General features: G+C 42.4%; 1 protein-coding gene across 1 annotated transcript; it reads right to left on the bottom strand.

Moving 5' to 3' along the window:
• Window positions 1-248: 248 nt before the first annotated feature.
• LOC120995352 lies at window positions 249-43,764 on the bottom strand. The gene is made up of 7 exons (XM_040424499.1): window positions 43,628-43,764; window positions 34,719-34,912; window positions 29,713-29,894; window positions 26,941-27,079; window positions 6,104-6,225; window positions 1,546-2,391; window positions 249-1,232 (listed from the first exon to the last, which is right to left on the bottom strand). Exons 2-6 carry the CDS (start codon window positions 34,810-34,812, stop codon window positions 1,606-1,608), a joined length of 1,323 nt encoding a protein of 440 aa, XP_040280433.1. The 5' UTR covers window positions 34,813-34,912; window positions 43,628-43,764; the 3' UTR covers window positions 249-1,232; window positions 1,546-1,605.
• Window positions 43,765-59,642: the final 15,878 nt, after the last annotated feature.

Genomic DNA, 59,642 nt, shown 5'->3' with positions numbered 1-59,642 from the left:
ATCTTTCCCTCAACTTGTAAATAGTTTTTTTTAGCACAATGAAGTCTTTCCTAGCGCCTGCTGACATCTCTACCTGCAGTAAGTACACTGGAAAATGTCAGAATCCAAGATGGCTGAGGCTATTTCTAGGGCTGTGACATCACAGGGCTGGCTGGCTGCCGATTGGCTGCATGCATGGCATTATGGGTGATCCCATGTTCCCAGAGTACCTTGCTCCATGTCCTCACACGGGCAGCAGCCATTTTAGGAAAAAATGCGATTAGTTAGCGTGAGGAATTGCGGATTCGGTGTGAATCGAATTTTTCCTGAAATTCGGATCAAATTCCACTTAGTCAACTTCGATTCGCTCATCTCTAATTATAACTATCATATTAAATGTTCTCCAATCACAGTAGTTATTTAAAGGGTTAACCCAGCAATTTTACATTTATTTTATAAACAGTATAACATGAAGGGGCTTTCCTAGAGTATAATATTGATGACCTATCCTCAGGAATTCAAAGGTGCTCACAAAAGGACACGTCAGCCCGGTTACTAATTCAATAAATTTGTGGCACACTTCTTGAGGATGCAAATTGTCACATTTATTATCCAAGGGATAAAACCTTTTGCTATCCAATAAATGTGGTTTAATTTGCATACTCAAGAAGTTTATTGAATTACTATCCTTAGTATGGGTCATCGGTATGAGGTGGGGGTCTGACTCCTGGCACCACTTCAGATCAGCTGTTTGAAGAGGCTATAGTGCCCGAGGAGTATTGTGGCCTCTTTCTAAAGCCCATCATGTCACGTTCATCAGTCACGTGGTTCTTAACTGAGTGGGCTCAGGCTGCAACGCCAAGCACAGCCACTATGCAGTGTATGATACTGCATACCGTTCAAACAACTGATTGGTGGGTGTGCCAGGAGAGTCAGACCACCCCCGATCTGATATTGATGACTGACCCCCAATGATAGGTCATCAATAGTATGCCCTGGGAAAACCCTTTAAAAAAAGAAGTAAAATACTCTCACCAATCCCCTTCCACTACCGTTTCCACATTGCTCCAGTCCCTGTTAATCTTTGCTTTGTGATCCCGCCTTGACATGCTGTGGTGCTCACTGCTATGGCGAGTGAGTAGCACTGAAATAGCATCAGTGGGGAATAGGTAAGGGTGACTATATGTTTTTCTTTTTTTTTAACCCATGAACCATATATAACAAAAAAAATAGCTCTGGACAACCCCTTTAAGGGCTGTTTCACACGAGCGGATGCCGTGCGTGACATCCGCTCCGTGAATGACAGCCAAGACCCGATGCAGACTGCAGAAGCACGGAGCATTAACATGATTGATAATGCTCCGTGCCTCTCTGTGATCTCTTTACTACGAAATCACAGTGAGATAAAGTTGTCACTGTGATTTCGTAGTAAAGAGATCACAAAGAGGCACGGAGCATTATCAATCATGTTAATGCTCCGTGCTTCTGCAGTCTGCATCGGGTCTTGGCTGTCATTCATGGAGCGGATGTCACGCACGGCATCCGCTCGTGTGAAACAGCCCTAAGGGTTGCTTCTCTTTCTGTGATGACCTTTTCTTCATGATGTTAACAAGTCTCTGGAACATGTTACAGAATGCATTGCTTTTTGTAAGGACTTGTTCTGTCCAAAGTATCTGGTGCGGAATTCTCTACAGGATACGGTAGCATGTACAAATTACCACCTTGTCCAAAGAAACTTTGTTGCAAGTTCTGTTCTTCCATCTGGTTACTTAGAAAACCATCAAAGTTTAAGTCATCTGATAGTAAAACCGGTGGATGTTCCTCAGTTTGGTCTATCTGTGCAGTAAAATCCCTATCATCTCTTACCGTAACACTTGATAATAATCCCATAGATGTTATGTTTTTCAGAACAGTATTTGACTCTTTGCTAAGTAAATTGGAGAACAGATCAAATTGGAAGCCATTATCAATACATGCAGTGGACATGTCACCATCAAAGACTACAGAAGGTTGAAGAGTATTTATCTGGAAGTCTTCTTCAGGGTCATCATAATAAATGTTGCTGCAAGGATCTTGGGTAGTGTTTTGGAGGTATGCCACATTACTACTTGTCCTGTCGAACACCTTTCCATAATGTACTGAGGAGACTAAGCTGCTGTCATTATTCTGAGGGCTATATGACTCCTGTGTGTCCACTGCAGAATCCTGTCCTGGTGTGATAGCCCCATGTGATTGACTTGCATACATGTGCAGTTGTGAGTTTCCAGGTATTTCTTTATTTCTTGATGTCTCTTGATGTATTTGGTAAAAGTTTTGCATAAATATAGCTGGAAAAAATCCCACAGTAAGGGAACTGATCACCTTATCCTTTGGCAGCACCAACAAAGGAAGGGTTGTAGATTTTGTGAAAACCTGTATAATGAGCACATGTCATGTTATTTTAATTCATAAAATCTTCAGAATCAATGTTGATGCATCAGCAATATTTGTGAAGGTTAAGTGAAGCTGTACTACACATGTAATATGCTAAGACAGGGGTGCACAACCTGCGGCCTGGGGCCACATGCGGCCTTCAGTACCATTCTGTGTGGCCCCCAACCATATGGCAACAGACATGTATGTCTATGTCTTGTGGCTGCTCACATGTATCTTTCATGTATTCTCCCATTAGATGGGAGTACTAGAAGTGTAACTAGACATTTATGGTATATACTGTATGTTCACTATGCCATAAATATAGTATTTCAGTTGGTAATACCCCTTTATGTTTTATTTTCGACCCTTGGAATTGGTTCAGGCTGACAATGTGGCCCCCAACCAGAAAAGGTTGTGCATCCCTGTGCTAAGACATTGGCTCATCTTTTTAATTATTGTTGTTTATTCATGACATAATATATGGAAGATGCATACTCCCCATCATCATAGATTGTATGCAGTCTTTTCAGGCTGGGGTTCTACATTCAGCTTTTTTATGCAGTTTTGATGTGAAAGCCAGAAGTGGATGAATGGGTGCAGCACTGCAGTAACTAGACATGGCCACTAAATATTGGCCAAGCTGTGCAGGTTTGATGTCTGGTCCCGATCTGATATTGATCACCTATCCTAAGGATAGATTATTAATCAGCACTGAACAACCCCTATTTGGCCTGCAACATTCAAAACGCAAACATTTTTGGACTGTATTATTAGATGTTATAGGTTCTGTAGTTTTTAAAAATTATATTTTTTATAGAACTTAATGAATATAAAAGTTTAATCATTAGTAATGAGAGTAATAGAGCATTGGTGCCTGCCTACAGTTAAACAACACTTGTCTACATTCAGGGAGATAAAAAAGTCATGGTGGGCTGGATAGTTTTTAGGGTCCTGAATTAGTTGCTGTGGTTTCATGTTTATATCTTTATTCGTGGGAACCATTGCGTACATGAAACATGAACTACCTGAAGGAAAGCATTTGAAATGGAAAAAATATTTGAAAATTACACACCAGATGTATTAAGGCAAATTCTTCATGAGATGCACCTGCTTTTCTACTCAAGGAATTACAAATATGTAGATTAGTTTGTTGAATAAAGTGATAGCTTGGGAACAGAACAAAATTCTGCTCTAGGGCCCACATGCCATTAGTCACTCCTTTGGCTGCTACCTACCTCCTTTTACTATTCGTTTACTCGCTTGAACCAATTGAACATGAAGGCAAGCAATAACATCGCCCAAGAAAATTACAGTCCATGTAGACCCAACAGACGACCTTAACATTAAACTAACCCTATCGGTCCAGTTAAATATGTTGATTCTTCACTGAAAATCATTCAAAAGTCATTCCTATGCTTATCCATATGTGGAAAAAGCTGAATAATAAAGCTAATATTAAAAACATGTCCTAAGATATGCCTCAATGTGTTCTGTGTCCCTCATACAGCGCACCATTATCATGTCTTTTACTGTTAGGACCATGTCAACAAGATGTCAATCCCCCAGTAGGTGCCTTTTTACAGTTTATAACTAGAGCTATGTGGTGCATTTATCAAACTCATACTCCAGTTTTCCAGTGTCAAAAAGTTGCACATTTCTGCCCAAAACCTCACACTTGCGCAACAATTTGTGACTTCCTGAGAGTTTGTTGCCACATTCTCCAATTTTCAAAAACAGTTCACAGCTCCTACTTGCATACATTTCAGTTCTAGCTCACAGATGATGTGCACTTATCAATAACTGATGCACAGCTGACACCAGTAGGGCAGAGATTAGGGCTGGCGTACAAAACATAAAACCAGCATTTCATATTCCAGCCTCAAGTGTCCTGCTGTGTTCCCTAAATTACCAACAAAACTTAACGTTTTTTTCCGAGATCAGACTAGTGATGGCCTATCCTCAGTTTTAGGCAACTGTAATGCTGCTGCATTTTTCGCACCCATATTACGACTGCAATACCTGCACTTCCCCTATGTTGATTCTAGTTTTCGTTCAGGAGAACTGCAGGAGGACTCATTATTGAGTTTGTAAAATAGACTTAAGTGTGCATTACAGCTTTCTGAAACATCTATCAAGCTACAGTCCTCCGTTTCTGTATTTATATTCTGGACCAGCTGCAGTCTATGTTTCAAAATGATGGTAGTTGCTTCGTCGGTGTCCTGATAAAGCTGTATGTAGAATGAATATGTTTTGTAACTCGAATAAAAAAATAGTATAAACCAGCGACTCAACCTATAGACCGAACAGATGTGGGTGCTCACCTCTCGGTCCACCCAGACCGCACGATAGACAGAAATAGTAGTAGATAAATGAGGGGCACTCCGTATAAGGGAACAAGAGACGGCAAATAAAGACTGGTTATTGTGTATGTATTTTATTGTATTATTACATGGATGTTTTTATTGTGACTGTTTGATGCAATGTCTTTTATTTAAGATTAAATAACCAGTCTTTATTTGCCGTCTCTTGTTCCCTTAAACGGAGTGCCCCTCATTTATCTACTACTATTTATGTTTTGTAACTCCTTGTGGAAAATGTGGCCTTGAACTTTACACTGATCCTTGCTTGACCGTAGGTATTGAAAATGAAACACTGCATGGTTTGCTTTGCTTGTTTTTTTTTTAAGACGGGGAAACACATGGATGTTTAGTAGGTATGGCTCAAAAGTAAGATAAATAGAAATCCTGAATGCAAAAAGACCAGTTTTACTAGTTCATTGTAAAGAACGTATATTTGACCTGCATTTCAAAAAAATCAAAAAGATCTTGTCTTGATTTGTGAAATGGAGAATGTGACTTGTGGTTTTCAAAGCTGAAGTATCGCGAAAAAATGCCCTGGTGTGCTGGTCTTCTGGGTTAATGTCAATGCATGAACCTGCTACCTGCTGAGCTGAATACTGTCATCCATCCCATGGATTAGCAGCCTTCTCTAACAGTAAAAAGCACAAAAAAGGTGTTGCATGTGAGTGACACAAAGGGGGTAATTTATCATAGACCTGCATTTTATGCTGGTCTCTAATATCCCTTGCACTGCCAGAGGATGTACCTAATTTATGGTGAGGAGCAGGCCTAGTCATAAATCAGGTGCATCGCCCAAAAGTCTGTGTGCTTCAAGCTGCCATAATGTTTAGTCTTTTTTTATGCAAGAAAACTAGTGTAAAAGAAGATAAATGTGATGGGTCTTTTGGCCCCTCCCCCTTCCTGCTCTCACCATGCCCTCTATTTGGTAAGTGGCAAGGGTGGTATAGAAACGCCAATTGTGCCTACATTTAGATGAGATGACGTTTCAAAAATTGCAGACAGTGACTTTTCTAGCCCAGGAAATTAGCATGGGGGAATGATACATTCCCCTCAGAGTTCTGCATACCACTTCAAGAAAAGTTGTTGTTTTTTATTATTAGTACATTTACTAGTATTACTTTAACCTGTTCCATAAGTGTAGTGCTACCTCCAGTGTTATGCGTATATCATGAAAGTTGTGCATGATTTGGTCATTTATTTAACCAATGTCACCAGATTTGTCTGCGTTTCTTATGATTTCACCAGTATTACCACAGAGCTTCATGTCTAATAAAAAATGTTTGTATAACAAGTAACACAGATCCATAGTACAGTAAATACATAATTTTAGGTCTCTGCTGTATACTCACTAGAGAATTTGGTGTTTGTACTTGCTGTTTTATGTATTTACAGCTGAACAAAAGTAACCCAGTACCCAAGACAATGACAAAAACAGCAACCAGACTGGCAATAAGTGTGACAAATGAATAATCTGCAAATAGAAAACATATACATATTAAAATAACATCATAATTAAAATATAGAGTTTCTCTGTACACATTTGTACTATTTATATAGTTGAAAGTAGCATAGCATATTACTTTATACTTACTATTACATATTAGTTATACTTACTATTAAAGTGTAACCCCTTTTTTAAATAAAAGTGTAAATCAGGCGATTTTGTTACATTTTTCTATATATTTTATTAGGGCATTTAGCATTCTGATGTATTTAAATTGTGCCGGAGCAGCAGAGAAAATCCATATTCAGTGACTCCAGGTCCTTTACAGGGTAAAGAGACAGATTGTCCTGAGAAAACAAATGCACCCAATGTTTCAGTCCATTAGCTTTTTCTATAAATGTTTTCTCTTGGTGATCTCTAATCAGGATCCAAAAAAAAAAGAGATCTGGGATCGGATGGACTCACATATGAATTTTTATCATAAATATAGGGAGGTTGTTTTTCCCTGCCTTCTGAAGGTATTTACTGAGGCAAAAGAGGACAGTACTCCTCCGGAATCTATGACAGAGGCTGTAATAGTATTAATATTGAAAAAAGGTAAAGATCCTTTAGATATGAGTTCATATAGGTCGATATCTTTGCTAAACACAGATGTTAAGCTTTTTTCAAGGATTATCACGACTAGGTTGTCTAAAGTTATTTAATCTATTATACCATCCTGACCAAAATGGGTTTATTCCTAATAAGGGTACTCTTTTTGCCAATATTCAGTCGTCCCGCGCTCCATCCTGTATTTGGATGCCTCAAAGGCCATCAACAGGGTAGAGTGGAGATTCCTGTGGAGGGTATTAGAGAAGATGGGATTTGGTATTAAGTTCATAAATATGGTTAAGCTTCTCTATAAATCCCCTAAGGTGAGATTGAATATTAATTAAGCTTACAAGGTGTATTCCCTTTGAGAGAGGCACTCGTCAAGGATGTCTACTCTCTCCATTATTATTTGATATTTATATAGAGCCCCTTGCTGTTAGGGTCAGGCAGGATCCTGGGATTGAAGGTTTTGGGACATTGGGAACAGAAGATCGTATTTCTTTATATTAAGATAATGTTCTATTTTTTATATAACATACTAACACCACACTTTTGAGGGTTATTCAAGTTGTTAACTCTTTTGGTGAAGTCTCGCACCTTGATATCAATTGGTCCAAAGCTATTCTTTTATCTCTAGACAGATTAGAACCCTTTACTGAGGAGTTGATTAGCAATTTGAGGATCTCTGATTCATTTGAATATTTAGGGATCCCATTGATAACAAAATTGAGATCTAAAATAAATATATGGCTTCGACTCCCGTTATCTAGAGCCGACAGAATATCTTTGGTGAAGATGGTGATTCTGCCCCAACTACTGTATACCCTTAGGAACTTCCCAGTATGGATTGAATATACAGGTGAAACTTGAAAAATTTGAATATCGTGCAAAGTTCATTTATTTCAGTAATGCAACTTAAAAGGTGAAACTAACATATGAGATAGACTCCTTACATGCAAAGCAAGATATTTCAAGCCTTTATTTGTTATAATTTGGATGATTATGGCTTACAGCTTATGAAACCCCAAAGTCACAATCTCAGGTACCCTTTGCTCAGGGGGTATGGATTAATTAGCTGACTAGAGTGACACTTTGAGCCTAGAATATTTAACCTTTTCACAAAATTCTAATTTTAAGCTGTATTAATGCAATTCCGTTTAATTTGCATTACTGCAAATTAAACGGAATTGCACAATATTCAAATTTTTCGAGTTTCACCTGTAGATTCCTTAAATTCACTCAGAGAATTATTAATTATCTATTTTGGGGGAGAAAACAAGTGAGGCTTAAATTGGAGCATTTCTACAAGCCGATGGAACAGGGAGGATTAAATCCTTCCCTGTTTCAAGGGATTATAGCATCACAGCTATGGCTGTATTATGAATAGGAGAAGAGCGCACTTTGTAGAACTTTAGAGAAGAATTCTCCACATGATAATATATATTGCTGCCACACACAATAGTCCTTAAAAGGACTTTTGGGTCTCTAACAAGTTTTGGCAATTTAGCGCAGGTTACGCTAAAAATATATATTGCTGCCACACACAACAATAGTCCTTAAAAGGACTTTTGCGCTACATCTCCTGTAACGTTTGCATATCCGAAATATCTGTTACATTCAGTCTAATTTTGTTGCTGCTGGTGGCAGCCACATTACCTGCGCTACATCTCCTGTATAACGTTTGCCCATCCTAAATATCAGTGACATTAATTCAGTGTAATTTTTTATTAGCCGCTGGTGACAGCGACATTACTTGCGCTTTGCCTCCTGTTTAAAGTGTGTACATCCTGACTATCAGTGACATTCATTCAGTGTCATTTTTTATTAGGCAGTGGTGACAGCGACATTACTTGCGATATACCTCTTGTTTAACGTGTGTGCATCCTAAATATCAGTGACATTCATTCAGTGTCATTTTTTATTACGCGGTGGTGACAGCGACATTACTTGCACTATACCTCCTGTTTAACGCGTGCGCATCCTAAATATCAGTGACATTCATTCAGTGTCATTTTTTATTAGGTGGTGGTGACAGCGACATTACTTGCGCTATACTTCTTGTTTAACGTGTGCGCATCCTAAAAATATCTGTGACATTATGTGTACTTTATTTGCGCATACAGTTACAAAACCTGCGCTACTGTACGTGTGACATACTTGCAAGCATATATACCATTTAATATGTGCAAGGTGAGCAGTAAGGGATGGGGAAGTGGCCGTGCTGCTGATGGTGCACGCAGAAGCCGTGGCCCTGGGCGCGGTGAAACTGTGCCTGCTGCCAGAGAACAAGAAACACACTCATCCACGATACCTAGCTTTATGTCCCAGTTTGCAGGGCGGCGCAGGACACCACTCTCGAAGTCCGACCAGTGCGACCAGGTGGTCGGTTGGATTGCAGCAGATAATGCTTCCAGTCAGTTAGCACCACCCTATCTTCCACAAAGTTCAGTCTCAGTAGCAAAGAGTCTGGTCAACAGAATCCTCACCCTGATACTCCTTCCACCCACCATGGAGAGTCTTGGCAAACAAATGATCCCACACTTGGATATTCCGAGATGCTGTTTTTATCGCCATTCCTTAATTTGGGCCTCTCGCCAAGCCCGCTTAAAGAGGGGCATGAGGAGATCTTGTGCCCTGATTCCCAAACTCTGGAGCATCCACAGTCAGAAGAAAATGATGGTAGGGAATGGCAATTAGTATCTCAAGAGGTTCATGATGAGGATGAGACACAGTTGTCAATAACTGAGGTTGTTGTTAGGTCAACAAGTCAGGAGGATGACCAGAGTGAGGAAGTGGAAGAGGAGGTTCTGGACGATGAAGTCACTGACCCAACCTGGGAAGGTGGCAAGCTGAGCGAGGACAGCAGTACAGAGTGGAGGGATCCGCAGCACCGCAACAGGCTGGAAAAGGCAGTGGGATGGCAAAAGGGAGAAAGCGGGCCACAACAAACAGGCCCGCAACTGTTCCCCGGAGCACCCCCTTGCAGCAATCTCCATTGCCAAGGTGTAGGTGTTCCGCAGTCTGGCGCTTTTTTGAGGAGAGTGCGGACGATAAAAAATTGTCATTTGCAACCTGTGCCGTACCAAATTGAGCAGGGTGTTAACACTAGCAACCTCACCACCACCAGCATGATCCGCCACATGGCATCAAAGCACCCTAATAGGTGGGCCGAACGCCTGGGTCCATAACCAGCATCTGTGGGTCACACCACTGCCTCCTCTTTCCCTGTGTTATGTGCTGGCCAATCCCCTGTCCAAGACGCAGGCCTGGATGCCTCCCGCCATGCACCTGGACCTTCGCAAGCACCATCAGCTAGCACATCCACTTCTGTGTCCCAGCGCAGAGTACAGATGTCTATACCTCAGGCCTTTGAACGAAAACGCAAATACCCAGCCACCAACCCACAGACCATAGCACTAAATGCGCACCTTTCCAAATTGCTGGCCCTGGAAATGTTGCCATTTAGGCTTGCGGACACTGAAGCTTTTCCGCAGCCTGATGGCGGCGGCTGTCCCGCAGTACTCGTATGCCCTCGCCGCTCACAGATGGTGAGCGGTGATAACGCTATTATCAGCATAACCATCCCACTTCTGTGTCTACTCAAACGCTTTGCATGTGGAAGAGGTGGAAATGGGGGAAGAAAGTACACAGGGTGATAGCCAGACCACCCTCAGTTCGTCTTCTCAGCGCGAATTGGATGATGATGAGGAGGAGGAGGAGGAGGAGGAGCAGGAGACGGTAGCCTCCGCTACAGAGGGTAGTACAATGGAAGTTTTATTCCATCTGTTCAGCATGGATGGGTAGAAGAGGAGGAAGAGGATGAGGAGATTGAGAGTCATCCTCCTGATGAGGACAGTGAAGTCTTGTCTGGCACACATGGCTGACTTTATATACAGGTTGTATCGGAGTGCCTCTTCCTTGTAATTTTTGGCAGCACTTGCACTTTATATACAAGTAAATATACAGGAAAGAATGTTTCCTAACAATTTTTCCTCTAAAATTGATTTTATCTTCGGTTTTGTGCTTATTATTGTCAGTCTGTAAAAGTGGCGTACTACTCGGACAACATCGTTCCCAGCAGCAATCTGGGAGTCCAAGATCCAGACATCCTCCCCATGCTGTTCACGAACCATTTCAGTGGTGTTTCCATCAATTTCTGACCTTTTCCTATGAACCAGACACCCTCCCCTCTTCAGAGCAGGGGGTGCCTGGTTTCATGCTCGGGTTCTCACTTTGACTTCCACTACTCGGTATGATAACCAGACACCGGTGGGAATGGGGGGGATACCTTGTGCATTTGGTATTGCTGCAGCAGACAGACTGAAGACAAGTTGTTCCTCTAGCCTGTACAGGACCCATATTCAGCATCTACTGAGAGCTGATAGACAGTCTATAACGGTTTTCCCAAGCAACAGTAGGTTGCTGTTGGCATAGGGGTTGTTTATGCACATCCTAATAAATTGTATTGAAAAAATTAATAACAGTCTTGCCCTACAATTTCCCTTAAAAAACAAGCAAGAAACAATACAACAGTTTTGTGGAGAAACTAGTGCAAAGGAAAACTGGCTTACTTGTCCATAGCAACCAAACAGATTCCACCCTTCATTTTTAAGAGCTCCTTTGGATAATGAAAGGTTCGATCCGATTGGTGGCTATGGTCAACTAAGAGCAGCTTTCATTTGCACCAGTTTTGATAAATCTCCCCCTATAACTGTAAGTGGCCTCTCCTCTCACCCTTATTTCCCTTGAGAGATAAATATTTCAACTGTACTTGTCACTCATCATTTTGCATAAAAAATAGTACCTGTGCATATATGAAACTTTTTAATATACTTTATTAGAAGGTGGAGAGAGGAGGACAGAGAATGATACTACAGACCGGTCCCCCTACAGAGGGCACTGTAGGGGGACATTAGGCATTCGTATTACTACTGGGGGCTCTATAGAAGTGACTTATAGAGCCACCTTATTTCTACTAAGAGCACTATGGGGGTCTAATTACTACTGAGGGGTCTGTAGAGAGCTTTATTACCACTGGGGGAACAATAGGGGGGTCTTATGTCTACTGGGGGCTCTGTGAGGGCATTGTTCATACTGGAGGGCTCTTTTACAAATGGAGACACTCTTGAGGAGCATTATCTCTGGGGGGGGGGGGCACTGTAGAGGGCAGTATTACTAATAAGGGCATTCTAGAAGGGAATTACTATTGGTGGGACTTTGAGGAGCACTATTACTATGGGGGGCAGTCATTTTTTTTCAGGGTAGTATTTGGGGGTATTGGGGAGCACAGCCAGCAGCAGGATAAGACTGTTGTGTCTCCAGGTTGGGGGATGATGATAGAAAAGTGAGGAAGGTAAGATGTCTGTGTGTCAAACTCTGCAGAGAAGAGGCACAGCTGATAGAAGTTGCCCGGACCGAATGGAGACGATGACGACAGAGAAGATGTACATCAGAGGAGATGTCACCTGGGAGGCACTGGATGTGAGAGGTATGTGCTGCTGTATAGCAGGTACAGTAAAATGTCTTTAGAGTATATGGAGGGGTGGTGGGGGTCGACTTAAAGAATTGGGGCATATGCATTAAGGCTTGGGCCCCGGGTCTTTTGAAACCCTCACAATGCCCCTGCTAAAGACTCTCTGTTATAGTCGGTGTGTGATTTAAGGTGTAAGAGAGGAGAGGGCGCAGCAGTATGGATGCATCTGAGAGTACACATAGCTCTCACATCACACCTAGAAGTGTCTGCTTACTTACCAAGGATGGTGATGAGATAAAATGTCCATTTAGAAATTCAGCAGAGGGAAGCAACATACCCCAGATATCCAAGTTAGAGCTAATTGCTCTTTGTGTAACAATAAGTACTTTTTTAAATAAATGAGTAATCAGAAATTTACATTTTATTTAAATCTGGGTTTTATTATAAACATATTTGTCTTTCTGCCTACTTCTCAGATAACTGCTCCCCAGCCTCTTGCTTGGCCTGCCCTGTAAGCCCCTTGTGTCATCTAGTGTGCTGGCCGAGATCCCGCCAGCGCATGCCCGGCGGTGAACTGCGCACTCACGGGATCTCGGCCAGCACACTGGATGACGCAAGGGGCTTACAGGGCAGGCCAAGCAAGAGGCTGGGGAAGAGTTATCTGAGAAGAAGGCAGAGCAGACTGGGCAGTTACAGCCCGAACACCACCCCTGGGCACTTGCGACCCCTTATTTGCATATGAATAAAACTGTGTTTTTACTGCTGGTCAATGTCAGAACAAAAGAACAAAGGTACCATTCGACTCATGTACATTTATGCTATAGTGCTTGGAAGCAGTGTATAGGATGAAATTGTGGTGGCAGACTCCCTTTAACCACCTCCGGACCGCTGTACGCAGATTCGCGTTCCGGAGGTGGCAGCGCTGCGCACAGTCACGCATATACGCGTCATCTCGCGAGACGCGAGATTTCGCTCCAAGCCGGCCCGCGCATGCGCATCGCGGGCCGGCAAAAGTTAAAGAACAAGTTCGTCACCAGCCTGCCAGCAACGATCATTGGCTGGCAGGCTGGCGATTTTTAAAAAATCCAATCACAAGCCATATAACAGATCATATTAGTAAATATGATCTGTTATATGGCTTCTCTGCTCCTCTGCTGGTCCTTTTCGTCGGTTGGATCCAGCAGAGAAGCAGACATCACTGTGAGTACACCAAACACTTCACTGTAGCCCCTGATCACCCCCCTGCACCCCAATTAACCCTTTGATCACCCCTTTGATCGCCCCTGTCAATCACCAGTGAAAGGAAAAAAAGTGATCAGTGTAAACTGTCACTTTTTTTTTTTCACTAGTATTGGCTGTTAGGTTTTAGGGATAGTTTAGGCCCCTTGGTTAGGTAGTTAGCGTCAGTTAGCGCCCACCCCACCGCACCGCAGTCACTTTTATTCGCTGATTAGCGTATCGCTAATCAGCATTTGTACTTTTATAGTATCTGTAAGTGATCAAAACTGATCACGGTCAGATCTATAATAGTATTAGTGTCACTTTAGTTCGCCCTCCACCCAAAACGCAGTGTTTGCCCGATCAGGCCTGATCGGTCGCCCACACGTGCGTTCACCCACGCCCGCCCCACCGCAGTGACAAAAAATATATATTTTTTGATCACTGCACATTCATTTTACACGCACTGCGGCGATAAAAAAATCAGTTTTGATATTTTTTATCAACCGCAGCGGCCTCCGGTACTTCGCTAGCCTCCCCTTTGTAAGACAGGCTTGCTTTTTTTTTTGGGTAGTCTCAGGGAATACCCCTAAATTTAGTAGTCCAAAATGTCAAACAGGGGGTATTCTTCTGAAGAGGCCTACAGGATTCTGACCCAGTCGGATGAGGAATGGGAACCCTCATCTGACGAATCTAGCGGGTCAGAATATGAACCTGTGGAAAGCAGTGGCTCTCTGACCCAAAGTTCGGACGAGGAGGTGGAGGTCCCTGGCAGCACCAGGCGTACCCGGCCCCGTGTCGCTAGACCACAGGTTATGCAGGATCCGCTTCAAGAGCAGCAGAGTGGGGCTGTCGCTGCCGGATCACGTGGTGAGGCATACACCAGCAGCGCAGCCCTCCCTGGACCTAGTACCAGCACTGCCGTACAACATGGTGACGTGGCGAGCACCAGAAGGGCAGTTGAAGCTGGTACGGTGGCACGTGCACTAGTTACCCCGTCGCAGCCACCGCGCAGACAGGCCCGTAGAGCCCCTAGAATCCCTGAGGTGCTGGCAAACCCTGATTGGCAGTCACCAACTTCAGCCGCACCTGTAGTTCCCCCTTTCACCGCCCAGTCTGGAGTTCGGGTTGAGACGGCTCAAATCGGTTCGGCCCTGGGATTTTTTGAGCTGTTCTTGACTGCGGAGCTCTTGGACTTAGTCGTGGCAGAGACCAACCAGTATGCCACACAATTTATATCCGCCAACCCGGGAAGCTTTTATGCCCAGCCTTTCCGGTGGAAACCAGTCCAAGTTTCCGAAATTAAATTTTTTTTGGGCCTTCTCCTCAACATGGGCCTGACAAAAAAGCATGAATTGCGGTCATATTGGTCAACGCACCCGATTCATCACATGCCCATGTTCTCTGCTGCTATGTCCAGGGCACGATTTGAGGCCATCCTCCGTTTCCTGCATTTTAGCGACAACACCACCTCCCGTCCCAGAGGCCACCCAGCTTTTGACCGGCTCCACAAAATTCGGCCCCTCATAGACCATTTCAACCAGAAATTTGCAGATTTGTATACCCCCGAGCAAAACATCTGCGTAGACGAGTCCCTAATACATTTTACCGGGCGCCTTGGCTTCAAACAGTACATCCCAAGCAAGCGTGCCCGGTATGGGGTCAAATTGTATAAGCTCTGTGAAAGGGCCACAGGCTATACCCACAAATTTCGTGTCTATGAGGGAAAAGATCAGACCCTGGAGCCGGTCGGTTGCCCTGACTACCTGGGGAGCAGTGGGAAGACAGTCTGGGACTTGGTGTCACCCTTATTCGGCAAGGGGTACCATCTTTATGTGGACAATTTTTACACAAGTGTGGCCCTCTTTAGGCATTTGTTTCTAGAACGGATTTGCGCCTGTGGCACCGCGCGAACTAGTCGCGTGGGCTTCCCCCAACGGCTTGTAACCACCCGTCTTGCAAGGGGGGAGAGGGCTGCCTTGTGTAACGAAGAACTGCTCGCGGTGAAATGGAGAGACAAGCGTGACGTTTACATGCTCTCCTCCATTCACGCAGACACGACAATCCAAATTGAGCGAGCAACCCGTGTCATTGAAAAGCCCCTCTGTGTCCACGACTATAATGCGCTCATGGGAGGGGTGGACTTCAATGACCAGATGTTGTCTCCGTATTTAGTTTCCCGCAGAACCAGACGCTGGTATAAGAAGGTGTCTGTATATTTAATTCAATTGGCGCTGTACAATAGTTTTGTTCTCTACAGTAAGGCTGGGAGAACACGATCTTTCCTCAAATTCCAGGAAGAGATCATCGAGAACCTCCTTTACCCAGGAGGTTCCGTGGCCCCATCCCCCAGTGTAGTTAGCCGTCTACACGAGCGACATTTCCCCAGTGTCGTTCCTGGTACCTCAACCCAACCGTCACCCCGAAAAAGATGTCGTGTCTGTAGCAGGAGTGGAATAAGGCGTGACACCCGCTATTTCTGTCCTGACTGTCCGGACCACCCTGCCCTATGCTATGGAGAGTGTTTCCGGAAGTACCACACACAGGTACACCTAGCATAGGGATTGCATCTCACAGGACAGGCACACAGGGCTATTAGGGCCCTTTTACTCTCAGCTGCTGCAAACCTCTCCTTTCACCTGGGATAAAGTGCATAACGTACTTCGCCACATCTTTGGGCGATTTGCGCTTTGCACATTGTCCCATGGGGAAGGAGAGGTTTGTTCTATAAAGGTAAAAAAAACTAAACAAAAAAAAAATTACCGGTAAGTAAAAAAGTTTAAAAAGTTTAAAAAAGTTAATATGTTCTGTTCTAAAGTTAATAAAGTTATTGCTTTGCGGCCTGGTTTTTTCTTTTTTGTTTTGTTTTTTTTACCTTCCAGGTGGACCAACCGATCGACCAGCTGCAGCACTGATGTGCATTCGGACAGAAGCATTGCGCTGCTGTCAGATTACACGCAAGTCGGTGTATGCGGCGCTGCAAGACGAGATTTCTCCTCTGCAGTAAAAGATATGTTTGCCGAGGCATATGAGCTGAGGAGGTGGCGGTGTTCATATACTTTGGCAAACACTTCGTATATATAAAAAAAAAAATCCCGGCAATGATTTATTCATCCACATCGATTGATGTGAATGGAGAAATCTGGTTTGCCAGGGCATACGAGCTGAAGTGGGTATGGATGTTGGGCGGAGCTCCTATGTCCTGGCAGACGCCTTTCCCCTCCTTTTTCTTTTTTTGGCAGAGATTTTTTCATCCACATTGATCGATGCGAATGAAGAAATCTGTGCCGTTCATTTTTTTCTTTCAGCCCAGAGGCTGAACGGAAAAAAAAAATCTCATTACCTGTATGCTCAATATAAGGAGAATAGCAGAAACTCCTAATGCTGGGCATACATGTAATGATTGCGGAGACCCTCAAATGCCAGGGCAGTACAAACACCCCACAAATAACACCATTTTGGAAAGAAGACACCCCAAGGTATTCGCTGAGGGGCATATTGAGTCCATGAAAGATTGAAATTTTTGTCCCAAGTTAGCGGAAAGGGAGACTTTGTGAGAACTAAATCCAAAAAATCAATTTCCGCTAACTTGTGCCAAAATTTTTTTTTTTCAATGAACTCGCCATGCCCCTCATTGAATACCTTGGGGTGTCTTCTTTCCAAAATGGGGTCACATGTGGGGTATTTATACTGCCCTGGCATTTTAGGGGCCCCAAAGCGTGAGAAGAAGTCTGGTATCCAAATGTCTAAAAATGCCCTCCTAAAAGGAATTTGGGCCCCTTTGCCCACCTAGGCTGCAAAAAAGTGTCACACATGTGGTATCTCCGTATTCAGCAGAAGTTGGGGAATATGTTTTGGGGTGTCTTTTTACATATACCCATGCTGGATGAGATAAATATCTTGGTCAAATGCCAACTTTGTATAAAAAAAATGGGAAAAGTTGTCTTTTGCCAAGATATTTCTCTCACCCAGCATGGGTATATGTAAAATGACACCCCAAAACACATTCCCCACCTTCTCCTGAGTACGGAGATACCAGATGTGTGACACTTTTTTGCAGCCTAGGTGGGCAAAGGGGCCCACATTCCAAAGAGCACCTTTCAGATTTCACAGGTCATTTACCTACTTACCAGACATTAGGGCCCCTGGAAAATGCCAGGGCAGTATAACTACCCCACAAGTGACCCCATTTTGGAAAGAAGACACCCCAAGGTATTCCGTGAGGGGCATGGCAAGTTCCTAGAATTTTTTATTTTTTGTCACAAGTTAGTGGAAAATGATGATTTTTTTTTTTTTTTTCATACAAAGTCTCCTATTCCACTAACTTGTGACAACATTTTTTTTTTTCCATGAACTCACTATGCCCATCAGCGAATACCTTGGGGTCTCTTCTTTCCAAAATGGGGTCACTTGTGGGGTAGTTATACTGCCCTGGCATTCTAGGGGCCCAAATGTGTGGTAAGGAGTTTGAAATCAAATTCAGTAAAAAATGACCTGTGAAATCCGAAAGGTGCTCTTTGGAATATGGGCCCCTTTGCCCACCTAGGCTGCAAAAAAGTGTCACACATCTGGTATCTCCGTACTCAGGAGAAGGTGGGGAATGTGTTTTGGGGTGTCATTTTATATATACCCATGCTGGGTGAGAGAAATATCTTGGCAAAAGACAACTTTTCCCATTTTTTTATACAAAGTTGTCATTTGACCAAGATATTTATCTCACCCAGCATGGGTATATGTAAAAAGACACCCCAAAACACATTCCTCAACTTCTCCTGAGTACGGGGATACCAGATGTGTGACACTTTTTTGCAGCCTAGGTGGGCAAAGGGGCCCATATTCCAAAGAGCACCTTTCGGATTTCACAGGTCATTTTTTACTGAATTTGATTTCAAACTCCTTACCACACATTTGGGCCCCTAGAATGCCAGAGCAGTATAACTACCCCACAAGTGACCCCATTTTGGAAAGAAGAGACCCCAAGGTATTCGCTGATGGGCATAGTGAGTTCATGGAAGTTTTTATTTTTTGTCACAAGTTAGTGGAATATGAGACTTTGTATGAAAAAAAAAAAAAAAAAAATCATCATTTTCCACTAACTTGTGACAAAAAATAATAAATTCTAGGAACTCGCCATGCCCCTCACGGAATACCTTGGTGTGTCTTCTTTCCAAAATGGGGTCACTTGTGGGGTAGTTATACTGCCCTGGCATTCTAGGGGCCCAAATGTGTGGTAAGGAGTTTGAAATCAAATTCAGTAAAAAATGACCTGTGAAATCCGAAAGGTGCTCTTTGGAATATGGGCCCCTTTGCCCACCTAGGCTGCAAAAAAGTGTCACACATCTGGTATCTCCGTACTCAGGAGAAGGTGGGGAATGTGTTTTGGGGTGTCATTTTATATATACCCATGCTGGGTGAGAGAAATATCTTGGCAAAAGACAACTTTTCCCATTTTTTTTATACAAAGTTGTCATTTGACCAAGATATTTATCTCACCCAGCATGGGTATATGTAAAAAGACACCCCAAAACACATTCCGCAACTTCTCCTGAGTACGGGGATACCAGATGTGTGACACTTTTTTGCAGCCTAGGTGGGCAAAGGGGCCCATATTCCAAAGAGCACCTTTCGGATTTCACAGGTCATTTTTTACTGAATTTGATTTCAAACTCCTTACCACACATTTGGGCCCCTAGAATGCCAGGGCAGTATAACTACCCCACAAGTGACCCCATTTTGGAAAGAAGAGACCCCAAGGTATTCGCTGATGGGCATAGTGAGTTCATGGAAGTTTTTATTTTTTGTCACAAGTTAGTGGAATATGAGACTTTGTATGAAAAAAAAAAAAAAAAAATCATCATTTTCCACTAACTTGTGACAAAAAAAAAAAAATTCTAGGAACTCGCCATGCCCCTCACGGAATACCTTGGGGTGTCTTCTTTCCAAAATGGGGTCACTTGTGGGGTAGTTATACTGCCCTGGTATTCTAGGGGCCCAAATGTGTGGTAAGGAGTTTGAAATCAAATTCAGTAAAAAATTACCAGTGAAATCCGAAAGGTGCTCTTTGGAATATGGGCCCCTTTGCCCACCTAGGCTGCAAAAAAGTGTCACACATCTGGTATCTCCGTACTCAGGAGAAGGTGGGGAATGTGTTTTGGGGTGTCATTTTATATATACCCATGCTGGGTGAGAGAAATATCTTGGCAAAAGACAACTTTTCCCATTTTTTTATACAAAGTTGTCATTTGACCAAGATATTTATCTCACCCAGCATGGGTATATGTAAAAAGACACCCCAAAACACATTCCGCAACTTCTCCTGAGTACGGGGATACCAGATGTGTTACACTTTTTTGCAGCCTAGGTGGGCAAAGGGGCCCATATTCCAAAGAGCACCTTTCGGATTTCACAGGTCATTTTTTACTGAATTTGATTTCAAACTCCTTACCACACATTTGGGCCCCTAGAATGCCAGGGCAGTATAACTACCCCACAAGTGACCCCATTTTGGAAAGAAGAGACCCCAAGGTATTCGCTGATGGGCATAGTGAGTTCATGGAAGTTTTTATTTTTTGTCACAAGTTAGTGGAATATGAGACTTTGTATGAAAAAAAAAAAAAAAATAAATCATCATTTTCCACTAACTTGTGACAAAAAATAAAAAATTCTAGGAACTCGCCATGCCCCTCACGGAATACCTTGGGGTGTCTTCTTTCCAAAATGGGGTCACTTGTGGGGTAGTTATACTGCCCTGGTATTCTAGGGGCCCAAATGTGTGGTAAGGAGTTTGAAATCAAATTCAGTAAAAAATTACCAGTGAAATCCGAAAGGTGCTCTTTGGAATATGGGCCCCTTTGCCCACCTAGGCTGCAAAAAAGTGTCACACATCTGGTATCTCCGTACTCAGGAGAAGGTGGGGAATGTGTTTTGGGGTGTCATTTTATATATACCCATGCTGGGTGAGAGAAATATCTTGGCAAAAGACAACTTTTCCCATTTTTTTATACAAAGTTGTCATTTGACCAAGATATTTATCTCACCCAGCATGGGTATATGTAAAAAGACACCCCAAAACACATTCCGCAACTTCTCCTGAGTACGGGGATACCAGATGTGTGACACTTTTTTGCAGCCTAGGTGGGCAAAGGGGCCCATATTCCAAAGAGCACCTTTCGGATTTCACAGGTCATTTTTTACTGAATTTGATTTCAAACTCCTTACCACACATTTGGGCCCCTAGAATGCCAGGGCAGTATAACTACCCCACAAGTGACCCCATTTTGGAAAGAAGAGACCCCAAGGTATTCGCTGATGGGCATAGTGAGTTCATGGAAGTTTTTATTTTTTGTCACAAGTTAGTGGAATATGAGACTTTGTATGAAAAAAAAAAAAAAAAAAATCATCATTTTCCACTAACTTGTGACAAAAAATAAAAAATTCTAGGAACTCGCCATGCCCCTCACGGAATACCTTGGGGTGTCTTCTTTCCAAAATGGGGTCACTTGTGGGGTAGTTATACTGCCCTGGTATTCTAGGGGCCCAAATGTGTGGTAAGGAGTTTGAAATCAAATTCAGTAAAAAATTACCAGTGAAATCCGAAAGGTGCTCTTTGGAATATGGGCCCCTTTGCCCACCTAGGCTGCAAAAAAGTGTCACACATCTGGTATCCCCGTACTCAGGAGAAGTTGAGGAATGTGTTTTGGGGTGTCTTTTTACATATACCCATGCTGGGTGAGATAAATATCTTGGTCAAATGACAACTTTGTATAAAAAAATGGGAAAAGTTGTCTTTTGCCAAGATATTTCTCTCACCCAGCATGGGTATATATAAAATGACACCCCAAAACACATTCCCCACCTTCTCCTGAGTACGGAGATACCAGATGTGTGACACTTTTTTGCAGCCTAGGTGGGCAAAGGGGCCCATATTCCAAAGAGCACCTTTCGGATTTCACAGGTCATTTTTTACTGAATTTGATTTCAAACTCCTTACCACACATTTGGGCCCCTAGAATGCCAGGGCAGTATAACTACCCCACAAGTGACCCCATTTTGGAAAGAAGAGACCCCAAGGAATTCGCTGATGGGCATAGTGAGTTTATAGAAGTTTTTTTTTTTTGTCACAAGTTAGTGGAATATGAGACTTTGTAAGAAAAAAAAAAAATCATCATTTTCCGCTAACTTGTGACAAAAAATAAAAAGTTCTATGAACTCACTATGCCCATCTGCGAATACCTTAGGGTGTGTACTTTCCGAAATGGGGTCATTTGTGGGGTGTTTGTACTGTCTGGGCATTGTAGAACCTCAGGAAACATGACAGGTGCTCAGAAAGTCAGAGCTGCTTCAAAAAGTGGAAATTCACATTTTTGTACCATAGTTTGTAAACGCTATAACTTTTACCCAAACCATTTTTTTTTTACCCAAACATTTTTTTTTTATCAAAGACATGTAGAACTATAAATTTAGAGCAAAATTTCTATATGGATGTCTTTTTTTTTTTGCAAAATTTTACAACTGAAAGTGAAAAATGTCATTTTTTTGCAAAAAAATCGTTAAATTTCGATTAATAACAAAAAAAGTAAAAATGTCAGCAGCAATGAAATACCACCAAATGAAAGCTCTATTAGTGAGAAGAAAAGGAGGTAAAATTCATTTGGGTGGTAAGTTGCATGACCGAGCAATAAACGGTGAAAGTAGTGTAGGTCAGAAGTGTAAAAAGTGGCCTGGTCTTTCAGGGTGTTTAAGCACTGGGGGCTGAGGTGGTTAATATGTTACTTTTATTTGCAAATATATTGCAATCTTCACACTGGCCAAAGGTACATAAATACTAGACCGAAATGTCTTGTTTTCTGAAGGTCACTTTTCAGCTTTACTGTATAGACTAGGGGATGGTTAGCAAAGTTATCACTAGTGTTGAGCGAATTGAAGTATACAAAGTGGACTTTGATCCGAATTTCAGGGAAACATTTTTAACTGCGAAGCCGAATTTCCTTGTGCTTCGTGGTAACGAATCAATTTTTCCTGAAATGGGGGGGGGGGGGGGGGGGGGAATCAAACTCACCTCATCCATCTGATTGATAGAGGCCATCGCAGCCATCTGGATTGAAGATCCAGTGTGAAAGGTGATGTCATCACACACCGCACAGGATTTTTCCTTGGATCTTCAATCAAGATGGTCGCAGTGGCCTCTATGCGATCAAATGAATGAGGTGATTTTATTTTTTTTCTCACTGGATTAATCCCTGAAAGCCACAATGTGTATCTCAGATGCCACGATCAGCGATGAACATGACGTCTGGGGGATTCGATGACAGGGGGTGGTGCAATCGCCATTCCCCATCATTGCGCCCGCTAATTACAAAGAAATACACATTTTAAATTCGGCGAAACAGCCAAATCAAATTTTTAAGAACTTTGCTCATCTTTAGTTATCACATTATTGACACCTCTTATTGTACTGCTAGAGGTCTAGCTTTTTCCAAAGGTGCACTAAAAAACAAAAAGGTAAAATCTGAGCTATGGGCAACAAAGTCAGTTTACTTTACACCAGGTTTGATAAATTTCCTCCAGCATTTTCTGTCCCTTTCAAATGATGATAAATGAGCTGTGATTTGTGCAATGCTGAAGCTCAGGCCTTTTTTCTACCACATTTGTATCGGTATCAAAGAAATGTAAACACATAATATTTTTAGGTGAGGCATATAGCCTCAGGTGAAAGACTGTTATTAATATAAGAATTAAAGGTTAAGGACACCTTTGGGGACATATTTAAAATTATTGCATTTTACATGTTTTCACCTTTTAAGTATTTTTATACAGGTGAAACTCAAAAAATTAGAATATCGTGCAAAGTTAATTTATTTCAGTAATGCAACTTAAAAGGTGAAACTAACATATGATATAGACTCATTACATGCAAAGTGAGATATTTCAAGTCTTTATTTGTTATAATTTGGATCATTATGGCTTACAGCTTATGAAACCCCAAAGTCACAATTTTGAGGTACCCTTTGCTCAGGGGGTATGGATTAATTAGCTAACTAGAGTGTGACACTTTCAGCCTAGAATATTTTCACAATATTCAAATTTTAAGTTGCATTAATGCAACTCCTTTTAAGTTGCATTACTGAAATAAATGAACTTTTGCACGATATTCTAATTTTTCGAGTTTCACCTGTAATTTCTCGTTCAGTCTTTATTAAAAATACTAGCAGAAGGACCCGGCTTTGCATGGGTATATTTAATCTATTTCATTTAATGTTTGTGTGTGTCGTTAAAAGATATCGACAGTATCCCCCATAACAGTGACCTCTACAGCACCCCGCCCCTTTAACAGTAAACTCCACAGTCCCCCATCCCTTATCACTGACCCCCCACAGTGCCCTGCCACTTTAAAATGGGACCTTCACAGCAGCCCATCCCCTTAACTTTGACCTTCGCAGCACCCCACTCCCTTAAAAGTGATCTCCTCAGGGGCCCGCCCCCTTAACAGTGACCTCCACAGTATCCTGCTGCCTTAACAGTGACCTCCACAGCAGTTGCCCCTTTATTAGTGGCATATGAACAGAAGAAAAAGTTCTAGCATCCAGGATAAAATGTTGCCAACTGCTTTATTAAACTTTGGTTACATTCCAATTAAACAGACATGATCTCCCTCCACCGCTCGGTTAACATGTTTCGAACCAACCTGGTTCTTACTCATATTCAGGTTATGAGTAAGAACCAGGTTGGTTCGAAACATGTCAACCGAGCGGTGGAGGGAGATCATGTCTGTTTAAGGCTTCTTTCACACAGGCGTCACGTTTTGGCTCAGGATGCGTCCCTGGTGCATTGCGGCAAACCCACGTGGGTAGGTACGCAATTGCAGTCAGTTTTGCACTTCGTTCAGACTTTATCGCGCGAGTGCAATGTGTTTTGCACGCGCGTGATAAAAAACTGAATGTGGTACCCAGACCCGAACGTCTTCACTGAAGTTCAGGTTTGGGTTCAAGGTTGTGTAGATGTAATTATTTTCCCTTATAACATGGTTATAATGGAAAATAATAGCATTCTTAATACAGAATGCTTAGTAAAATAGGGCTGGAGGGGTTAAAAAAATAAAATAATAATTTAACTCACCTTAATCCACTTCTCTTCTGTCTTCTTTCTTCAGGACCTGGGTAAAGGACCTTTGATGACCTCCCTGCGCTAATCACATGGTCCATCACATGATCTATCACCATGGTGATGGATCATGTGACGGACCATGTGATGAGTGCAGTGACGTCACCACAGGTCCTTTTCCTCAAAGAAGAAGAAAGAAGAGAAGCCGGGCTGCGCGAACAAGTGGATCAGGTGAGTTAAATTAATTTTTTTTTTTTTTTAACCCCTCCAGCCCTATTTTACTAAGCATTCTGTATTAAGAATGCTATCCCTTATAACCATGTTATAAGGGAAAATAATAATGATCGGGTCTCCATCCCGATCGTCTCCTAGCAACCGTGCGTAAAAATCGCACAGCATCCACTCTTGCTTGTGGATGCTTACCATTTTCACGCAGCCCCATTCACTTCTATAGGGCCTGCGTTGCGCGAAAAACGCACAAGTGATGCGTGAAAATTACCGCTCATGTGCACAGCCCCATAGAAATGAATGGGTCCGGATTCAGTGCGGGTGCAATGCGTTTACCTCACGCATTGCACCTGCGCGGAAATCTGAGAAAGAGGCCTTATTGGAATGTAACCGAAGTTTAATAAAGAAGTTGGCAACATTTTATCCTGGATGCTGGAACTTTTTCTTCTGTTCATACGCCAAGGACCGGTCCAGTCTGTTCCGTGCAGAAGGATTTCATGGTGTGCTGGAATATTTTTCTTTATTTGATTTTAATAGTGGCACCTGCCCCCTTAACAGTGACCTCCACAGTGTCCGCACCTTTAACAGTGACCTCCACAGCGCCTGTCAGGCGACATTTTGTCCCAACAATTTTTATAATGATAGTCTATGGTGTCGCACTGCAACATGTGACATGCTGCGACTGCGACGTGACAGTTGCAAAAAATCCATCCAAGATGGATTCTTCTGCGACTGTTGCGTCGCAGCATGTCGCATGTCGTCGTGTAGCCCTAGCCTAAAGCTGACCTACAGCAGTGAAGAAAAATGGCTGGGCTGTTATGGAAACCTGGAGTAAAACTGTGTCTATGTGGAGACTAAGGGCCTGCAAGCTTCGATTGGCTGATAAGGGACATGTGACCGTGTGTATGGCAGTTAGGATATGAAGAGAAAGACTTGCAGGCTTGTATTGGCTAATGCAGGTAATTTTTTGGCAATATCTCAGGAACGGTACGTCCTAGAGAGCTGTGACCCCCACACAATTTCTATCCAGGTAGCAAGGGATGTGTATACCAAGTTTAGTTGAAATCGATGGTTGCGTTTTTGAGTGATCGCGGAACATACATACATACACACACACATATATATACGTCCTTCTTTATATATATAGATTCAAAAGCTTCTATTCTACTACCTTCAGTTTCACTGCATCTGCAAACTGTTGCTTCTTCTCAGTGAAATCCGTCAGTTTTACTACATTTAACTAAAGACTTTTTTACTTTACCGTTAAAGAGTATGCAATCTGTGTAGGGGAAGTGATTATGATTATTTTTGCAAGATACTACTGATTTTGTATTTTTTTTACAAAAATTTACTTAAAAACAGGCTCTGAGGTTGTCCCTTATTCGTCTTCGGAGCTCAGTGCAGTACTGGAGGCTAAAGATGCTCTCGGTTCACAACTAAATACAGAACTGTCCTGCTGCGCTCACTGCCTCATTCCTATATAGCGCTGACAGGGTGTGTGTGCTCTGTTTTTCCCAGCATGCTCATTAAAGGGGTTATCCAGTATGTACAACAGCCCCCCCCCCCATGTGCCGGGCCCCTCCGTGGGAATATACTTACCCCGCTCCCCGCGTCGCTCCTGGTCCCCGCACTGCCGCTGCTGCTTCTCCCTGTACACGGATGAAAACATCCAGTGTCGGGGGGGAGCAGCCAACGGCAGGCAGGAATGAGCCTCTCTAGCGTCACCCACAGTGCTAGGGAGGCTCGTCCCCGTCTGCCATTGGCTGGTCCCCTCCCCGACACCGGATGTTTTCATCCATGTACAGGGAGAAGCATCAGCGGCGGTGCAGATGTTTTATGTGGAACAGAAAACCGTTTATCAGCAGTACATTGCACCTTATAAACAGGGATGTGCTGACAACAAACAATGAATCTGTATGGGGGCATATGGGCATTGGTTGTCTTCATTACATAACCCATTTTACCTAGTTCTATTTAGAACTGATCAGTTGAATACATTCTGCCTCTGTTTTATACTCAGAAATTAAAATTAAGAATTGCAATTATTTATCTACAAAGGAGAAGGTTACCTTGAGTTACGCCTACCATTTAAATTACAACAAATACGTTTTGAAAAGAATTACAGTGTTTACCTGGAAGTGTTCTCACCACAAAATATTGTATATCACTTTTTCTCTCGTTACCAACCAAAATGTATACATTTCCATTATATTCCATGTCAGGAGACAAACCAGACACTTCAAACGTTCTGTCTGTCTGGGTTTTTTGCCACTGAAATGTTCCATAAAAAGAAGGTAGGGCTTAGATTCATAATGTATCAAACAACAACTCTAGCCACATTAGTCACCAGTAGTCGCCAATAACAAACCAAACTGTAATGATCAGTGGGTATGGAACCATTGTATCAAACAACTGGTTTGTCTTTGGGCTAAACCTAAAGGCATTATCCTGGCAGTCCTCTGAAATTCACCCTTTAACCCCTATACCAGGGATGGCCAACCTAAGGCTCTCCAGATGTTGCAAAACTACAACTCCCAGCATGCCCAGACTGCCTACAGCTAGCAGCCTACAGCAGGGCATGGTGGGAGTTGTAGTTTTACAACAGCTGGAGAGCTGCAGTGTTGTCCATGCCTGCCCTATACAGTGATCTTGACTATGTGCAAATCCATGAAACAATCCAAAGGTCAGGGCAAGCAGCACAGGGTCAGTATGGTGATCAGGCAGAAGTTGGCACAAAGGCAGACAAGCATAGTATAGCAACTTTGGAGGATCTAGCAAGCTCAGGCAGTGAGTAAGACAAACAGCTCAGCATATATAACAGAGCTGAATAACACATGAAAGCAGCTGCACACAGAACAAAATAAAGATTAACCCTTACAATACTGCAGAATGAAGTTAGGTTTAATGAAAAATATCTCCAATAGACACACAGGACACACAGGTGCCTGGACCTGCTGCTGAAGTTCTGGAACTGGAAAGAAACAGGGTCAGGGGAACAGCGCCTGTGCTCACCCAAAGTAGCAGGACAGGGGTCGGCACGGGCTGCCGGTGCGACACAAACTGAATTGGAAGGTGCCCATTGGTATATTATATCTGATGACAAGTAGTGAATAAAAAGTGGAAAACATAGATAGGCTTCTTAACTTTCTTGAGTTATGAAAATGAAGGCAAAACACTAATGAAAGGTTGATGCTATTTCACCGGATTCTGCCATAAACATGCATGCACGGCTAAAAATGCATGTTTATTTAAATGGGGAGTGTGGAGAAGATTGCTTCCAAAAATGGCTTTAAGTCCCATGGGAACAAAGGACGAGGCATGTTAGAATCCAACATACCTGATCTTTTTTTCCCTGAACAGTCGACAGAACACAATACACATGAGACTATTGCCCATCCTGTCGAGTTTAGAAGGTTCAGTTGACTTTTATCTTGTGTATAATCAGCTATAGTGTCCTGAAATTGATTATACTGAGACAAAAGCAGTTGAAGAAAATTGTTCAAAAACTGTCTTTATTAAAGGGGTTGTCCCATGCATCTGGATCTGGATCTCAGCATCTGGATCTGAATACTTTTGTAATTGTATGTAATTAAAAATTAAGTATAGCCACTGAGTTATTCAATAAAATGTATCTGTAGCGCCACCTGCTTTTTGTTCTTTTTAGTATTTTTTAGTCCACCTCAGCAACGTTGCTGAGGTGGTTGCACATGCTCAGTTCTGACCTCTAACTGCCACCAGCTGTAGCTACTGTTAGAAACTGTGACAGTTAGGGTGCCTTCACACGCAGCACATTTTTTGGCAGAAAATTCCTCGACTGCAAATCAGTTCCATTCACCTTGCAGAAATCCATGTGCTTGCAGCCCATTCAAATGAATGGAACTGATTTTCAGTCATGGAATTTTCTGCTGCTAAATCTGCTGCATGTAAAGGCACCCCTACAGAGACAGAGCAGCAGCAAAAAGGCCACACCCAGAGAAAGGACATGCCCTTGAGCTGTGATAGGTAGATAGCTGCAACAGAAGGGACACACCCCCTGAGCAAGGACATGCCCCCTGAGCCACCAGTTTGAAGTAAATCAAGCAAAGCAATTAGAGCAATGAATTAGGAGATCTCTGGATCTATGTGAGGTGCAGGGCTAGTTCTAGCTTTGTTAGAAAGAGATTGTCATGTACTATATGATGTCTGATTTTCATTCAACTTAAAAAATTATTTACGAAGGTAGCACGCTTACAGCTTTTTTGGCTGGCTTTTTAGGTCTATTAGGCTACAGTGTAACATAGTATCATAGTTTATTAGGCTGAAAAAAGCCCTCTGTCCATCCAGCTCAGCCTGTTATCCTGCAAGTTGATCCAGAGGAAGGCAAAAAAAAAAACAACTTTGAGGTAGAAGGCAATTTTCCTCACTTTAGGGGGAAAAAATCCCTTCCCGAATATAATTTTTTTTTAAAAAAATATAATGAAATAAAAAATATTAAAGAAAATATATAATGTAATAATTTGTACCATGACTGCAGTGGCTGTAAAGAGTATTAGATTGCCAATCAAAAAATAAAACTGCCAATATATTAATAAATACAAAAATATTGGCATTTTTCTATTCTGTTGTTTTTGAATAAATGACCAGGAAGATCAGCAATGTTCAGTTAGTTTCTCAGAAAGGGGGGTGGTTAAACTGTCACTTCTAAGTTGGGCTCTACTATGTTGATTGCATTATGTACATTGTATATGAAGCAGGACGTAATACCATGTAAGTTGGACTTGACAGAGCATGTGAAACACCCATTGGCCAACTCATCACTTCTTCCCACTAGGAGGTCAAAAAATGCACATTGCTAGAAATTGTAAAATGAAAATGTTCCTTTCAGAATTTTGCAATTATCCCTTTAAGGTAAAAACACAACTTACTATGTCTTTTTTCTCAGAATTGAAAAAGTTCAAGTTGTACTCAAAATTATCATTTTTGTAAAGATCTTCCACTGTCACTGGCTGCTTGTCTCTGCCCCTTATTGGTACAGGAGGAGTTGGAACAAAAAGTGTTATTGAGTTCACATGCTGAATATAGTTTAATTTTGGTAAAATCAGATATGCTGTAAAGAGAAGCAAAAACAAAAAAAGTTAGTATAACATTAAAACATAGAGAACTATCTATTATATTGGAAATGTATTAATGAAGTAGCCAAAAAGTCACATAGCTTTATAAAATCTTTACTGTAAATGCATCGAGACTACAGGGGAAAGATGTTTTATTGGAAGGCTGAAAAGCACCAAACATGCTGATAATGGAATCTAAACAGCAATCTTCTAGGAAGATATCTGTTGGTCGTCTTTATTTTTATAAGGAGATGGGTATAAGACACCACTGGGGGAAGTAGTGTCAGGGCTGCCATCAGGAATTTTCACAGCCTCATACAGGCAAGCTGTATGGGTCCCACCCCCAAGCCTGCCCTCCGACTCTTCTCACATTCATAGCCATAACAACCCACAACACTTTTTTGTGTCAGGCCATTTTGCCATACACATAAGTAAGATTTTAAGGTCTATCTACTTTTATTATGAGTTAAGTAAAGTAATAAAAATTACACCATTTTTATTCACTTTTTTGCTGATCACCATAAGGGATACCAAACACTTTATTGTGATATTTAATAATAGGTATGTTACAAAAACACATTTATTGTAATGGTTTTTGCGCCGTTATTTTTTCTTTTGCTCCCTTACTGGTGTAGATTTAAGCTGTTTTTTCCGCCAAATAAACTGGTGTGAAAAATGATTAACGAGATTGGCCTGCCGGCGCGGCGTAAGCGGGGAAATGATGCAAATTTTACCGCACAAATGGAATGCAACAAAATTTGCAACCTATTTATGCCACAAAAGTGGCATAAATAGATTAATAAATGTCCCCCTTAACTTTTAATTCAGGTTTTCTTTTACTATAAAAAAGCTGGGAAGTAAAAGTTACATTTTTAAATGTCTTAACCTTTACTAAACAATTTATTTTATAGGCCTCTGGTGGTTATTAAACCCAGGACCTTTTATATAGCAGGCTTACCACTGCACTATAGTTATACTGTAGTTATTTTTCCATGCTTAAAATGCTACTAAATTGTATTACTGAAGGGTTGTGGAACCGCGCTGCTCTGGACTGTGTCTCCCGATAAACGTGGATGGTATAGGGTGAGCCCCTTTTCCCAGCACCCAAAGGATCCAATCCTCCACAGATCTCCTCTTCTAAGGGTTCAAATGGGATAGGCAGAATAGTGGAGCACCCTTTGCAATCTTTTGTTAAAAGGTTTTATTATACTCACAAGAGTTGGTAGACAAAAAGCATGTAATACAAATATCAGTTCCTGACGTTCTGATATTTGTATTACATGCTTTTTGTCTACCAACTCTTGTGAGTATAATAAAACCTTTTAACAAAAAACTGCAAAGGGTGCTTCACTATTCTGCCTATCCCATTTGAACCCTTAGAAGAGGAGATCTGTGGAGGATTGGATCCTTTGGGTGCTGGGAAAAGGGGCTCACCCTATACCATCCACGTTTATCGGGAGACACAGTCCAGAGCAGCGCGGTTCCACAACCCTTCATATTGTACCTATCAGTGTGCACGACCTACCACACTACTCCGGGACCAGCAGCAGTGCAAGTAATTGTTCGTGTTGGGACACAGGACTGACTTTTCTTTCTTCTTTTTTTTGCAACTAAATTGTATTACTGTTTTCTTCAAAGGCATAATATTACATAGTATAAAGAGTATCATGGTTTAGTACCTTTTTAGACAAATAGGGGCACATTTATTAAGACCAGCATTTTAGACACTGGTTATAATAAGCCCTATAGCTGGCGGTGGATCTCTGAAATAATAAAGAGGCGCTGACCTCTACATAACTTCAGCGCATCCAGCGCTGATTCTAAATGTAAGACAGCTTACTTGCTGTCTTGCATTTAGACCATTTTCTATGCCTAAACCAGGCGTAGAAAATGATAAATGAGACAGGCTTGCCGGCCCATGCCCTTTCCAGTGCACGCCACGCCCACTATTTTAGACCTGGCGTGAGCGGGTAAGGTCGCAGATTCTGCTGCACCATGGCATGCAACATAATCTGCGCCAGATATACCCCACAAAAGTGGGGTATATCTGGTCATAAATGACCCCCTTATAATCCAATTTTTTATACAGTAGAGTAGTTGTTTCGTGGTAAACTTGCTTCCTGCCCTATATAAGGAGTTTCAGTTACCACCATATATGTAATCATTATTGTCATCTGGAGACATAGAATCATAGGAATAAAAATGAAGTTGTTTGGGGAGACCTGTGCAACAATTTCTTTTGTAACTTTATAGCAGAAAAATATTACTTTCCAGATTTTTTTTTATGGTAAAAGTTACATTTTTCTTCAAAAGTTATTGTTAGAAAAAATAATGGACCAAAAACGATTACAATAAATGCGTTTTTGGAGCATACCTACTATTAGATATTACAAGACAGTATTTGGTATCCCTGTAATCATAAAAAACCCTAAAGTATAGTTAAACATTATTTATGACTGATAAACAGCATAAATAAAAATTGTGCAATTCTTTCAACTTCATTTCAGTAATACTATTTATTTAATTTTCAGTCTGTGAAGAAACCAACAATACTATTTGGTAGCTTTTTAAGCACAAAAAACTTAATCTTACAACAGAACAGGTCTGTAGTGTAGTTGTGAATCGGCTGCCTGCCATACAAAAGGTGAAGGGTTCAATTCTCACAGGAGACCTGTAAAATAATTTATTTGGTAAGGGTCTCTGTGCCAGGAGAGGGCCCCTTACCCAGCTTAATTAGCATTCACTGAAGATAATATTAAAGAGGATATTAGAGACCCCAAGTTCCTGGCCTGGGCCTATGACTGCAGTACTGCCTTGATGGCAGCCCTAGACATGATAAAAATGTCAAATATTTTTTCTGTTGAACTGCCCTCATATGAATTATTCTGTTAGCTGATCCTGCCAAAATCATAGGGTGCAGCTGACATTAAACTAATGTTTATGGCCAATTATTTCCCTAGAGTTTATATTCTTCTCAGTAATTCAATCAAGTTACTAATATGGTATGAACCTTGAAGGGGTTGTCCTGCCATATGTATTGATGACTTGTCGTCAGTTCAGCTGTTTGGATAGACGACGGTGCTCCACGTGAGTGCTCCACTGCTCATTACACTATGCATCGTCTACTGTGGAGTGGTGGCGTAGTGTAATTACCAGTACTTGCTCTATTCAAGTAAATGGAGTGAGTACTTGTCACAAGACGACTTGCAGTGTAATGAAGAGAAGCAGCGCTCGCATGAAGCGCTGCTTCATCTTCAAACAGCTGATAGGTGGATTGCCGGATGTCAGACCCGCCAATCGGATATTGATTACCTTTCCTGAGGATAGGTCATCAATATAAGGTAAGATGTGAAAAATGACCCCCATTTAGTAGGCCACCAGGAACAACCACAGAAAATAACAGCAAGATTAGGATATGGTGGGATTAAATTAAATACTGTGAAGTTTAAGGGTGTTTCCAGCAAATACAAATTACTGGTACTATAAAATCAGCTGACAATGGTTGACGATGACCTCAATGGCTGAGGCAGGTCATTGCAGTGGACTGTGATTGTCTGACCAGTCATTTCTTGTGTGTTGAAAGGGACCAGAAAGCAGAGATCAGTGAGTAACTCAACCAGCATCTGAACAGGAGTGGCAGGGGATCAGTGAGGTGAATGGTGTTTTTTTTGTACACCATTGTGAACTGGTTTAAAAGTAGTTTTTATTTGCTGGACAACCCCTATACTCAACTTCTGAAATAGAACTTTTTGCATTCTCTTATTACTTTGCCGATTCCTTCTATTTTAAAAAGTCTGAACACGTTTAAGAAAGGGTAGCATTTATCTTTAGATAATACAGGGTTACTTGTTTCTGCCCCTCTGTATTGTATCTTGATCCAGAAATCTACTTGATTGATAGCAAGAGATACTGGCACATGACAGCTATAAACATATTTAAAATATGTGTGGGTGGCATGACCGCTATCTTGGCCTCATAAAGCTGGCACAGGCATAACACATTTGCACAATACAACCAATAAGCTGTACATACAGTAATTTAGATAGGTAGTCTGTTCTGTGCAAAATGTATAGTATAAAGGGGTTTTCTGAGATACAGATATTAATGATCTATCCTCAGCATAGGTCATCTATATCAGATTGGTTGGGGTCAACATAAGAAATACCGGTATGTTTGAATCTGTTTTTATAGTGCACATGGCACGTCAATTATTATATTGGATCACGTCACAAGGACATGTTCTGTCATATGGTTCAATTAGTTCACTGGATTGCTTAACTTGTATTATATGTGATACATTATTTTTACACTAAACAGCTATAAGGAAGGAAGGACCATTGCATTAGAACTGAATAAAGGTGTGAAAACTGTAATATAGATTGATTTGATCTAAACACCTAATAGATGCTGAAATTCCACTTCATATTGCTTGGACACTATACAGAGTGGAGGCTAAAGGCTCCATATACTGTGTAGTTTATGGCTCTCTTGTACTGCACTTGATGAATGGGAGCTGAGCTGCAGTACACTGGCATGGCCACTACACAGTTTATGGCACTGTCTGCTTCCAGCTCAGTACACTGTATAGTTTCCGGTACTGGTGGCTGCCCGAAACAGCTAATCAGTGGGTGTACCCTGAGTATAGATCTTCAATATCTAAGTCCCTAAAACCCCTTTTAAGTTCATTTAGACATCATCAGCATTACAGTATAAAGTAACATCAAGGAAAACTCTATTGCAATTTATGAAGGAATGTCATGAAATATTAAGTTCATATTGTATGTATATATATATTTCACACATCTCTTAGAAATACTCACTGTCATCTCTCGGGTTCAGTCTTTTTGATATGAACCAGTCAGAGGTACAATTTGTGGACACTGCCTTGACTCTCCCAAAGTACTGGTTTGCCATGAAGTCTTCTTCATCACCAACTATTGCATGTGTCAAATTACAGTAAACCCTGGTGATATTTTGACAATCAGGAAGCAGCAACCATTCTGTTTGCCCGTATCTACATAAATATGAGGAGAATGCTTAGAAACTCCAGCCAGGACCCAGTCTGCAGCAGGCATTGTCTCTATCCAGGAGACTTCAGAAAACTAAAATGTATTCAAATCGATAGAGTAAAAATCCTTTAACCAAGCATCAATAGGATCTAAGAGGTGTTATATTACGAAATATTTATGAATTATTGGACAAGTATAATACTGGAAGCACATATAAGGCTACTTTCACATCTGTGCTTTCCCTTTCTGCTATTGAGATCTGTCATAGGATCTTAATAGCGGGGGAAATACTTCCATTTTGTCCCTATTCATTGTCAATGGGAACAAAACTGAACTGAACTGAACTAAACGGAATGCACCAGAATTCATTCCGTTCCGTTTGGTTGCAAGCAGCGTTTTTCTGTCCGCGATGTGGTGCGGATCAAGCAGGATCCATCATGACACACAATGTAAGTCAATGGGGACTGATCCGATTTCTCTGACACAATAGAAAACGGATCCGTCCCCCATTGACTTTCAATGATTTTAGAGATGGATTCGTCATGGCTATTTTAAAGATATTACAACCGGATACATTCATAACGGATGCAGATGGTTGTATTATCATGACGGAAGCGTTTTTGCTGATCAGTGACGGTCCAAAATAAAATATTCATGTAAATTCTGTTATTAGGCTTTCTAAAAGGCTATTTCTGCTGTTTACTCTCAGGTCTTGAGAAGTTCTGTATTATTGGTGACAGGGGGTAGGGGGTAGCTATTGGGGGTGCAAAGGTAGTAGTCACACCTGGGCTTTGATGCCTAAGTTTGCACTCTGGCACATTCATGAGAAGACACCAGTATTATAAATAATACATACTAGAGGGGCTCTCTGCACATTTTGCACTGGGCCCCAGGAGCATCAAGTTACACCGCTGTATATTATTCTACAGTTCTGTGCTGGACGCAAGTGGTAGATTATCAGATTATTGGATGATGGTTTAAAGGTGGCTCGGGTAACAGTTACACCTGGACCCTGGACCTGATAAGGAGACACTAGTATTAGTGGAACATGGTGAGGGGCTGTTACACATTTCATATTATTGAATGCTGTTTTAAAGGATAATCTTAGAAGAAGATTTATTATGCAGAGAATTTTTTAAGTCAGGTTTACAGGGGTCTGAGTTACCATAATTTGTGTCAAATGTATCAAACTTACCAGGATGTTTGATATATTTGATGCATCTTTAATAGTGTTGAGCGCGAATATTCGAATTGCGAATTTTTTTCTCGAATATCGCAATTTCGAGATTTCGCGAATATTTAGAATATTGTTCTATATATTCGCGAAATAGAATATTCGTTTTTTTTCTTTTTTTTTTTTATTATATTTTTTTCTTTCCCACTTCCCTAAAGTTGTTCTTACCTGTCCTTTGGATTCCTGGCTTCCTGGCTGCTCCAGTCAGTGGCGCTTTCAACTTACTGCTATATTCCATATTAGCTAAATTACAATCTAATCTATATGTGTATTTTACGAAATTTCGCAATAGTCGCAATTGCGATGCGAGTAATATAACACGAAATATTCGCATGAAGATTTCAACTTAGCACTGCTATACTCCATATTCTAGCCTAATATGGAATATAGCTGTGCTAAGTTAGCACTGCTATATTCCATATTAGGCTAGAATATGGAGTATAGCTGTGCTAAGTTGAAATCTTCATGCGAATATTTCGTGTTATATTAGTCGCATCGCAATTTAATATAACGCATCGAGTAATATAACAAGAAATATTCGCATGAAGATTTCAACTTAGCACTGCTATACTCCATATTCTAGCCTAATATGGAATATAGCTGTGCTAAGTTAGCACTGCTATATTCCATATTAGGCTAGAATATGGAGTATAGCTGTGCTAAGTTGAAATCTTCATGCGAATATTTCGTGTTATATTAGTCGCATCGCAATTTAATATAACGCATCGAGTAATATAACACGAAATATTCGCATGAAGATTTCAACTTAGCACTGCTATACTCCATATTCTAGCCTAATATGGAATATAGCTGTGCTAAGTTAGCACTGCTATATTCCATATTAGGCTAGAATATGGAGTGTAGCTGTGCTAAGTTGAAATCTTCATGCGAATATTTCGTGTTATATTAGTCGCATCGCAATTTCGACTTTTTCAAATGTTCTTAATATTGCTCTAACTTCGTCTTTTAGAAATTTCGTAATATTGCTCTAACTTCGTCTCTTAGAATATTACGAATATTCTAAAAGACGAAGTTAGAGCAATATTACGAAATTTCGTAAAATACACATATAGATTGTAATTTAGCTAATATAGTGCTATAATCCCTTTTTTTTCCTGTAATTTTTTTTGCCTCTTCTGAACTTAAGTTTTGTAAAATATGTACACTATTAAAAATTATTACTATAGCAGTATATTAGCTTAAATACAATCTATGTGTATTTTACGAAATTTCGTAATATTGCTCTAACTTCATCTTTTAGAATATTACGAATATTCTAAAAGACGAAGTTAGAGCAATATTAAGAACATTTGCAAAAGTCGAAATTGCGATGCGAGTAATATAACACGAAATAGTCGCATGAAGATTTCAATTTAGCACAGCTATATTCCATATTCTAGCCTAATATGGAATATAGCAGTGCTAACTTAACACAGCTATATTCCATATTAGGCTAGAATATGGAATATAGCAGTGCTAAGTTTAAATCTTCATGCGACTATTTCGTGTTATATTACTCGCATCGCAATTTCGACTTTTGCAAATGTTCTTAATATTGCTCTAACTTCGTCTTTTAGAATATTCGTAATATTCTAAGAGACGAAGTTAGAGCAATATTACGAAATTTCGTAATATACACATATTAGCCTAGCCATAGTCATTAGCATAGGAACGTTGCCTTATACTATCAAGATAAATTTTCGCAATATGCGAAAAATAATTTCGCGATAATTGGAATAATTGCGAATATTCGATTTCGACGAATATAACACGAATATTCATGCGAATATTCGCGAAATATCGCGAAACCGAATATGGCACCTCCCGCTCATCACTAATCTTTAAGTCTAACACTTCTGTCTTGAGATGTTACTCCACTTTCTATGCCACCTCTTTATTGGAGTCAGATTGTAACTGTGATTTTTTTTAAAAGTCAGAGTTAATAAATCTGGCATAAGCTTAACAGGCTAACCATGTCCACTCTCCCACCCACTTTTTAAAACTATGGTTAGCGGTATAAAAATGCAAAATGGTGCAACATTTTTACTAACTAAGATCAAAAATCCCCACAGCCCTATTTTGTGACTTTTTAAAGTCAGAATTGTGGAGTGAGGACATGATGAATTTCCCCCTTGGTATTTAAAAAATAATCGAATGTGCACATTTTTAAGTAGTACTATAAATGTTTATTCTTGCAAGAAAACGTTTAATTGATATGCTTATTTTATGTAATTAAATCTTGGTATTTTTTTGTTTTGTTCTATAGTCATATTTCCTTGTCCACAAGCAATAACAGTGAGAATCAGGGCTTGTTCACACGGCCGTTGTGCGGCTGTTCCGTGCATTGGGGACCGCAATTTGCAGGCCTCAATTCACAGGCAACATCCGTGCTGCGGCCGGGACGGATCCAGACCCATTCAACTAAAACATGTTTTATTTTTTTTTGCGGTGCGGATGCACGCCCAGAAACACCACGGAAGCACTCGGGCCTGTGCCTGTGTATTGCGGACCCACCGTATGCAAGCCGCAATACCGCCACGGGCACACAACGGCCATGTGCAAGAGGCCTTAAGCAGATAACTTGAACATGAATGGTCATAACAGAAAGGTTATGAGCTCAAAATAAATTAGAATATCAATTTATCACTCCCAGAAATGTAACCCTCAAAAAAGTTGCATATTTTTGCACAAAACACAATAATATGCAACTTTTTGTGATTTTACATTGCTCACTGCACTTCTGGCATAAATACACAAATGAAGATGCACAAAATGTATCAAACATCAGGGAAAGTTTGATAAATTTGGCAGATATTACCTCAACATATACTCATATGGATTAGAGTACATACAGGTGAAACTCGAAAAATTTGAATATCGTGCAAAGTTAATTTATTTCAGTAATGCAACTTAAAAGGTGAAACTTACATATGAGATAGACTGATTACATGCAAAGCGAGATATTTCAAGCCTTTATTTGTTATAATTTGGATGATTATGGCTTATAGCTTATGAAACCCCAAAGTCACAATCTCAGGTACCCTTTGCTCAGGGGGTATGGATTAATTAGCTGACTAGAGTTTAAGCTGCATTAAAGGGGTTGTCCGGGATTGAGGACATTGCTCTAATAGTACAAGTGTGGCATACACATTACATCCAAGAATATAGTACCTTTGGCACAGATTTCTGTGGCCCCGTTTTTATCTTTGAAATTCATGGCCGGAAGTTACTGGTTTCTTCTCCTCATTGACGTACCGGGTCCCTTGCAGGCAAGCAAAGCTTTCTCTTCCGCTGCTCAGTGAGCCCGGTGACGTCACTGGCAGCAAATGAATGGAGGTGAATATTGATGAGGGGCGGAGTTACAGTGGCTGGCCGACATCCTGCTAAGCCCCGCCCCTTGGCAACCCACTAAGCCCCGCCCCTCCAATCCGGTGAGCTTCAGAATGAATAGAGGTGAATATTGATGAGGGGGCGGAGTTACAGCGGAGCAGAGAGACAGCTGTACCCACCTGATGCTGCGCTGCCCCAGGACCCAGAGGGCAGTGCAGCCGGAAGTCAGGTAAAGATAAACAGATATATAAACAATGAGTGGGGGACCTTTGGAGCCCCATAGAAGTGGCGAAAATAGATGAAAATATATGGAGGCCTTTATTTAGATGTACATTGTCAGTAAACGTGTTTTTTTTTTAAATATTTGGTCCCGGACAACCCCTTTAATGCAATTCTTTTTAATTTGCATTACTGAAATAAATGGACTTTTGGACGATATTCTAATTTTTCGAGTTTCACCTGTATAGATATGATATAGAGATCTGTTAATCTGTGAAAATGTGCCATTTTTACGTTTTACCAATTTCCTATTATGTTATTGTAGTTTTACCATGTAAGATCTTGGAAGATAAAAAAGAGATTTAGGCCTCTTTCACACTACCGTTTTTTTTTCTGTTTATGAGCTGTTTTTTGCGTTCCGTATACGTCCGTATACCCAACCATTAATTTCAATGGTTCCGCTAAAAAAAAAACGGAATGTACTCTGTATGCATTCCGTTTCCGTAATTCCGTTTTTCCATTCCGTTCAAAGATAGAACATGTGCTATTATTGCCCGCAAATCACATTCCGTGGCTCTATTCAAGTCAATGAGTCTGCAAACAAAATGGAACACATACGGAAATGCATCCGTCTGTCTTCCGTATCCGTTCCGTTTTTGCGGAACCATCTATTGAAAATTTTATGCCCAGCCCAATTTTTTCTATGTAATTACTGTATACTGTATAATCCATACGGAAAAACAGAACAGAAAACGAAAACAAAAACGGAACAACGAATCCGTGAAAAATGGACCGCAAAACACTGAAAAAGCCATACAGTTGTGTGAAAGAGGCCTTAGCCAAGTGCTAACAAGGCAAGTTTCAGATTTGTTCACCTAAAAAATGATGGCCTGTGTACACCAGTTTTTGTTGTGAACAGTGTTACTGAAATTATGCCAAATTTGACGTTTTAGCACCAAAACTTGCGACTTTTCTTGATCATCACTAAATTAGAAAAGTGACAAGTAAAGTGGAAGTGGCCTCCAAAGAGATACTTGAAATTTTACATCTGCTGAGATCCAAAATAAATTTAAAGGGAGTGTGTCAGCAGTTTTGTTTCATGCAATAGGCTAGGACACGGGACAGGAAGTAATACAGTCCTGATCAAAAGTTTAAGACCACTTGAAAAATGGTAAAAAATCTTATTTTACATTGTTGGATCCTAACAAGGTTCCAAGTAGAGCTTCAACATGCAACAAGAAGAAATGAGAGTGAGACAAAACATTTTTTGAGCATTCAATTAATTGAAAATAACGATTAAACTGAAACAGGCTGTTTTTCAGCTGATCAAAAGTTTAGGACCACATGCCTTTAAAAGGCCAAATCTGTGCAAAGATGTGGATTCATTGTCATTTTCTGTCAGGTAGTCACACGTTGTGATGGCAAAGGCAAAAAAACTCCCTTTTTGAACGTGGTCGGGTTGTTGAACTGCATAAGCAGGGTCTCTCACAGCGCGCCATCGCTGCTGAGGTGGGACGCAGTAAGACAGTCATTTGGAATTTCTTAAATGATCCTGAGGGTTATGGAACAAAAAAGTCAAGTGGAAGACCCAAAATAATTTCGCCAGCACTGAGCCGGAGGATCCAATTGGCTGTCCGTCAAGACACTGGACGATCCTCGACCCAAATTAAGGCCCTTACTGGTGCTGACTGCAGCCCCATAACCATCGGACGGCATCTGAGACTGAAGGGCTTCGAAAACAAAAAACTTCTTCAAAGACCTGGTCTCCTTGAACACCACAGAACTGCTTGTTTGGACTTTGCAAGAGAGCACCAAACATGGGACATTCAAGGGTGGAAGAAAGTTTTATTCTCTGATGAGAAAAAATGTAACCTTGATGGTCCTGATGGCTTCCAACATTACTGGCATGACAAGCAGATCCCACCTGAGATGTTTTCTACGCGCCACAGTGGAGGGGGCGCCATAATGGTCTGGGGTGCTTTTTCCTTCAGTGGAACAATGGAGGTTCAGGAAGTGCAGGGTCGTCAAACGGCCGCTGGCTATGTCCAGATGTTGCAGAGAGCCTTCCTCATGACTGAGGGCCCTCGTCTGTGTGGTAACGACTGGGTTTTTCAACAGGACAATGCTACATACAGTACACAATGCCCGCAGAACAAGGGACTTCTGTCAGGAGAATAACATCACTCTTTTGGCCCATCCTGCGTGTTCCCCTGATCTAAATCCAATTGAGAACCTTTGGGGATGGATGGCAAGGGAAGTTTACAAAAATGGATAACAGTTCCAGACAGTAGATGGCGTTTGTGTGGCCGTCTTCACCACTTGGAGAAATCTTCCCACTCACCTCATGCAAACGCTTGCATCAAGCATGCCGAAACAAATTTTTGAAGTGATCAACAAGAACGGCGGAGCTACTCATTACTGAGTTCGTGTTTGGAAGTTGGATTTCTGTTTTGGGGGGGTTTAGTTTTTTTTTGGAGGTGTGGTCCTAAACTTTTGATCAGATGAAAAACAGCCTGTTTCAGTTTATTCATTGTTTTCATTAAATTGAATGCTCAAAAAATGTTTTGTCTCACTCCCATTTCTTCTTGTTGCATGTTGAAGCTCTACTTGGAACCTTGTTAAGATCCAGCCATGCTAAATATGATTTTTTGCCATTTTTCAAGTGGTCTTAAACTTTTGATCAGGACTGTACATACCTTTGTCCTTGCGTTTAATCACCGTAGTGCTGAGCAATTTACTTTTAATCTTGTGAGCGCCACTCCCGAAATAGCACCGACGGTGGGCATGCAGGTTAAAGTGCTTCAGGCTCAGTGTTTGAACTGCTCAAACTACACAGTCCCTTCCCTCCCTGCTGTGAGTGATGGCTGTGTCCAACCCAAAAATTGCTACAGCCTTCACTCACAGTAGTAGGGGGCTCAAACACTGAGCCTGAAGCACTCTACGGGCTCATGCACATGACCGTATGCCCTCCGAGACATACGGTCCACAAGCAGGTAGGTTACTATGATGCTGTGCGCATCGGGCGACCCGCGGGGCTATTGTCCCGCACTCATAATATCATATCACAGAAGGCTGTGGCGATCGCAGTCAGTGCCTTCTCAAACAGCTGATAGGCAGGGGTCCCATGTGTCTGACCCCCACCGATCAGGTACTGATGACCAATCCATAAAATAGATCATCAGTATTAAAGTCTTGGAAACCCTTTTAAATCTCACAGGAACCACTCCTGGAAGTGCTGTGATAGCAGGCTTAGGGCTCATGCGCATGATGTATGCCGCTCCAGGACATATGGCCCGCTCGTGGACCACATGTCTCGGAGGGCATACGGTCCTGTGCGTGAGCCCTAAGCCTGCCATCACAGCACTTCCAGGAGCGGTTCCTGTGAGATTTAAAAGGGTTTCCAATACTTTAATACTGATGACCTTTTTTATGGATTGGTAATCAGTACCTGATAGGCAGGGGTCCCATGTGTCGGACCCCTACCGATCAGCTGTTTGAGAAGGCACCGACTGCGATCGCCGCGGCCTTCTGTTTACTAACCAAGCACAGCGCCATACCTTGTATAGTCTGTACTTGGTATCGCAGCTCAGCCTCATTCACTTCTATAGAGCTGAGCGTCTAGGCCATGTAACCAATGAATTTGTCATCAAATGGCCTAGGAAAAGCTGGAGAAGGGTGCAGCGCTACTGCAAGCGTCACTGCCTTCTCAAACAGCTCATTGATGGGGGTCCCGGGTGTTGGACCCCCACTGATCAGATACTGGTGACCTATCCAGAGGATAGGTCATCAGTATCAAAGTCTCAGAAACCCGTTTAAAGTTCACTTTCTCAACGATATGGTGATTGAAAGCAGGGACAGAGGTATCTATAACCTCCTGTCACCTACCTCTAGCTATGTTGGTTAGCCAACTCATTTAAGTTAACAAATATTAACTTACCGTTTGTATTGGACATTGAATGATATATCTGGTACTAAATCATATTTGCTCCAGTGCAATATGTATTCAAAATTTCTTGCAGTAAAGGTCACATTGTATTTAGAGATGTTCAGGCAGCTGTGACAAACATGCACTGGAATAAAAATATTAATAATAATAAAATTAAAATAATATAAACCACTAATAGACAATTTTGGCATTAAGGGCTCTGTATTTTTTTTGTCTTATCACATTCTGAAGCCGTTTTGTGAGCCAAACACAGGATTGGAGAAAAAACAGAGAAGAAGTATCAGGCTTTCTTTTATACCTTTACTTTCTTTTTAAATCCACTTCTGTTTTTTGCTCAAGAAACTGCAAAAAATATATGTTTTACCAACCTTACATAAGTATTCTCATCTAGAAGTGGTGCTTATATAGGAAAGGAGCAGATACAAGATGTGTAGCCTCACAGAGTGCCTACAACTTCGTAATTCAAAACGGTAGGGGCTCTTTGTGCCATCATATTCTATAGCATATGACTTCGCCACGTGCACAAGGTGTGTTTAAGTGCCGTGTGAAATATGAAAATAATGCAAAATCTCAAAGAGTTTTTGGAAAACCTCATAATTTTGACATAATTTTATAATGATCATGTTGAAAACCTATTATTCAACCCACATTCATACACAAGTTAACAGTCAATCAAACACAACATTTATTAGATAGCCTAAAGATTAACCTACTACTACATTTAAAAAAATACATACAAATGTTAATTTTCAGATCATTTTTTTTAACATAAAATTAATTGACTAAATCAAATAAAAATATTGCAGTGTATCAGTTTGCAGATTATTACAAAGCCATTTATCAAGTGTGGTGAGTCCATTAAACCCCAAATGAGAGCCATTATCTGTGAATTGAAAAAACATGAATTTTCTGCTGCCTACCAAAATTCAACTGCCTCGAACCATCAATATTTCCTGTTTCCCATGAAACAAATAGCTACACCCGTGCATGTCACCGTACAACTAATCCCTGTGTGAGTGTGCTGTCCAATCAGGACACAGCGCTCCAAACGGACACAGCGCTACACACAAGTTTCCCTGCAGCCTGACTGACCATAGATACCTCTGAGGCCACAGTTCCCCCGCCGCCGTCCGATCCTGCCACAGCTCCCCTGCCGCCGTCCGCTCCTGCCACAGTTCCCCCGCCACCGTCTGCTCCTCTCTCGGCTCAGGAGATGCAGAGCGCGCAGAAACCCCCCCTCATCCTTTTCAGGATTGCAGAGCGGCAGCGGGCAGAGTGTTAGCTGTAATGTCCAGCTAACACTCTGCTTAAAACGGCCGACATCGGTGCTGGCACCCATGTCAGCCGTTTAACCCCTTCCATGCCATGGTGCATGGACCGCTGCATGGAGGGGCTAACCATCAGGCCACTGCTCTGCCTGGGCAGCGGCCAGATACTTGAAGGGTTAATGCCCCCCTGCACACACACCCCCACCTTTAAGATGCCAAGATGCAGAGCGCGCAGCACCCCCCCCCCCCCTTTCAGGATGGCAGAGCTGCAGCTAACACTCTGCTTGAAATGCTGGCACCGATGTCTGATGTTTAACCCCTTCCATGCAGTGGTCCTTAGGGACTGCTGTATGGAGGGGCTAACCATTGGGCGGCTGCTCTGCATGCTTGAAGGGTAAACTGAGGGAGGGAGCTCCCTCCCCCGTTGGGACGCTACGCAGTGGCATCGTCCCGATGGTTACCATGGCAACCTGCTGCCTTTACAGGCATCTGGATTGCTGTGGTATATCTAAGTCTGATCAAGCTCCTGCTAAAGGCAGGAGCCTGATCAGGTTTAGGTCTCTTGCACACGACTGTATGGCTTTTTCAGTATTTTGCGGAGGGCAAAATTGCAATTCCATCATAGTTTTTCTTTTTCTTTTTTTATGGTGTTCACCATGCGGTAAAAGTAACATGATCCTTTTAAAGATCAGGTCCTTACGGACGCGACAATACTAAGCATTTTTAGTGTTTTTTAGGCTCAGTGTTTGAACTGCTCAAACTGCACAAACTTCCCTTCCTGCTGTGAGTGATAACTGTGTCCAACCCAAAAATTGCTACAGCCTTCACTCACAGTAGTAGGGGGCTCAAACACTGAGCCTGAAGCACTCTAAGGGCTCATGCACACGACCATATGTCCTCTGAGACATACGGTCCGCGAGCGGGCCATATGTCCTGGAGCGGCAAACATTGTGCGCACGGGAGCGCACAGCATCATAGGTTACTATGATGCTGTGCACATCGGGCCGCCCACGGGGCTATTGTCCCGCACTCATAATATCATACAAGTGCGGGACAATAGTCCCGCCGGCGGCCCGATGTGCACAGCATCATAGTAACCTATGATGCTGCGCGCTCCTGTCCGCACGATGTACAGTACAGACCAAAAGTTTGGACACACCTTCTCATTCAAAGAGTTTTCTTTATTTTCATGACTATGAAGGCATCAAAACTATGAATTAACACATGTGGAATTATATACATAACAAACAAGTGTGAAACAACTGAAAATATGTCATATTCTAGGTTCTTCAAAGTAGCCACCTTTTGCTTTGATTACTGCTTTGCACACTCTTGGCATTCTCTTGATGAGCTTCAAGAGGTAGTCACCTGAAATGGTCTTCCAACAGTCTTGAAGGAGTTCCCAGAGATGCTTAGCACTTGTTGGCCCTTTTGCCTTCACTCTGCGGTCCAGCTCACCCCAAACCATCTCGATTGGGTTCAGGTCCGGTGACTGTGGAGGCCAGGTCATCTGGCGCAGCACCCCATCACTCTCCTTCATGGTCAAATAGCCCTTACTTTCAAAGTTTTCCCAATTTTTCGGCTGACTGACTGACCTTCATTTCTTAAAGTAATGATGGCCACTCGTTTTTCTTTACTTAGCTGCTTTTTTCTTGCCATAATACAAATTCTAACAGTCTATTCAGTAGGACTATCAGCTGTGTATCCACCTGACTTCTCCTCAACGCCACTGATGGTCCCAACCCCATTTATAAGGCAAGAAATCCCACTTATTAAACCTGACAGGGCACACCTGTGAAGTGAAAACCATTTCAGGGGACTACCTCTTGAAGCTCATCAAGAGAATGCCAAGAGTGTGCAAAGCAGTAATCAAAGCAAAAGGTGGCTACTTTGAAGAACCTAGAATATGACATATTTTCAGTTGTTTCACACTTGTTTGTTATGTATATAATTCCACAAGTGTTAATTCATAGTTTTGATGCCTTCAGTGGGAATCTACAATTTCCATAGTCATGAAAATAAAGAAAACTCTTTGAATGAGAAGGTGTGTCCAAACTTTTGGTCTGTACTGTATGCCGCTCCGGGACATATTGCAATTTGGAAAAATTGCAGTGGGCAAAATTGCAATTCCATCATAGTTTTTCTTTTTTTTTTTGGTGTTCTCCATGCGGTAAAAGTAACATGATCATTTTATAGATCAGGTCCTTACGGATGCGGCAATACCAAACATGTTTAGTGTTTTTTTTATTTTTTACATTTTTAACCAATTATGTGTGGATATAGGAAGGGTTTTTTTAAATTTATTTTTTAACCGGTGAGTATGCTGGCCACGCAAGAACTGGGATGTTTTCAGCTTCCAGGAATTGTGTACAGATCCTTGCAATACGGGGCCGCGCATTATCATGCTGCAACATGAGGTGATGGTCGAGGATGAATGGCACAACAATGGGCCTCAGGATCTCGCCACGGTATCTCTGTGCAATCAAAATGCCATCAATAAAATGCACCTGTGTTAGTTGTCCATAACATACGTCTGCCCATACCAAAACCCCACCGCCACCATGGGCCACTCGATGCACAACGTTGACGTCAGCAAACCGCTCACCCACACAATGCCACACATGCTGTCTGCCATCTGCCCTGAGCAGTAAAAACCGTGACTCATCCGTGAACAGAACGCCTCTCCAATGTGCCAGAAGCCATCGAATGTGAGCATTTGCCCACTCAAGTCGGTTACGACGACGATCTGCAGTCAGGTCCAGACCCCGATGAGGATGACGAGCATGGAGATGAGCTTCCCTGAGACGGTTTCTGACAGTTTGTGCAGAAATTCTTTGGTTATGCAAACCGATTGTTGCTGCAGCTGTCCGGGTGGCTGGTCTCAGACGATCATGGAGGTGAACATGCTGGATGTGGAGGTCCTGGGCTGGTGTGGTTACATGTGATCTGTAGTTGTGAGTAGTGATGAGCAGCAGGGGAAATATTTAAATTCGCAATATTTCACGAATATTTTGTAGAATATAGTGCTATATATTCGTTTTTAGAATATTAGTAATTTTTTTTCCATCTGAAGTCATGCTTCCTCCCTGCTTAAGTTGCTTGTGGGCCAATGACTCATTGGCCCACAAGCAAGAAGCAGGGAGGAAACATGACTTCAAATGGAAAAAAATGACGAATATTCAAAAAAATGAATATATAGCACTATATTCAAAATATTCGCGAATTCTCGAAGTTGTGATATTCGAGATAAAAATTCGCTTTTCGAATATTCTTGCTCAAGACTAGTTGTGAGGCTGGTTGGATGTACTGCCAAATTCTCTGAAACGCATTTGGAGACGGCTTATGGTAGAGAAATGAACATTCATTGCATAAGCAACAGCTCTGTTAGACATTCCTGCAGTCAGCATGCCAATTGCATGCTCCCTCAAACGTTGTGACATCTGTGGCATTGTGCTGTGTGATCAAACTGCACATTTCAGAGTGGTCTTTTATTGTGGGCAGTCTAAGGCAGCGGTCCCCAACCACCGGGCCGCGGCCTAGGACCGGGCCGCGGCCTAGGACCGGGCCGTGGAAGATTGTTAGCCGGGCCGCGGCGATCAGGGCAGTCTTTAACTCTGTACTAATGAAGCGCTTCCATTATGGAAGCGCTTCATTAGTACAGAAGGACCAGGGAGCGGTGAAGGATCTGTACTCACCACTTCCTGGTCCTCGGCTCGGCTATCGGCTGTGCATGGCTGCGCACAGCGTGAGGTCTTTCTGTGACCTCACGCTGTGCGCCGCTATACACAGCCAGCCGACAGCAGAATGAAGAATGAAGAGGATCGCGATGGTGACCAGGAGCAGGAGAGGTAAGTGTTTTTTTTATTTTATTTTATTTGCACTGGGGGCTAATGGCTGACCTAGGGGACATGGGGCTGACATGAGGGGCTAATGGGGGGCTTATGGCTGACATGAGGGGAAAATGGGGGGCTTATGGCTGACATGAGGGGCTAATGGGGGGCTTATGGCTGACATGAGGGGCTAATGGGGGGCTTATGGCTGACATGAGGGGCTAATGGCTGACATGAGGGGCTAATGGGGGGCTTATGGCTGACATGAGGGACTAATGGGGGGCTTATGGCTGACATGAGGGGCTAATGAGGGCTTATGGCTGACATGAAGGGCTAATGGGGGGCTTATGGCTGACATGAAGGGCTAATGGGGGCTTATGGCTGACATGAGGGGCTAATGGGGGGCTTATGGCTGACATGAGGGGCTAATGGGGGGCTTATGGCTGATATGAGGGGCTAATGGGGGGCTTATGGCTGACATGAAAGGCTAATGGGGGGCTTATGGCTGACATGAGGGGCTAATGGGGGGCTTATGGCTGACATGAGGGGCTAATGGGGGGCTTATGGCTGACATGAGGGGCTAATGGGGGGCTTATGGCTGACATGAGGGGCTAATGGGGGGCTTATGGCTGACATGAGGGGCTAATGGGGGGCTTATGGCTGACATCAGGGGCTAATGGGGGGCTTATGGCTGACATGAGGGGCTAATGGGGGGCTTATGGCTGACATGAAGGGCTAATGGGGGGCTTATGGCTGACATGAGGGGCTAATGGGGGCTTATGGCTGACATGAGGGGCTAATGGGGGGCTTATGGCTGACATGAGGGGCTAATGGCTGACATGAGGGGCTAATGGGGGGCTTATGGCTGACATTGGGGGGGTTTATGGCTGACATTTGGGGGGTTTATGGCTGACATTGGGGGGGGGGTTTATGGCTGACATTGGGGGCTGATAGATGGCTAAAGGTTTGGGGGTTGATCTGAGCCATTGGGGGTCTAATCTGAGGTCTGATTAACATTGGGGGTCTGATTGCTGGTCTGACCTGAGATGTAATGAAAAATATTTTTTTCTTATTGTTCTCCTCTAAAACTAGGTGCATCTTATAGGGCGAAAAATACGGTACAGTGCAGCAGAGACCAGTGCAGCAGAGACCAGTGCAGCAGAGATCATAGTCAGTTTATATAGTCATTATATAGTGTTATATATTTTAATATGCACCTTGTGATTTGTTATGCGTGTGAATAAGTCAGCCCCGCCCACCCCCTAAGCCCCGCCCCCTTATAACATGGCTATAAGGGAAAATAATAGCATTCTTAATACCGAATGCATAGTACAATAGGGCTGGAGGGGTTAAAAAAAAAAAAAATTATATAACTCACCTTAATCCACTTGATCGCGCAGCCCGGCTTCTCTTCTGATCTCTTCTTTGCTGTGCACAGGAAAATGACCTTTGATGACGTCACTGCGCTCATCACATGGTCCGTCACACGGTCCATCACAATGGTACAAGATCATGTGATGGACCATGTGATGAGCGCAGTGACGTCATCAAAGGTCCTATTCCTCAAAGAAGAAGACAGAAGAGAAGCCGGGCTGCGCGATCAAGTGGATTAAGGTGAGTTAAATTATTTTTTATTTTTTTAACCCCTCCAGCCCTATTGTACTATGCATTCTGTATTAAAAATGCTATTATTTTCCCTTATAACCATGTTATAAGGGAAAATAACAAAATCTACACAACACCTAACCCAAACCCGAACTTCTGTGAAGAAGTCAGGGTTCGGGTTTGGGTACCAAACATGCCGATTTTTCTCACGCGCGTGCAAAACGCATTACAATGTTTTGCACCCGCGCAGAAAAAACGCAAACATGGAACGCAATCGCAGTGAAAACTGACTTGTTTTAGTGTCAAAATCGCACCATTTTCCCTGAACGCATCTGGCCCTAATCCGCAACGCCCGTGTGAAAGGGGCCTAACTGTTCTGCTGAAGTTCTGGCTGTGGGAAAAGTACTTAATTGTTTTGCTGGAGCTGAGCTTGGGCAGAAGTGAATAGGGGAGGGCTGCTTTAGATGCTGATACCTCTGGAACTGTAGCAGCTGGAAGCATGGAACTAGCATACAAGCAGGACCGTCTTTAACAAGGGGCAAAAGTGGCAGCTGCCCCGGGCCCAGTTGCTCCTGGGGGACACAAGGCAGCTGCCTCTGGAGCCCTGCTAGCCACTGCCCCAAATGTGTCAGGCTGTCAGCTACACAGGGGGTGCTGCCATGCCATGCCTGCCAGCACTCCAGGCAGCGTACTGTGAGAGCTGTGATTCTCTAGGACCTTAGATGACATCATCACCATGTGACCAGTAACCTAGCAATATTACTGGTCACATGGCTATGAGGTCATCAAGGTCCTACCAGGAGTGTTGCAGGAGAAGTTTGCCTTAACTGTGGAGCTTTTTTTGTGAAGATTACATCAGAAAAAGGTGACAGGGGCTGTTATGCTAATATACTGTAAACTACTGTATAGTGGGGTGCTCTATAGTGTGGGGGCCTGTATACTGTGGGGGGCTGTATACTGTGGGGGCCTGTATACTGTGGGGGCCTGTATAGTGTGGGGGGCTGTATACTGTATACTGTGGGTGCTGTATATTGTGGAGTGCTATACTGTTGTACTGTATAGTGTGGGGGGCTGTATACTGTATACTGTGGGTGCTGTATATTGTGGAGTGCGATACTGCTGTACTGTATAGTGTGGGGGGCTGTATACTGTGGGTGCTGTATATTGTGGAGTGCTATACTGCTGTACTATATACTGTAGGGGGCTGTATACTGTGGGTGCTGTATATTGTGAAGTGCTATACTGCTGTACTGTATAGTGTGGGGGGCTGTATAGTGTGGGGTGCTGTATCGTGTATAGTTTGGGGTGCTGTATACGGTGAGGTGCTATACTGCTCTACTGTATACTGTGAGGTGTTGTATACTGTGGGGTGCTGTATACTGTGGGCTGCTATACTGCTCTACTATATACTGTGGGGTACTGTATAGTGTGGGGTGCTATACTGCATACTGTGTGGTGCTGTATACTATAGGGTGCTATACTGCATACTGTGGGTTACTGTATACTATAGGGTGCTATACTGCATACTGTGGGGTGCTGGGGTGCACTGTAATGCTAGGGTGAGCCAAGCCCTGGTCTCCTACTGCAGAGCGGTGCCCACTTCCAGCCTGAGCCCAGCTGCCCAGAGCACTGATCCTGAGCCGCTGGAGTCTTCAGAACTGGAGGTATTTACAGTCATTCACTGTACTCTACCAGATGTGTGGATTTTTTGTGTGTGTGTTGTGGTGGAGGGCTTGATTGCCTGCTAAGGTGTGGGAAGGCGGGATCCAGGGGGCCCAAGTAAATTTTTACCCAGGGTCCAATCAATATTAAAGACGGCCCTGCATACAAGACCAAAATGACAGTATTAGTCCGAGCTAAACAGGAGATATGACTGTTAGAAATCGAGTCAGGAATAATCATGGGTAAAAGCTGCTTTTACTTTCACTTTCAGCTGTATTCACTGAATCCCCATTTCTAACAGTGATTTGTTCCCATGTCCTAAAGATATTGCTGTGGAATGCCAGCTCTCAAACAATACAAAGCCCATATCTCTAGCTGCTACCAAACCACAGATATGAGCAGCTAAAGCAGCTACCCCCCTCCCTGTCAGTCTGGAGGATGAGGGGGAGCAGTTGCAAAGCTGACAGGCTGCAGCAGGAAAGGAAGGAAAAATATAAAAAATATATAGAAATGTGGCATTATCATAATAAAACTATGTTAACGCCATAAATAACGCTATATGAACGCCATAAATTCCACAAAATGTTGTTTTTTATCTTTTTCCCCAAAAATAAAATAAATAAAAGTTATGTACTACACTCTATATACCCCAAAATAGTTCCTAAAAAAAAACTACAACTATTCCTGCAAAATAAAAAAAAATGTAGAAGAAAAGATTTAAAAGTTATCAGTGCTAGAACACAAGGGGGAAATATTATTGGTCCTTAAGGCTAAAATTAATTGTGTCACTAAGGGGTTAAATGAAATTGTGTCACCTGTAAAAATCTACAATTAAAAAAGTGACATTTTTGGGAGTGTTTTTCCAATTTTAACGTGACTGTTAGGCGATAGTGTTGATCGAGATGCTTGGCCGAACACTAGTTCGGCTCGAGCATCTCTATGCTCGGCACATGGCGGTATTCGGCCGAATACCGCATGTGCTTGAGCGCAATGCTCGAGTCTCCTCCCCGCCCGTTTGTTGGCTGCTACGCAGCCAATAAACGTGCAGGTAAGTACTGCCCTTCACTGTAATACTGTAGCCATGCTGGTTACTGGCATTACAGTGATTGGCTGGCCGGAATGCGTCATCGGGTGCTATATAGCACCCGATGACACGTGTTCGGCTCAGTGTTAGTCAGGGAGAGCTGTGCTGAAGAAGGGAAAGATAGGGGAGTGAATTTTTTTAAATTTAAGTTGAAAAACTTGTCAGAGACCCAAAAGTCCTTTTAAGGACTATTGTTGTGTGTGGCAGCAGCAATATATATTTTTAGCGCAACCTGCGCTAAGTTGATAAAACTTTACAGACCCAAAAGTACTGTTAAGGACTATTGTGTGTGGCAGCAATATCTATTTTTAGCGCATACTGCGCTAAATGGCGTGCAATAGTTAGGCCGCTGCAGACAGCGACATTATCTGCGCTACATCTCCTGTGTAACATGTGCGCATCCCAAAAATATCTGTGACATCCAGTGTACTTTTTCCGTAGACAATGTCCGCTGCGGACAGTGACATTAGCTGCGCTACATCTCCTGTGTAACGTGTGCACATCCAAAAAATATCTGACATCCAGTGTACTTTTTCCGTAGACTGTGCCCGCTGCGGACAGTGACATTACCTGGGGTAGATCTCCTGTGTATTGTTTCCACATCCCAAATACCTGTGATATTCCCTGTAATTTTTTATTAGCCGCTGGCGACAGCATTGAACTTATCTGCAGTATATCTCCTGTGTGATGTTTCCACATCCCAAATACCTGTCACATTCCCTGTAATTTTTTATTGGCCGCTGGTGACATCAGTGACATTATCTGCGGTATTTCTCCTGTGTAATGTTTTCACATCCCAAATACCTGTGACATTCCCTGTAATTTTATTTTAGCTGCTACTGACATCAGCGACATTATCTGCAGTATTTCTCCTGTGTGACGTTTCCACTTCCCAAATACCTATTTTAATTTTTTTGCGCATACACTTACAAGTCCTACGCTACTGTACGTGTGACATACTTTCAAGCATATATAACATTTAATATGAAGAAGGCGAGCAGTAAGGGACAGGGAAGTGGCCGTGATGATGATGGGCCATGGCCTCTGCGTGCACCTGGGCACGTTGAAACTGTGCCTGCTGCCAGAGCACAAGAAAAACAATCATCCACGATACCTAGCTTCATGTCCCAGTTTGCAGGGCAGCGCAGGACAGGTGGTTGGTTGGATTGCAGCAGATAATGCTTCCAGTTGGTTAAGCACCACCCTGTCTTCCACCAAGTCCAGTCTCAGTAGCCGAGAGTCTGGTCAACACAATCCTCACCCTGATCCTTCTTCCTCCCACCATGGAGAGTCTTGCCAAACAAGTGATCCCACACTCAGATATTCCGAGGAGCTCTTTTCAGCCTTTTCATTCCTTCATTTGGGCCTCTCGACAAGCCCGATTAAAGAGGGACATGATATCTTGTGCCCTGATTCCCAAACTCTTGAGCATCCACAGTCACAAGAAGATGACGGTGGGGAACGGCAATTAGTGTTTCATGAGGTAGATGATGATGATGAGACACAGTTGCCAATAAGTCAATGGCAATTAGTGTTTCAAGTGGTTGATGAGGATGAGACACAGTTGTCAATAACTAAGGTTGTTGTTAGGTCAACAAGTCAGGAGGATGAGCAGAGTGAGGAAGTGGAAAAGGAGGTGGTGGACGATGAAGTCACTGACCCAACCTGGGAAGGTGGCAAGCCAAGCGAGGACAGCAGTACAGAGGGGGAGAAATTCGCAGCACCGCAACTGGCTGGAAGAGGCAGTGGGGTAGCAAAAGGGAGAAGGCGGGCCACACCAAACAGGCCCGCAACTGTTTCCCAGAGCAGACCCTTGTGGAAATCTCCCTTGCCAAACAGTAGGTGTTCTGCAGTCTGTCGCTTTTTTGAGGAAAGTTCGAACGACAAAAGAATTGTAATTTGCAACCTGTGCCATACAAAAATGAGCAGGGGCGTGAACACTAGCAACCTCACCACCACCAGCATGATCCGCCACATGGCATCAAAGCACCGTAATAGGTGGGCCGAACGCCTAGGTCCACAATCTGTGTCTGCGGGTCACACCACTGCCTCCTCTTTCCCTGTGTTACGTGCTGGCCAATCCCCTGTCGAAGGCGCAGGCCCGGATGCCTCTCGCCCTGCACCTGGACCTTCGCAAGCACCATCAGCGACCACATCCACTTCCGTGTCCCAGCGCAGCGCACAAATGTCCTTACCCCAGGCATTTGAACGCAAGAGCAAATATCCAGCCACCCGCCCACAGGCCATAGCACTAAATGCACAACTTTCCAAATTACTGGCCCTGGAAATGTTGCCATTTAGGCTTGTGGACACTGAGGCCTTCCGCAACCTGATGTCGGCAGCTGTCCCTCGTTACGCAGTCCCAAGCAGCCAAAATTTTTCACAGTGTGCATTGCCCGCTATACACCAGCATGTGTCCCGTAACATCACCCGTGCCCTGACCAACGCAGTTACCGGGAAGGTCCACTTAACCACTGACACATGGACAAGTGCTTTCGGCTTATAAAGAAGCCTTGATGCCTCTGGAGCCAGAACTTTTTCTTCTGCAGACATAGGCAGTGCCGCTTGTCTTTTGAGGGGATTTTACATAGGACAGTTTCCATTATATTGTTTGTACAACTGTATGCAGTCAGGACAGTGGAACGTGGGCCAGGACTAGACTAGAGAGCAGTGAGTACAAGCAGGGCTACAGTCACTGCTCCACGCGCCTTCTGCATACTAATGAGGGATTCCATAATGGGAGCGCTCATTATTATTTACTTTATATGATGCACAGCCATTTCCCCCCTACTTTTGGGGGAAATAGTGCGACTTATAAAGCTCTAGGGCATCCTTTCTATGGACTGGTGCCCAGAACAGAACTGCATATTCCAGATGAGGCCGCACGAAAGCGTTGTAAAGTGATGATATTATATCCCTGTACCACGTGTCCATGCAGGTTTAAAACATGACAATATCCTGCTAGCCTTAGAAGCAGCTGATTGACTTTGCATGCTTTTATTTAGTCTATGATCTATAAGGACACCCAAATCCTTCTCTACAAAAACAGTATAATAACCTTTTTAAAAACATCCTGTTTATCATATAAAAAAACTATAAAAAGTAAATATTATTGGTATTGCTGCACCTAAGATGTCTGAACTGCAAATGTTATTTTTCTGGCATGGTTTTTTTCTAGCACAGTTCCAGAACTGCTGATTTTTGGTAGCGTCAACTCCCTCATATACTGAGTAAAAAATGACTTAAAAGTTGTCTGTACCACAAAATGATATCAAGAAAACTAAACCCCCCCCCCCCCCCCAAAAAAGCAAAATAAAAATAAAACAAAACAAGCCTTTATGTACCTATGCTGAAAGAAAAATAAGATATATTTATGGATGTCAGAATATATCAACACAGAGGAAATCTTTTTTTTTTTAAGTGTTTTTTCATTTTTTAAAAGGTTGTTAACCACTTAAGGACCACAGGTTTATACCCCCCTAAAGACCAGGCCCTTTTTTACAAATCGGCACTCCACAACTTTAGCGGTTTATTGCTCGGTCATGCAACTTACCACCCAAATGAATTTTACCTCCTTTTCTTCTCACTAATAGAGCTTTCATTTGGTGGTATTTCATTGCTGCTGACATTTTTACTTTTTTTGTTATTAATCAAAATTTAACGATTTTTTTGCAAAAAAATGACATTTTTCACTTTCAGTTGTAAAATTTTGCAAAAAAAAACGACATCCATATATAAATTTTGCTCTAAATTTATTGTTCTACATGTCTTTGATAAGAAAAAAATGTTTGGGTAAAAAAAAATTGTTTGGGTAAAAGTTATAGCGTTTACAAACTATGGTACAAAAATGTGAATTTCCGCTTTTTGAAGGAGCTCTGACTTTCTGAGCACCTGTCATGTTTCCTGAGGTTCTACAATGGCCAGACAGTACAAACACCCCACAAATGACCCCATTTCGGAAATTAGACACCCTAAGGTATTCGCTGAAGGGCATAGTGAGTTCATAGAACTTTTTATTTTTTGTCACAAGTTAGCGGAAAACGATGATTTTTTTTTTATTATTTTTTTTTCTTACAAAGTCTCATATTCCACTAACTTGTGACAAAAAATAAAAACTTCCATGAACTCACTATGCCCATCAGCGAATACCTTGGGATGTCTTCTTTCCAAAATGGGGTCACTTGTGGGGTAGTTATACTGCCCTGGCATTCTAGGGGCCCAAATGTGTGGTAAGGAGTTTGAAATCAAATTCTGTACAAAATGGCTGGTGAAATCCGAAAGGTGCTCTTTGGAATGTGGGCCCCTTTGCCCACCTAGGCTGCAAAAAAGTGTCACACATGTGGTATCTCCGTATTCAGGAGAAGTTGGGGAATGTGTTTTGGGGTGTCATTTTACATATACCCATGCTGGGTGAGAGAAATATCTTGGCAAAAGACAACTTTGTATAAAAAAATTGTAAAAGTTGTCTTTTGCCAAGATATTTCTCTCACCCAGCATGGGTATATGTAAAATGACACCCCAAAACACATTCCCCAACTTCTCCTGAATACGGAGATACCAGATGTGTGACACTTTTTTGCAGCCTAGGTGGGCAAAGGGGCCCATATTCCAAAGAGCACCTTTCGGATTTCATTGGTCATTTTTTACAGAATTTGATTTCAAACTCCTTACCACACATTTGGGCCCCTAGAATGCCAGGGCAGTATAACTACCTCACAAGTGACCCCATTTTGGAAAGAAGACACCCCAAGGTATTCGCTGATGGGCATAGTGAGTTCATGGAAGTTTTTATTTTTTGTCACAAGTTAGTGGAATATGAGTCTTTGTAAGAAAAAAAATAAAATAAAAAAAAATCATCATTTTCCACTAACTTGTGACAAAAAATAAAAACTTCCATGAACTCACTATGCCCATCAGCGACTATAGTTATACTGCCCTGGCATTTTCCAGGGGCCCTAATGTGTGGTAAGTAGGTAAATGACCTGTGAAATCCTAAAGGTGCTTTTTGGAATGTGGGCCCCTTTGCCCACCTAGGCTGCAAAAAAGTGTCACACATGTGGTATCGCCGTATTCAGGAGAAGTTGGGCAATGTGTTTTGGGGTGTCTTTTTACATATACCCATGCTGGGTGAGAGAAATATCTTGGCAAAAGACAACTTTTCCCATTTTTTTTATACAAAGTTGGCATTTGACCAAGATATTTCTCTCACCCAGCATGGGTATATGTAAAATGACACCCCAAAACACATTCCCCAACTTCTCCTGAGTACGGCGATACCAGATGTGTGACACTTTTTTGCAGCCTAGACTCACCATACCCCTCACGGAATCCAAATGCGTAAAAATTTTTAGACATTTGGATACCAGACTTCTTCTCACGCTTTGGGGCCCCTAGAATGCCAGGGCAGTATAAATACCCCACATGTGACCCCATTTTGGAAAGAAGACACCCCAAGGTATTTAATGAGGGGCATGGCGAATTCATAGAAATTTTTTTTTTTTGGCACAAGTTAGCGGAAATTGATATTTTTTATTTTTTTCTCACAAAGTCTCCCTTTCTGCTAACTTGGGACAAAAATTTCAATCTTTCATGGACTCAATATGCCCCTCACGGAATACCTTGGGGTGTCTTCTTTCCGAAATGGGGTCACATGTGGGGTATTTATACTGCCCTGGCATTCTAGGGGCCCTAAAGCGTGAGAAGAAGTCTGGAATATAAATGTCTAAAAAAATTTACGCATTTGGATTCCGTGAGGGGTATGGTGAGTTCATGTGAGATTTTATTTTTTGACACAAGTTAGTGGAATATGAGACTTTGTAAGAAAAAAAAAAAATAATTCCGCTAACTTGGGCCAAAAAAATGTCTGAATGGAGCCTTACAGGGGGGTGATCAATGACAGGGGGGTGATCAATGACAGGGGGGTGATCAGAGAGTCTATATGGGGTGATCACCCCCCTGTCATTGATCACCCCCCTGTAAGGCTCCATTCAGATGTCGTATGTGTTTTGCGGATCCGATCCATGTATCCGTGGATCCGTAAAAATCATACGGACATCTGAATGCAGCCTGACGGGGGGGTGATCAATGACAGGGGGGTGATCAATGACAGGGGGGTGATCAGGGAGTCTATATGGGGTGATCACCCCCCCTGGAAGGCTCCAGGGAGACGCCTGTATGTGTTTTGCGGATCCGATCCATCTATCAGTGGATCCGTAAAAATCATGCGGACATCTGAATGGAGCTTTACAGGGGGGTGATCAATGACAGGGGGGTAATCAATGACAGGGGGGTGATCAGGGAGTCTATATGGGGTGATCACCACAGTCATTGATCACGCCCCTGTAAGGCTCCATTCAGACGTCCGTATGCGTTTTGCGGATCCGATCCATCTATCAGTGGATCCGTAAAAATCATGCGGACATCTGAATGGAGCTTTACAGGGGGTTGACCAATGACAGGGGTGTAATCAATGACAGGGGGGTGATCAGGGAGTCTATATGGGGTGATCACCACAGTCATTGATCACTCCCCTGTAAGGCTCCATTCAGACGTCCGTA

The sequence above is a fragment of the Bufo bufo genome, chromosome 3, assembly GCF_905171765.1.
Source record: "Bufo bufo chromosome 3, aBufBuf1.1, whole genome shotgun sequence".
NCBI classification, from domain to species: domain Eukaryota; kingdom Metazoa; phylum Chordata; class Amphibia; order Anura; family Bufonidae; genus Bufo; species Bufo bufo.
The sequence above is the reverse complement of the archived record's forward strand: the minus strand, read 5'-3'. Positions and strand labels throughout refer to the sequence as shown.

Coding starts and splice junctions, on each gene's coding strand:
- LOC120995352 (XM_040424499.1), bottom strand. CDS start 34,812: ATGGCAAACCAGTACTTTGGGAGAGTCAAGGCAGTGTCCACAAATTGT. Junction 6,226..26,940: donor TGTGGTGAGAACACTTCCAG/GTAAACACTGTA, acceptor TTCTATTTGCAG/ATTATTCATTTGTCACACTT. Junction 2,392..6,103: donor TACAAACACCAAATTCTCTA/GTGAGTATACAG, acceptor CTCATTATACAG/GTTTTCACAAAATCTACAAC.